We start from the raw sequence: 72089 nt of genomic DNA, 5'->3' as shown, positions 1-72089 counted from the left end.
TAATATTAACTGGACACATACAACCTCTGAGATTACACACATGTAGCAAACAAACGGTACCCGTAACATAACCAAACTCATCTCATCGTAGTATAGTTTTATAAAACTAACAGGTAAGCACAAGCCAAACGTGGAAGATTAGGCCTAAACCTCTATAATTTCAGGAATTTATAACGTGGGTCCATTTCTATGTGTATCAAGCTATGGGTGTATACATATATGTAGATGTAGATGTAGTTTTTTCAATATAATACATTACCTTTGTAATCATTATTTTGAGGATTCCATGGGGTTCATCAGACTACGAAAATTACCAATGTCACAAAAGAAAGATTGTGAACCCTTAACCTAAAGTGAGTTAAATTGCCACAATTTTTGCTGTACTTCAAAACCATGAATGTTCACCAAGAAAACTCAGGAATTATTCACAAGGCAGGTGGTTGGTACAATGCTAGATTTAGAGTGAGGAATAGCTGAGTTCAAATTTTGCATCAGATGTTTAGTAACTGTGGGACTCTAAGCAAATTACTTAGACTCCCTCAGCCTCAGTTTCATCATCTGTAAGATGGGGATAATAATAACACCTATGTCATATAGTTGTTGTGAGGACTAAATGAGATATCACATGTTAATTCTAGCTATTATGGCCTCTAAGGAAAGTATAAAGAAAAAAGGCATCAATAAAGCAAATTTTTGAAAGAAAAAGAAGAAACAAAGGATAAGATAATATAAATAAGACTGAATTATAATAAATTTCAGATTGACAAATTTAAACATACATGGAAAATAAATATTTTTAGTTATTTATGCCCTTATCATCTCCTTTCTATAGTAAACAAATATGCCTATATAAAAATTTCTATACAAAGGAATATCTCTATGGATATTGCTCTTTTGTACATGTATTTTATATAACTTCATGTACATGTTTTCTCCCCACTAAAGTGAAAACAAAGATTGTTTCTGTATCCCCAAGCCTAGCACATTTCCTGCTATGTAGAAAATACTTAGTAAATATCTGTGGATTAATTGATTGATTATTATGTATTTATAATTATTTAACACTAAATATATAAAACAATTTAAGACTTTGTATCTTAACCATTTTATGCTATTTTATTTGCTTTCTTTTTCCTCACTTAGAACCAAATTCAACTTGTAAAATAAAAACTAAATATAGTTACAAAATCAATCTCTAGATTGTGAAAATAACACCTTTAGAAAATTTTACAAGATAGTGTAGGGACTCACTGTGGATATTCATTACTATCTACTGCCATCTGTGATGTTCTTTCTTGTTTTTTGAAAGTTAACAGTATGTATGTCCCCCAAAAGGCAGAAGAAAAGTCAGGATAGTCTTAGGAAAGAGACTATTGCCTCAAGTAAGTCATTTACAGCTACTTATATGACTTTTGCAACAGAAAGAGCCATAGGGTATTTTTTACTGTTTACTCTGAGAAATCTACTAGCAACTGTTTTAAGAAACTGGGCTCAAGACTATATTGTCATTGGTTTTCCTTGACATCCTTGAGCTATCAGTATAAACCTGAGCTTGGAGTCAAGAAGATATGAGGTTAAAACCAGTTTGACCTTGGGTAAATCATTTAACCTTTCTCCAAATATGCAAAATGAGGCCTCAAAAAGCCTCAAAAGCCCCTTCCAGGTCCAAATCCATGATTCTATGGTCAACCCACAATGCTTAATGTTTGAATTCACTTGAATACAGTGACAAGTTGAATATGATGACAGATGAACCATATAGTTCACCTAGTATGAAAGACTAAACTAGAGTCAGTGTTGGAATACCAAAAATGAAGGGAAAGACCCACACCTCACAAAGAAACTAGTATTAGGCACTTTCTTATCCTACAATCCAGTCATAAGTATTTCCCTGACATTGTACTTCACTTCAATTACATTACTGTGGGTTACTCAACAAAAAAATCTCTCCCAAGAGATGTTTGTTTTGTTTTTCTTTTTCTCTAAGATGACAATCAAAGGCATTAATTTTTTTTAATGCATCCTTTCTTTCAAACTGCTGTTGGAAAGAGAACAGAGAAGGGTGTTCTCTTTTGTAACTCCCAGAAATAACTTTAATCTGGAATTGTGTTGAACTGTGTCTGATTAAAATTAAAACCATAAGTTAACATTAGCTGGTATTTGGCAGCATAAACTGTGTGGCACCAGTGTTCCAAAGGCTGATATAGAGTAGATAGGTCTGATAATTAATTCCCATGGGAAAGTCTCATCTGGGGTTTGGAACACTCTCTCCAAAAGCAGGAAGCTGGTATAATTTTCCTTCAGAATCCCCTAGTGGTATACAGACAAATCTTACAATTAGCCCATATATGAAATAAACACGGTGTTTCAGAACAAGAAACATTTCTCCATCATGGCTCGTAACCAAGTTTACAGCAAGATACATTTCTACCTTACCAGTGATGTGGAATAAGCCAAAATCAGGAGGTTAACTCATTTCATTACTTCATCTTTTCATAGGGGAAAATTATTCTCAACTATCCTGAAAGCAAGCTGAGAAAGGTAAAACAAGCTTTCACACAAAGGCACTGCTTTCTTTCACAGCCAAAATATTCTCTTTTAAGAAGAGAATGAAGTTGAGTATTTAATTAGAAGGTCATGAATGACTATTAAAATATTTCTCAAAGAGAAAAACATTGCATAGGCCAACTTTTGACAAAATGGCTTTGAGTCAACATTCAGTGAGGTCAGTTTGGACGTTTTTTTCTAGGTGAAGAAGAGGAAAATACCAATGTCTTGCACTGAGCTCCACTTCTGTCTTATCTCTGACCCCATCCCACTATTGTCACATGGTCATTACTTTTTAGTGTCATCAATAATTCTCTCATGACCTCATGAGCTCAGTCTTGAGCCCTATATCCTGCCCTAAGAAAATCTAATTTCTAATGTGATATGCATCAAAATATAATTAATTTTTTTCCTGGCTCCCTAAGTGCTCAACGTATAGTGCAGTCACTTGAGTTTACATCCAATCTCAGACACCAACTATCACGTGTATGATTGTGGATATGATCATGAGGAAATCGTATAGCCACCTAGAGACTCATTTTCCCCATCTGAAAAATAAGAATCATAATAGTCAAAAACATCTGGAAAGGCTTATGTGAATTGATCCAGAGTTAAGCGAGCAGAATCAGAAGAACAGTTTATAGAATGGCAACAATACAAAGACAAGCAACTTTGAAAAACATAAGGAAGGAACAACGCAATGAGCAGCCACAATGCAGAAGACCAATTACGAAGCTGCTACCTACTTCCTGGCAAAAAAGTGACTCAGGATGTAGGTCGAAACAAACTTTTTAGAAATGGTCAGTGCAAGAATTTGTTTTGCTTGAGTATGCAGATTTGTTGCAAGGGTTTTGTTTACCTTTTTTCGTTAGGGGAAAAGGAAAAGTAGAAAAATAGATTTTTATTAATTACAAGGGAAACATATTGTAAATCTTAAAGCACTACATATATGTGTGTTACTACTACTACTCCTCACTAGTATTACACTGAATATTTCTGAAAAAAGATTATATTGTAAGAAAACATTGCACCCTCCTCTACTGAAAAGGAGAACAAAAATAGTGACTCTTTAGGAGTTACGTCATAGGAATTGCTCACTTCTTGAGAACTCTACCTTCCAACTCCACACTGGCATTTCCTTTGGGTGTTAAGAACTATGAAAAGAAACATATTCATTGGCAAATACTTTAATTTTCTGTATTTGACACTGAGATGTTTTTGTATCGGGAGCTTAGAATGATTCTACTTCCAACTTCTTTTGAACGCCCCAATTTCAAGTTCCTAATTTCCAAATACTTTATTCCTGCTATGATCTGCTTTATAATTAACAATCTTGCAAATCACACAAGAGTAAGAATCTTTGTCTTCATAGTGGCCAGGCAGCATTTTGTGATCGTAGATGTGAAAGTTGGTAGGGGACTTGGAATTGATTTTGTTCAACTTCTTTGTTCATATAGGTAAGGTAACTGAGGCTCAAGGTGGTTAAATTGCTTATCCAAGGTCACAAGAAATAGCAAATTGGGGCAGCTAGGTGGCGCAGTGAGTAGAGCACCGGCCCTGGAGTCAGGAGGACCTGAGTTCAAATTCAGCCTCAGACACTTGACACACTTACTAGCTGTGTGAGCTTGGGCAAGTCACTTAACCCCAATTGCCCTGCCTTCCCCCCCCCAAAAAAAAACATAGCAAACGTATGCTAAAACCCAGGCCTTCCAATTCTTTTTCAGTACTCAGGCAAGCAGTGTCTAAAGTCTATGCTTTGTTCATTTCATTTTCACTTTTGCTTCCAGATTGGTTCCAAAACATATGTATGTATATGTATATATGTATGTATGTATACATATATGCGTGTATAATTTTGAGCGCATATTTTTGGACCAAAATATTGTTTCCTGATTGTCATATATATATATAGTGAAGCTGATTTGTATCTTATCTTCTCTCTAAAGAGGTACCATGGTACAGTAGAAAGAATACTGAGTCACTGGACCTGATTCTAACATTTACAACATTTCTGATCTTGGATAAGTAACCACATTTATTCATGTCTAAGCTTTCTTATTGTAAAATGAAGAGTCAAATGGCCTCTGAGGTCCCTTTTAGCAAGAAATCTATTCTCCTTTAGCATTCTCTTTCATTTCATGTGGACAGACAATATGTAAGTGGTGGAAAATATGTATGCCTAATTTAAAATGTATGCCTAGCTCCAAAACAGTGACATATAACCCTAGAAAAGAAGGTAGTTCCCTTTGTTTCAGGGAAGAAGAGGTATGCTTGTTTGAAGAATCAACAAAAATTTTGGTACCTTGGGGAGTATATGGAAATATCCCAAGAGCACTGAGCTCCTGATACCTGGTAAGCAGGGGAGAAACATGAGGTTCTGGATATCTGCCAAAGCCCATCCCTGCAATTTTAATTTATTTGTTTTTATGAGACACAACCCAAATCACTAGGGAAGTCTGGAAGTATATAGACAGTTAGAAGAATGGTGATGGAGATCATATTTCTTATTTTACAAAGACCATGTTTCCATACTCAGTGACACAAAATGATCCATTATCACCTGCTGAATTTCAGTGAAACACCATAGATTTGGACAATCCAAAGTAACAAAGATTCTCCTTCATCTAATGTATTTCAGTTTGGCTCTTTAGAGAAAGAGACTGTCAGTTGTATAGTCTTTTATTTGACTTAAACTCCATATGCAAGCACGTATTTTAAAATCCATTCTTATGTTCTGTTTATTCTGTTATTACATCAGTAAGTACAACTTTTTCTTATTTTATGAAAACTGGGTCAAATTCCATAACCAACAGGGAAATTACAAGCCCAGTGTTTCGCCGATGGTGTTACAGTCTTGGCAGTTCCCAAGCCATAACTGGAACTCTATCTAGCCTCTGTCACTCCAAGAGTCCCTGAGTCTCCTTCTCATGTGTCACTATAGGCTGCCTATCAGATCTATCAGGTCAGTCTCTGAAAGTCAAACACTTCTCGACAGAACTTCAGTCAACACGGGTAGACTTGCTCTGAGGGTTCCCAAGAGCCCACATGTACTTACATGCCCTTAAGGGTGGTAAAATTTAAACCTCAAATGATTGTTTTCTCTTCTCAGGTGCCTTATTTCACTTGGCCAGGTAAGGAAATTATACAGAAATAGCAGGTGCTATGGAGGGACCACAGGGTTGCCTGGTTTCTCATTTGAATGCCAGACTACAATGACAGAATGGCTTTTCTCTATCTTTAATTCCTGCTTTTCTCAAGAGTTCTGTTTAATGTCTCTTTGGGAAGTATAAATGCAATACATTTTCCATCATATAGGCCATCAATGTGGTGGATTTCTTGAAGGCAGTTAAGGTATTCAACACCATTTGAGAATGTCACTTTATCGTTCACTTGAAAATACATTGGAAAAGCAATCCTTTTGGTCATGGAAAGAAAACATTTGTTATCAGGATCAGAAAAGACTCATTTTACAAATACTCCTATTACCTGCTTTTACTCTTGGGTGGTGGAAACATACCCCAATTCTCTATCACCCACAGAATCTCAAGTGTTCATGGCATTGTTAAGCTAAATGGCAAAGGCTGATTCAGAAGCAGTTGGAACTTAACTTCTCTGTAAAATGAACTCTTTCTCTGTTTGAACTAAGGCTGTGTGTGGGTATTTTTTTAAAGATAGGTTATTGAAAAGAGAAGGACTTGACAATGATAATAGCTGTGTTTCACCTTTCCCAACGCTCCCTGGCCTTTAGTAACACCTTTAGAGATAGATTGAATTCCCTTCCAAATGTATCTGCTTTGTTCCTGTGTCTCCCTGTAGAAACATGCAATGGATTTGGTCCTTTTTTGCTTTTTTTAACTTTGCTTTTTCAAAAGAGGTCTGCAAGCCAGGAGCCAGCAGTGACCTTAATTAAAGTCAGCCATGCATTCAACTAGAGAAACTCTTTAAGGGTTCTCAAGCAGAAAACATTCAAAAGAAAGATTTCGGCATAGAAACATTAAAATGGAAAAATGCAGGGAAAATGAGAAACCACAATTCCTGGCATCTCTGCCTTTCATGTTCTAGTGAATGGTAGTGTAACTGGTAAGTAATGAAGGGAAAAGTAGAAACAGGAGACAAGATAAATCTCTGTTTCTAATCCTCTACATTTATAGTTATATAGAAAAATGGGACTAGCAGTCCCTTCAACCCAATCTAATCAAATCAAATGAGCAGATGAACAAAACAATTTTTTAATTATATAAAAAGGTATAGGCAGACAGATAAAAATCCATCCATAAGAAACATTTTTTACAAAGGGTTAATTTCAACTTTATTGGATAACATTACATATGCATGTATACACATATACATACATACACACATATATGAATTTAGAAGAGTGGAAAAGAAGTAAAAGTGTCGATCATAACTGTATAAACTTTACAATAAACCAGTAGTTGTGGAAACAGGAAAAATCAGAAAATGAACATTCAATTCCCAGCTATCGTTTTGACTGGGCAATTGGGCAACTACCCATGGCCTCTATCTAGAGAGATAGCTGGTGGCACAGTGGATGGAGTACCAGGCCTGAAGTCAGGAAGATCCGAGTTCCAATCCAGTTTTCAGATACTTACTAGCTGAGTGGCCCTGGGTGAGTTACTTACCTTCAGTTTCCTCAACTTTAAAATGGAGATAAATAACACCTGCCTCACAGGGTTGTTCTAAGGATCAAATGAGATAATATTTATAAAGTGCTTTGCATACTAACTTGGCAAACAGCAGGTGCTAGGTTCATGATTATTCCCTTCCTTTACTCCTCACTATATCTCACTTGTGCCTCAGATTCCAATCTATAAAATTGAAATTATAATTTTTATACTTATATATATATATATTATATTTATGCTGCCTACTTCATAGGATTTAGAGACTGAGGTTGGACCTGGATTTCATTGGCATAGTGAACTCCCAGATGAAGTAACTCCTTCTACCAATGCAGATGAGCACCTTTTCTGAAACCTGGAGTCTTATGAAGTCTTCTATGTCACAGAGAGGTTAAGTAACTTGCCCAGGGTCACATTGGCAGTATGAGTCAGAGGCAAGAAATGAACCCAGGCCTTCCAGCTACTATACCAGGCTTTCTCTCATATAAATGAGTTGCAATGTAAATATGAATAAATATTACTACTATTATTACATAATAATAATTTACCATATTTAGAGAATTGTTGAAAACTAGTTCTTGGATTTTAGTGACACCTTTTCCCCTCTACTCCCCCCTTCTTTTTATAACCATCATTTGGATACATAACTAAAATTAAAATAGTCTTCCCCAGTTTTAAATTTTTCTTTGAAATGATTTTTTTTTCATTTTTAAATGAGAATTTTCATCTTTTACTCTTCACTTAAAATATAGTTGAGAGGAAGAAAATTTTTGCTATGTATTCTACTGGACACAGTAAGACAAAGTAATTCTTTAACTCTATCCAGACAATATCTCCAGACAAGAGGAATGAACTACCCCTGATGTAACTGATAATTCTTTTAACACACTATAGAACTGTCTATACTCTTGGCAATTTTTTCTCTTGAAGAGAAAAAAGCAGAGAAGGTCTGCCACTTGGCATGGCATCATGGCACTCAACCAGGCCTCCTTTGCAAAGTCTGTTGAATTCTCTGAGTCAGTCTATGCACTGACCCCTCCATAGCTCTATTCCAGGATGTGCTGGTAAATGTTTAATAGCTGACTTTTGCTTGGGGAGGGGCAGCTGCTAAGTCATTCTTCCATGTCATACAGATAGTGATAAAGTCAAGATTGGGACCCAGGTCTCCTACTTGCTGTGGCATCACCTTGGGAGGGCGTGGGGAGAGGAATGGAATATCTTTGGCAAGTACCCTTTTTGTATGCATTGCTTCCTGAAAATGACTTGATTGAGAAGCACACTCTCTCCAAGCACAATGAAAACACTATAAGGATAAAAAAATAGAGAGGGTGTTACATGGTGGTTAGAATCCTGGTCTTGGAGTCAAGAAAACCTGGGCTCAAATCTTACCTGAGACATGAACTAGCTATGTAACTGAGCAAATAAGTTGACTCCTCAGCTTCAGTTTCCTCATCTGTAAACTGAGTATAGAAATAGCATTAGTATTTACCTTACAAGGTTATAATGAGGCTCATATGAAATAATGTATGTAAAGTTTTTCACAAATTTTAAAACCCTATAGGAATGTCAGCGTTTATTATTAGTCTTCCCCTTATGATAATGTAGAAAGGAAGCATCAGGAAACAGACCATGGCAAGCCTCCAAAGTCCACATGTGGACTTTTTGTCTGTGGACTTGTATGAATTTCTATGCTGATGGCTCTGGAAACTGGAATTCCCAGGATGAGGTATGATGCATAAGTGATCTTTGAGAAAAGCTACTGTACTTAGTTAACCTCAAAAAGTACATTCCTAGTAAATTCCAATACACGACACTGAGGAATTATATATGTGTATATATGTGTGTGTATCTATCTATTCCTACTTATCTATCTATCGTGTTTTGCAAGCCCTCAAGCACTAGATATATGTTAACTATTATTACTATAAGTCCTTAACAAACATTTCTCTACTGGAATTTAATTGAATGACCCATTCTACTAGCTTCACTCACTTGTAAAAGACACCCCGCCCCCCCCCCCCGCCAAAAAAAGAAGAAAGAAATAGAATTTATGAGACTAAGAAGGTAGGTTTTGGTGAAACTTCAAAATGGGACAAAATTAGTAAATTATGAATTCATGTCAAAAGCAAAAGTATAAATATATTTTATCATAGTCCTATATAAAAGATGACTATGGAATGAATGAGTAAACTTTAGATGGCACACTTCTGTTACCACACAAAAATCTAGCACTACCCTACTGAGTGGCATTAGAGATCACTCTGCTTATAGCAGAACAAAAAGTGGATGGACAAAATTTTATTAATATATAATAGCCCTGTAACAACAATGTTACTTGCAGCTGCTGTGGAAGTATAAGGCCAATAAAACCAGCACACAGGAGGGCTGCTAGCTAACACAGGTTCTTTGATCTGCTTTTCTAAGGAAAGCAAATTTAAGGGGTTTACAATCTCACTTTAAACATACATATATCATTCACTTAGTTCAGGGGAAAAAGTCAGTACCCTGCACTTCAGAGAAAACACGAACATAAATTACAAGCAGAGATGACATAAACAGAACAAATAACACAAATCAGCAGACAGAGCTTCTAACTGTCTGTCCACAGGAATACATACATACATAGTTACCAGAGAGAGAAGCACCAACATCTGGGTTTTCAAAGCTGGGGGCTCCTTAAGGGCTACCCAGAGTCTCATCTAGCCAAATAACATGAACACCCTTCCAATGAGTGAGCCCCAAAGCAAAATGCTAAGCTCAGAGTATAGGTACACTTCTCCAGGGTCAGAGGGTGTCACAACCATGTGACTCAAACTCATGTGACTTAGGCTTTCTTGTGACTTAAGCAGGTCATCAAGGACTCTTGATTCAATCAAAGACTTGATTCAAAGACTCTTGATTCAAACAAAGGCAACACTCCATCAAAGGCACTTGCTTGCCTTAGTGCTGAGAAGCACTCCAAAAGAAAAAAAACAGCAAAAAGTCCCACTTTGCTTGTCATTACAAGCCCCAATTCACCAACATTTTCATTCCATAATTTTGGGATTGAAGGAGGAAGACGTAGCCAACTTAAAGTATTGATTGGGGACTGAGACAGGAAGCAAAACCACACAGCTACAGCAGAGAGGTGTTAATGCTGAAGTGAAATCCATGCTACAGAAACATATGCATGGCAAGATTGTCCTTTTGGGGATGAATCACTATCCCCACTCACCTTCCTCCTAAAGGATGAGATATTCGAAACAAGAAACAGTTGGAGCTTCCTGCTTGCTACAGAACAAATGAGACAGAAAAACGCCAGCTATTGGAACATCTATCTTCCCCCAAGTCCATGTCCCCAGGGAGAGGTCCCAAGTCCAGTGTTACTAAAGAGTCCCTGAAAATTAACCTGATGATGGACCCTGCTGAATGCATGAGCCATGTATCAACTTGATAAACTGTAAACATATGAACTGTGTTATACTGTGTATTCTTTTTTTCACCCCTCAAAAGTATTAAACTATTCACTTCCTAAAACTGAGGTTTGAAACAACTTCTGTACTATCTGGGGAGTTCCAGAGTATAGGAAACTGCAGGTTTGCAGTTGTTAGGTAAATGTTTTATCATATATTGCTTTATTGTTATGTTTTGTTTATTTGATTATGGATTCTATGCCAAGAAGAAAAGCAACTGTCTACAGCTAAGTATGTTTGTATAATTCTGTGAAAAGTCAGCTCATTTATGCCAAGGTCAGAGAACTATGACTCCGGAAAAAAAGCAAGTTCAAGGAGGAGGCGAGTTTTGCTAGAGGTAGGAGCTCAATAGCTGATTTTTGATTTGGTAAATCTGAAATCATCCACAGACCCCTAAATAATGAGTCAGCTGTGCCCCACAAAGATTGTTGCTGCTATTGTTTGCCCTTCATTCTGACAACGTGAAGTCAAGAAGGTGATGTCATGACTTGCAAGAGAATTTGATTTAAGTAAGGTAGGGCTGTTCAGATTCACCAGCCTCACTCTCTCCTCTGGAGCCATCTGGGTCTAGTGGCAAGAGATAGATCAGGACAACTGGAGATGGCCCTGCACATAGTGGGACACCCTGGCCTTTTTAAGCTAAGGTCTTTCCCAGGTCTCAGTTTGTCTAAGGCAATGCCCATTCAGTAATTAAGGGTGGATAAGAAATGAAGCAAAGTATGTTGTCTTTTACCTAGTCAAAAATAAAATAAAATAAAATCAATCTGAGAGAAGGAAGACTCTCAGGGTTTCTGGTCTAAACAGAAACAATTGCTATTTACACTCACTCTGAACCATCAGAGCCCAAACAGTGACCAAATGAGGCTTTGGCTAAGACCTATTGTTGGTAAATCAAGAAGAGCCAGAGTGATTTGGGTTTAAGGTATGGTCCTTAAAAGAAATCTAGCCATAAACCACAAGATATCTTGTGAGGTTTCAGGGATCAAATTTTATATTCCTTTGGGCAGAGCACCAGCAGGTAAGGGTATGCTACCCTATATGGAAAGAGAGAGAGGAGAGAAGGGAGGAAAGAAGGAAGGAAGGAAGGAAGGAAGAAAGAAAGAAAGAAAGAAAGAAAGAAAGGGAGGGTGGGAGAGAAGAAGGTTCATGCTCAATTGGAGCTGGCCAGTTGGGTCCCCAGTGGGGCAGCTACAACTACTCACAGATTGTTAATTGTCGTTTGTCCTTCATTCTCAAAGAGGACCATGAAATTGGGAAAGCACACACTGAAGGCATTGAAGGATAGAAGGCCATTGATTCTAAGAACCATATGGAGTTTGGGACTTCCTTCACCCAGCACAGTGCACGTGCATAAATAAGACACCAAAGAGAGCAATTGGAATGGCAAAGTCCAGTTGCTTCCTGATGAGTAAAATCAGAATAGTGACTAATAAGACCACCCAGTACTTAAAAATAATATATAGAGAGACTACTAACCAAAGTCAGCAATGAGGAAAGTCAAATGCTCCACATCTTCAAAATCACTTGGTGATATCTTTTGAAGTGGAAGTTAAATAAAATACTACAGTAGTAGAAATTTTCCAAAGTAGATTCACAAGGATCATCAGAACTGAATAGCTAACAAGATGTGCTGGATGGCAGGATCACAAACTTAGATCTTGAAGTCTGCTTAAAGGCCATCTTGTCCAAATCCATCATTTCATAGATGAAGAATCAAGGCCCAGAGAGTTGAAGTGATTTGAGTCACACAGGTAGAAAGGAGCAGAGCTGGGTTTTAAACCCAAGGCCTCTGGTTCCTGATTCAGGATTCTAACTAGGACACACAACCACAAAAGCGACAATAACAACAATACTATGGTCTAGAAGTCACATAGCCTAAAGCAGTGGCATCAAACTCAAATAGAAAGAGTGGCCACAAACTCACATATAAAGATGCTTCAGTATTGACATATTGACTTAGTTTTAAAATGCAATATTGTCTATATTTTATTATATTTTTATTTACTTCGTTAAATATTTCACACTACATTTAAATCTGATTCCTGTGGGAGAATTGTGGGCAATAGGTTTTTTCCAGCCCTAAAAAGCAATGTATTGTAGTGGAATGAGGGTCAGATTTAGAGCACCAAGCAGTCTGGATTAAAAGTCCTCGTTCCAAATCCTGACTGTGTTATTTACAGCGTGACCCTAGATAAGTCACTTATGATCTCTGAGTCTCAATGTTCTCATCTGCAGTAATTTTTGTCTTGTAAAGGTGGTACAGCATAGTGAATAGACAGCTGACCCCTTTTCAGCTCCAGCCTGTGACCACTGGTAAATCAGCATTGTGCTGTCCATAGTGCTAGTGTGGAGTTAGGAAGGCCTGGGTTTGAATCATGCCTCAGATACTTAAGTTTTGGGTGACTCTGGACAAATCATTTACCCTTTCTAGCCTCAGTATTCTCATCTATAAAATGGGGATGATAATAGTTCCTACCTGGAAAGGCTGTTTGAAGATCAAATGAAATAATGAATGCAAACTGCTCTGCAAAACACTAAAGCACCATAAAAATGTGTGCTGTTTTTTTAGTAGAAATTAACTTCTCTATCCCCAGACAGCATTCTAAAATTATATTAAAGGTAGATGAGTTGTTAACGCCCAAGGATGGTATGTTTCCTGTCAAGGAATTCCTGACACTGATGAAATCATAGTTCCAGACCCCACTACCCTTCACAGATGGGAAAGAAGAGAAGGGAGTAATATTACCTACTTCTGGAAAATGCTATGAAAATAAAAGCACTGTATAAATGTAAGTTATTGTTATTATTAATAAAAATTGGTACAATATCTAAAGCTCACCATAGCCTTGCCAGGGTAACTCTTTAAAGCTCAAGGGTCAGCAACTGGGATCTGGGAAGAAGGAGGTAGGGAGTTGGGGCATGGGAAAAGCAGTATACAAGATTAAGGAAGAGACAAAAGAATAGCCAGTTTGTTTTTCTCTACAGGTTTTAAGAAGTAATGAATTTTGCAGATGAGTAAAACTTTTCGAAAGGGAGAGTGCCATTCTACAGACTGACAATTGGGAAACACTGGCCCGGGGGGTCATCGGAAGGTCAAAAACACACCAGGATTCGGGTTAAATGATTCTTGATCTAGTTGGCATCCTTCCAGCTAGACACCTGGATACGCTGGAATAAGTTAATCCTAAAACATGAGTCCTTTTATATCTTCCTGGCACAATAATATAATCATATTATTCTATAATAAGTACCCTTGGTCTCATTTAGCTTACAGAGCATTTTATTTCTATCAGGATAAATTACCTTAGCCTTAGAAGCTCAGCTGGAGCTATATATTCAAGAAAACAGATTCCTCCCCTAAAGCTGTCATTTTTCCTGGGAAGGCATTTAATTGCCTCATGGAGAAACCTTCTGGGAGAAGCTGCCATTGAAGTCCTGAAGGGAAATACATAAATAACTGTTTTGCAGCTAACAAATCAAGGCAACTCTTACTAGCAATCTGCTAACTCGAGAAACCACACCCTCCAAAATTCCCAATCATTAGAGAAGAAATCCAGGGGATTCATCAATATTAATCTTCATATATTTCTTCCTCCTTTGGATGGACTGGATGAAACAGGGAAAACATGTGTTTTCCTTTAACCTGGACATTTTGAAAAACTACTTAGTTCAAGACTCTGAATGTGCTCAGTATGTGGAAAAGGCTATCATTTAATTATAAGCCTTTTAGCAAAGAATCAAAAAAATGGAAAAAGGCATATAAAGTTAATTTTACTTTTATGTCAAATGTGTCACACTTAAAGGCATGAAAATACTAGTAATAAATGTAAGTTATTATTATTAATGAAGCTTTTAGTATGAAAGACTTTATGATTTTAAAATAGGTTATTTGGCTTTAGTGGAGTTTTATAATTGTATTCAGGAATTCCTTCCTCTAAATTCCTATACACACTGTCCATACCACTCATTTGGTGTTATCATTTGCTGTCTTACAGCTTTTAACTTTTCATAGAGATCTTTTCTTCTCAGCTAGCTTGTATGTGCCTACTCCACTCTTTCCTGTGTTCTATACTTGTAATGTACAATAGGAAAGACTTCTGAATGCTATCTCAGACAAGATGAATTGCCCACATCTATGTTCAGCCCCATCTACAGCAACTTCTCCTACCTTTTGAGGTGAAACTTCCCAAATTCTATATACCAATCCACAGGAAGGCTCCAAAAGAGCCTTCAGCCAAGAACTGCACTGTCTTGGTAAACACAATCCTGAATGGGATAGTTTCTTCAGAAAATAACAATGCTTTACATGAATGGTTAGAAAACCCAATCTCCTAACACTGAAACTACTCAGGGTACTTAACCACTCAGGCATATGTTTTTTTCCAGAAAGAAAGTCACTATATTTCTTTGAATAGTGAACTGACATGTAAGAGTGGAACAAAGGGCCTGGTCCAGACCCCAAAATATAGTTCATGTTTGTTGTTTGTTTCAGTCGCCCATATCTGCTAGCTGCAAGCTGTCTACTGCTCCCTCCCCACTGCAATTCAGAGCATAATTGCCTATTTCCGTTTCTCTTCCAGTTTAGTTTCAAACAATCCAGCCTCTCTCTGTGTGCCATATGACAGATGGAAACAACCTCTGCCCCAAGGAGCTCCAGTTTTGTTTCACCTCATCAAATCCTTCCTCCACTGGGTGAGACAGGGCATAATAGCTATGCGTTGCTAATAGGTTTTAAATTCCTTTAAGATCAAAAAGCTATTTTATGCTTCATATATAAGTACAGTGCCTAAGGCAAAATTATGTACTTAGTAGGAACTCAATAAATATTTTCCCACTGTACCACCACTCCACATCCAAATTAAGGTTAACCATTCAACATATTAAATACACAACTTCACTAAGAGGCCTATTTCATAAGTTTAGACTTCTAAGGTCAATATAAATATATACTAATACTCAAGGAAAATGTGTTTTCATCGATGTGGGTAACCTCTGTTGTAGGAACTGCCTATCCCCTCAGAATGGCAGCACTGTGTTGGACTTGGAGCAAAGAGCAACTTGGTTCAAATTCCACTTCTGATCCTTGCACGTCATGTGACCCTGGGCAAGTCTTCTAACCTCTCTGAATCTCCATTTCCTCATCTATAAAATGAGAAGATTGGATGAGAAGGCCCCTAAGGACCATTTGAACTCTAAATCTAGGATCCTACCAACTGTCAATTGAGTCTGATCACAAGTCATTTATGACTTAAGTCTTAAGTCTTAAAGTCTTAAGACTTTTCTGAGACAAACAGATGTTGTGACTAACCTAGGGTCAAATAGGCAGGAAGTATAAGAGGCCAGATTTCAACCTAAACCTTCCTGACTTCAAAGCCAGTGCCGTATCACCTATGACCATTATAGAGTGGGAAGTTGGGCCAGATACTTCTAAGGTCCCTCCCACCTCAAACAGTCTAAAGGCAAACACATTGCACTATATTGCTTCCCATTCCATTGGGGTAAATATCAGTGTCACTTTAATATTAATAAAGCAGTTGTTTGGACTAGATGGCTTTCTGGTCCCATGCCCCCAACACTAAAAGTCTTAATGTATGTGTAAGGACGGGTGGGTATGCACAATTCCTATTCAGGTTATATGTGTCCACATCAGTCTATCTAGATGAAAGCAAGCATGTGGCACTATGTCTGTTGAATCTTATTCCCTGGGGACAAGCATCAGAGTGCCACTCTAATATGAAGAAAGTGGCACATTGGACTTAGCTATAGCTCTAAGATCCCTCCCAACATTGTCTAAACATATGTGTAAGGGAAATACATGTGCTATGCTGCCCATGTAGTTTATGTACATCCTTATCAATCTGTCTAGATGCATGTAAACATGTTAACAATATGTCTACTGAATTTTCTTCCCTAGAGTAAACATCGATATCATATTAATATTAAGAAAGCAATTCTATAGTCAATTGAGTTCAATACTTATCCCCCTAGTTGGATATTAGCCCAGGTCTCCAGTATGTTGACACTTCTCTTTGATGTTGGAGACCATTTGTAAAAGAGTTAATAAGGGCCTAGGTAGTTTTGCTTTTCTCATTGTATCCTAAGCCATTTTTGAACAGAACATAAAATTTGAAATCTCAAAAACACATGAGTTTGAGTCATTCTAACAGTGACAAGAAAAGTGGTCTGGTTTCACAGAAGCTCAGCACATGATAACCACAGGTCATTATTATTTTCCTCTTCTAATTAAAATTAGAGAAACAGCACACCATGACATAAAGTGAGTTACTTACTGTGCTATATTTACCTTGACCAAAAATGAAAGAAACTATAATTTCTTCTAGACATTATGATATCTAAGCCAGTGGTGCTAATCACTGCCAAATCTAAAAGTTATATTCCTTTGTTTTACTTTAGTCAATAAATCTACAAGCATTTTAAAAATATCTCCTTTGTACCAAGCACAGTGTTAGGTGTTGGGGAAAAGGTCAAAAATTAACTTCATTCAAATTCAAATTCAAAAATTTTCTTCAAGGAGGTAACAATATATACAAGACAATTTTGTACAGCAAGTGAGGAAATACTAGAAGGTTTTGTGTAGAAGGTATTATTTTAGCTGAACTCTAAACAAATTAATTCAAAGAGTCAGAGGTGAAAGGGCATGCGTTGGAGATAGTCAAGGCATGGAGATAGTAGATGGAGTCTTATATTGTGAAATAGTAAAAAGGATAGTTTGATTCTAAAGGTGGATTGCAACCTACACCAGATTGTGAAGGTCTTCAACTGTCAAACAAAAGTTTGTTTACTTTACGTAGTCAGACCTATTAGAAATATTTATTGGTAGTGGTCTGGAGGGAAGACTAGATAGGGGAGAGACTTGAAGTACAAAGACCGATCAGGAAGGTAATGACCAGGACAGAGATGATGAAGGCCTGATCTAGTGTGGTGACTATGTGACCTGGGAGAAGGTGGATCCAAAAGGTGCTGTGAGAATAGTATCAATGAGACTTACCAAATGATTAGATATGGGAGATGAGGGAGAATGAGGAGTCCAAAGATCACTCCAAGGTTGTGAACATAGGTGACTGGGAAAAATGCTGATGCCTTTGACAAAGATAGTAAAGTTCACAAGAAAAGTGTATTTGAGGATGAAAGATAAAGAATATTCATTTTGGATTCACTGAGTTCAATATGCCTACAGCACACCCAGTTTGAAATGTTGAATGAGCAATTGGTGGTATGAGATGGGAGCTCACTGAATATAAAGGGTGTCCCAAAAGACATACTGAAATTTAAGCTTAATAAAATCTAATCAGCTTCAACTGCAGTAAGACTTTTGGGATACCTTGTGTACATCTAGACATCAATCTGGTTTGTCATGATAATCTTTTTTAAATTTAGAATATAATTTAAAATTTTAAGAAACTAAAAAATCATATCATGAGCTTACTATAATGCTGCAAAATCATAATCTGAATGAGAGTAAAATGCAAAAATATTCATAACAGCATTATTTCTGAGGGAAAAAACCTTGAAAGAGGAAAAGCTTTAAAAATATAAATATAAGGGAAGAAATCAAAATCCTTATACTTTTATTCAATTACAAAAAATTATTTTACCCACCTTGCAAAAGTATACAGTATATCATTATAAAAGAATAATAACAGGAGAGCAACTTGTCCTACTTTAATTTCTATCTGAATTTCATCTAAAATATTAGAAGGAAGTGATAATAGCTAGGATTTATATAGAGCTTTAGGGTTTACAAAGCATACTTCATATGTTATCTCATTTTAGCATCACAACAACCTTGTTAGGTAGGGGTATTACTACACCCATTTTACAGATGAGAAGATTGGGATTGAAAAAAGGTTAAGTGACTTACTAAGGGTCATATAGCAGGTTTCTAAGGTAGGTTTCTAAGGTTTCTAAGGTAGATTTTTGAACTCAGGTCTTCTGGCCTCCAAATCTTAATACTCTACTCACTACATCACCTCTGCTGGGGACACTGTGGATAAAGTGTTAGACTTGGAGTCCAGAAATTCTGGGTTCAAATAGTCATAGACATTGACCATGGACAAGTCAATTAAAGTTACAATGTCTATTTGCCTCAATTTCCTCACCTGTAAAATGAGAGATAATAATAGCATTTACCTCCCTGAGTTGTGAAGACCAAATGAGTTAAAGCATTTTGCAAGTTTTAAAGTACTATATAAATGCTACTATAATAATAAAAAATAATAATAACCCCCTCAAAGCCAAACTCAACATCTATGTTGCATTTGGTGGGGTGGGGAGGAGAGAAAGCGGCTAATGGAATAGCAAAGTAAGAAAAGTCCAGCCAGAGTGATATGCGGTAGTGCGTCTGTGTGCTCTAAACTGGATATGGTAGCTATGACAGCCTGTTAAGGACCCTGAAATTCCTTCCAATTGTGGTCTCACAATACAACAGATGGAGATAACAACTTAGTTAGTGTGATTAAACCATTCCCATTGGGGGCAGCTAGGTGGCACAGTGAGTAGAGCACCGGCCCTGGAGTCAGGAGCACCTGAGTTCAAATCCGGCCTCAGACACTTGACACACTTACTAGCTGTGTGACCTTGGGCAAGTCACCTAACCCCAATCGCCCTGCCTTCCCCCTCTCTCCAAAAAAAATATAAACTATTCCTGTCAATCTTAGAAATATACAGAGTATAATAACATGGCAGACTGGCCCTACTCACAACTATCATAATAACCAACTTGACATGGAGGACAGTGGAGCAAGTGGTATTACTTTATCTTTGGCACCAAAAGAAGGCAAAATAAATTGGAACAAAAAGAAGAAATACAAACGAGTACTTCCAGTATACCACCTGATGGAAATGCATTAGTAGTGATGGTGTTGACTACTAAAGGGGGCAAACATGAAGTAGACCGAACGTATAAATGCTGTTGTTATGCATGAAAATACCCTAACCAAACCAGAAGCAGAACTCAACAGTTATAGACAAGGATTTCATATTTCATTGCTTTTCTCAAAGACATTCTCAACTCTATTACACAATGGACAAGCATTTTAGTGCCTTGCATGTTCCAGGCACTGGGCTAGGCACAAGGTATACAAACACAATGGATGAAACCACACTATATTCCTGACCGCTCCTGGGCAATCATAAGAAATAGCTTCATTCCAAATCCTATATTAGATGAAATAAGAGCAAAAACTTATGAGCTGTTCTTTTTTAGCTAAATGGAGCACATCCATATAGTAGACAAAATATAATCAAAATAGATATGGTCGTAGAAATTCAACACAGCAAAAAGCAAGTTGGATCAGATCGGAAACAGAAACCTTAAACACCAGTAATACAGCAAATGACAAAGGAAGTTACTGAAGTTACTGAAGGAAGTCACTGAAACTCTAGCTTCTTTGTAAAACTGGCAAAACCATAAGATCTTCAATTATTTACTCAAATGCTTATAATGGTGCACGGCTAGCAACGCACTTAAGAGCTTCCTCTCAGATGCAAATCTAATCCCATCTTAACAGAAGGCATCATATATTTATCATCAAAAGATGAGAGCTCCAGTGATTTCCAACAAGGATGGGCTAATTATGTCTTTGTGTACTTTATTGAAAGCATTCACTGCTTGCATCACTTTGAAAACAAAAAACACCTTTAGACACTCATAAAAACATGCTATTTTTTACTGAGGGGCCAAAAAGGGTGTGCCCCAAAGGCCCAGCAGGATAGTGACTTATCTACAAGTTGGTTGGTGGGAATGCTAGGTGGTGTATATGGATAGAGCACCGGGCCTAGAGTCAGGAAGACCTGAGTTCAATCTGCCTTCAGACATTTATTGTCTGTGTGACCCTGAACAAGTCAGTTCAGCTCTCTTTGCCTTAGTTTCCTCATATCTAAAATGGTATGATAATAGCACTTACCTTCCAGGGTTGTTGTGAGGATCAAAGGAGATGATTGTAAAGTACTTAGTGCAGTTTCTGGTATATATAGAAAGAGCTATATAAATGTTTGCTATTATCATTACCAATATCGTCAGATTTGATAATCACAAAATGCTTTGCTCAGTTCTGTGAATAGTCGAGCCATGAATAGTCATGGAACCAAAATAGTAAGAATGCTGGATTAATTGCCAAATCCTAAGGTCTTTTCTCAGTCTTCATTCTCCTTAACCTCTCCATAGCCTCTGACTTTTTTTGATCACTTTTTCCTCCATAAGACTCTCCTCTCTAGGTTCCTGGGACACCACTCCCTCCTGGCTTTCCTCTTACCTATCTGACCTCTCCTCCTTCTCTCTCTGCTTTGTTGAATCATCTTCCAGATCATACCCTCTAATAACCATAGGCATCCCTCACAGTTCTGTCCTGGACCCTCTTCTCTTCTCCCTCAATACTACATCACTGGATAATCTCATCTGCTCCCAGGGATTTAATTTTCATCTCTATTCCAATGATTCTCAAATCTACCTCTTCTGCCCCATTCTCTCTGCTGATTTCCAATCTCATCTTCAACTGCCTTTCAGACATCTCAGACTAGATGTCCAGAAACATCTTAAACTTGATATGGCCTCGTACCTTCCCCATTACTGTAACAGGCAACACTATCCTCTTAGTCCCTCAGACCTAGGAGTTATCCTGAATTCCTCACTGTCTCTCACCCTCTATACCCAAGTTGTTACCATAGTCTTTCAATCTCACTTTCGCAACATATCTCAAATATTCACCTTCTCTTCTTTGATACTGCCACTATTCTAGCGCAAGCTCTCATCGCCTCACACCTGGATTATTCCAATAGCCTACTGGGGGGTCTGCCTGCCTCAAGTCTCTCCTCAATTTCCTAAAATGCAAATCTTATCATGTCTCCTCACTTAATAAACTCCAGTGTCTTCCTATTGCTTCCAGGGTCAAATACAAAATGCTTTGTTTGGCATTCAAAGCCCTTCATAACCTAGCCCCCTCCTACTTTTGCAGTACACCTTACTCCCCAATAGATACTCCATCACTCAGCTCTGGGCATTTTATCTAGCTGTCCTCCATGCTTGGAATGCTTTCCCTCCTCAGCTCTGCCTATTGACTCCTCTGTCTTTAAAATCCCATCTTTTACAGGAAGCCTTCCTCAGGCCCTCTTAATGCCAATACCTTCCATTAATTATTTCCTATTCATCCTGTACATAGCTTGCTTTGTGCATATTTGTTTGCAGATTTTCTCCGCCACTGTATTGTAAGCTCCTTGAAGCTGGTGACTGTCTTTTGCCTGGTACATAGTAGGCATTTAATAAATGTTGATTTATGAGTAAGTTGATGTCTACATGAAAAAAAATTCATTTTTAAAATATGGCCCTGACACAATATCTTCTAAGGTTCTGACTAAAACTAAATCGATTATCTTCACTCCTAAGTAGAACTGAGTATGGCTTTCAAGTCAAAGAGGGAGTTCTATGAAAATATTGCATTAATCTCTTGATTAAGAACAACATCATTACATGGCTCCATTAAAAAGCCACTAAGCAATTACTTCATCATGTTATAATGTTCTCCAACAATATCAAAAGGTCATTTGGACTAGATACATTTAAAATCCTTAATGTGCATCTAGAAAGAATAGAGAATGAATACTTTAAGCTTGAATTTTGAAGTCAAATTGAATCAACAAAGAAATCTAATGCTTACAAAAACCTTCATCTTCCTTAGACAAGACAATGAGCATAAATCCATCTGGAGAAAACTAAGGCTGAGTATGCTAAGAGACTGACTAGCATTCTCAAATCTAGGCTTAAGAGCCAGAACAGATTTTGAGCAATCAACATTCACACAATATCAGTCAACATATACTTAGGGCATGATAAACTGGATGACAAAGAGTCTAAAAAGAATCCCCCGAAAAATCCCACACAATGTTAACAAAACACAAGGTTTGCCACTCAAGGAAGCTGTAGAAAGATGAATACTATACTTCATCATCATAATGGAGAAGAGGATCAGAGCATATGACAGACAGGTTATATTTTTTCAGAAATATTTTCAGAAGATACCTTTCATCATAAAGAAAAGCTTAAGGCTAACAACACTCGTATACCCCTGGATTTACCAAGTGTAACTGAATGTGATTTATCACACTATGGCTAAAAACCAAGAGTAGAATGAAAAGACAGTCCAGAGGCAGCATCTAAATGAATTCACCCAATAATATGGTTGATGAAACCAACGAAGAAACATCAAAAAATAGTTATCATTCCAATTTGGCTATAGAAATGGAGGAGCGGGGCAGCTAGGTGGCACAGTGAGTAGAATACTGGCCCTGGAGTCAGGAGGACCTGAGTTCAAATTTGGCCTCAGACATTTGACACACTTACTAGCTGTGTGACCTTGGGCAAGTCACAACCCCAATGCCCTGCTCAAATAAAAAAAAAGAAATGGAGGAGCTTATGATAGAAATTCAGGATCAATTCTACAGCATAAGAATTTCCAGAAAGGTCATCATTAAGGAGTTTGAATATGTTGATCGAAGCATATTATACAACGAAGTGATGGAAATTGAAATAGTTTAGTTTTGAACTTAACATCTAGAAGATACCTAGAAAGATTCAATGAGAATTGTACATGAGAAGCTTGAAATATTTCACAAACTAATGAGAAATCCATACCGTACCGGTATAAACCCTAAAATGTCCTTGAGCATTCCAGAAACAAATTGTACTAAAAATGGGGCATTATTATAGACAGAACTATACCGTATAACTTGTCAGACATAAGAGTGATCCATAAAAAATTAAGAATATTTTCATAGATACCACTGCATCAAATATTCATAATCTCCAAACTGCTTAGAACAAAAGGCTAGCAAAAGTAACCACATGGTAACTGAGTGGGAGAGGTACAGGTCATTCCTGCTATTCTGTCTGCTTCTGGAAATTTCACAAAGATGCTGAGTGATCTTACAGAAAATAAGCTTACATTTCAATATTTTTTGTCATTTACAAAAAGCAGTCATTTTACCTGCCTGAATAATAGTTCACAGAACATTAAATATAAAAGAATAATAGCAAGATAGCAACCTATCGGAAAAACCCTGTTTCTATATGAACTCCATAAATAAAAAGGTGAGAACAAATATGAAGGTGATAATAATTGTAATGTATGGTCAGAGCATGCAGAGACATCATCACCTGGCTCAGTTGATGTAATTTCCCTTAGTGTAAAGCCTGGCAAGCTTGCTTCCAGAAAAATCTAGATACGCAAGGAAAAAATGGACATGTATGGACATTCTGTAATTGGTTGCAATTGGCTAACCACGTGGTTGGATAAGAGGGTTTTTTTGTCTGTTTAATTAGCTGCATATCTGGAACTATCAACATCATCAAAAAGGCCTGAGTCCATTTCAGCTATCTGTTTGCTTCTTTTATATCTGGGAATACTTGGTGACTCCTTCTCTCATGATATCTGTTGAAAGACTATAAGAGAAAAATCTTAAGGACCTTCTCTACTCTGAGCTCATATAAAACCAAGAATTGGACCTAAGTCCTAAACCTTTTGTTGGCTCATTTCATTCTAAGTTCAGGGAGTAGATGGGGAAAGCAACTCAAAGGCATCTGGAAGTCAGAATCCAGGCTGGGTTTTGCAGCCTTTTAGAGCAAGGAAGGGGCCTTGGAAGTAACCTTCAGGACCTCAGCCCAGCAGAAGAATTTGTTGGTGTTGGTGTTGTTAAGCTGTTCAAGTGTGTCCAACTCTTCCATGACTTGGTGGACCATAACAGACCAATTCGGCCCATGGGGTTTTCTTGGCAAAGATACTAAGAGGGGATTTCCACATCCTTTCCAGTGGATTAAGGCAAACAGAGGTTAAGTGACTTGCCCAGGGATGCACAGCTTGTAAATGTCTGAGGCCAGTTTTAAACTCAGGTCCTCCTGACTCCAGGCCCAGCACTCTATGCACTACACCACCTCGCTGCCACCATAAATTAAAAATAAAGAAGCTTCCATCCTTTAACACTTTCTGATTCAATGATTAGGTAGATGAGATTAGAGCTAAATTATCTGTTGTTGCTGTTCAGTCATTTCAGTCACATCCTACTCTTCATGACCTCATTTGGGGTTTTCTTGGCAAAGATATTGGGGTTTTTGCCATTTCCTTCTCCAGATCATTTTACGGATGAGGAAACTGAGACAAACAAGACTAAATGACTTGCCCAGGGTCACGTAGCCAATCAGCATCTGATGACAAATTTGAACTCATGTTTTCCTGACTTCAGATCTGGCACTCTACCCACTAGCTGACCATCTTCATACATATACATGTAAATACATATGTGTATATATATGTATGTATGTATATATGTATGTATATATGTGTGTGCATGCAGTATATATACATATGTATATAGCCTTCAGAATATTAAAGAAAAAATAATAATAGAATAGTGACGTGTCTCAAAATCATTTCTACCTGAACTCCATCTTACAAAAATGAGAATCAGACAAATAATGACAGTAAAAATAGTCTGAAAAAATGGACAAAAAAAGAATTCAGAAGGAGAAGCAAGAGCCAACAGATTTTTGTTAGCATCTTGTCAAAGTTAAAATGCAAATTTTAAAAAATATAAATAACAGAAGTTTTTAATTTTATGTATGATCTTGAAAATTTTCATTTGTGTGTTTGGATACGTATTGCTGGTTACTAGATTCAAAATAAATTATAAAAGATAAATGTACAATTCAGTTTTAGTTTCAATATACAGTACTTCCGGAAAAAATAGCTTTTAAACCATGTCTGTGTTAGGGAAATACAGAAGAAATTTAATGAAGTTCCCTGGATAATTCAAGCTTGTTTCAGACTTCTTTTTCCTGAAACATACAGCTAAATGGACACCATATTTTACCTTTTTTCATATCTTGCCTTTTTTTCTTAGAAAAATATAAATAAGTTGAAAAATTAATCTTCTACCAAGTAACAGAATCCAGAGAGAATCCCTTGCTTAAAGCAAACTACCCAAAGCTTGAAAATATCATCAAAATGACAGAAAAGCCTTCCTGTTTCAATCTACCACATTCAAATTAAATCGCACATGCTCATCCTCAGTAACATAATTTTTTTTTCTGAAAAATCACTTATTTGGGGCTCACTGCCTATAGAAGAAAGCTTTAAGCCTCATACATACACCAAAGGTAAAAGTAATGCAGCACAGCACTCTGTAGTTGTAAATCTTGACCATTACTCCTTCCTCTAATTGACGCACACAATACTCCTATGAGATGAGTTACCTTGGCTTTTTTTAATGATTTACCCAATCCCCAATTGAATAGAAATATAAATAAAAACATTTATAATGGGAGATGACTATTCCAAGAATTCATGAAATAAACCAGAGATTAAATGTAAAATCCTATACAAATTCCTCAAATGTGCTAGAGTTGATTAACATAACCAAGAAAAGTAAGTGATTTGTTTTCCTATATGCTTAGTACCATTTTTAGTTTGTTTTTGAAATACTTGCATGTTATTTCTCCAGGACATTTGTAGAAACTACATCTCTAAGCTCCAATATTTTGTTTTCAGTTATTTACATTAGTAAATTTGGGATTCAGGACCCAAGTTGTCATATGTGTCTATTGTCTTATGTTTTTATTCAAAGGCCTATGTATATGTGTGTATATCTGTGTGTATATATATATATAAATGTTATATACATAATATACACACAGATATTATGTATATATACATGTATGTATATATACATATGTTTGTAGGTATAAGAAGCTGGCAAGTCAAGGTATCTCTATTTTGCCCAGGCTGGAGATACAGCAGTTATTCAAGATCTTCACAGTTTTGATCTGCTTTGTTCAATCCTGGACCAGTCTGCCCCTCTTCAAGTACCTACTCCCAGGGTCTCTCCACATAAGTGCCAGATAGTATGGACACTACATCTGACTACAGCTCAGAACTCTAAAACTGAAGCAATCCATTGATCTCAGGCTCCCAGGTATTAAGAGTTATAGGTGTGTGCAGCCACCACCTGACTTAAAATATTTTCTGTGACTTCTGCTCTGAGCCCTGGAAGCCATCAATTGAAAGAAAGCAGCATGACATATTTGTCTTGAAAATATCTTGCCCTAAGAAGCTAAAAACTCCCAGAGCAAAATCAGACAATTGTTCATAAATCTTTAGACAACCCAAATCCTCACCACCACCCAGTTCCCTGTAGTTTGTACTATAAAAATCTTCAGGTGCTTGAAGAGCATAAGGAGATACCTTTGGTATGAACAGGGAAGAGTGTTACTTGATCCCCAGAGTGGGTGTGGTCCAAGGCTTGTCTGGGCAAAGCTAGTTTAATTTTCCTTAACTGAAATTTAAAGAAAAAAATAAAACATAATCTTACTTTTTTTCCCTGCCACTATGAAATTTTATGGCAAAAACCATTTTATAGTTGCCTAGACAAGGTGCATTTGCAATGCACTTTCAAATTGGTATACAAAGCCATTGTTTTCTCTGAGTAAATTCTTGACTAGTCAATTAATGTATAAATTTAAAAAGTTTTGCTTCAGGTCCTTGGGGTGCCAAAGTGTTCTGGTCCCAAGCACAGCACAGTTTCCCAAAATAAGTCTGCTGACGTCAGCAGCTTGTGTTGCTAAGAGGAGGGAACAGGCTAGGTAAAGGTGAGCTGTTTGAACAAATCCACTGGAACCCACAAGGCTGATGAAGACAATAGAAACAGGTCAAAGTAATATAACTAGTAACATATACCAGACTCTTACATCAGCCGTATTTAATGAACTAAAGCAAAATTAAAGATCATTGAGTATACCAGCAGCAAAAATGTTCATCTTCTGTTTCATGCTTCAAAGGCTTCACAATTTAAATATGGTCCATCATTCCCAGAATCACTGGAGAAATGAATGACCTACACAAGACTAATTATGTCAATAGATATTCTCCGGAGAAACTGCTGGTGAAGTTTTCTTTATTTTTAACCTCCCTTGTTAAATGTGTTTACATGTGTTACTACAGCAAAAATGTTGGATTTCCCTAACATTATAGAGAGTATTCTTAGCTTGAGGTCACTGAGGCCTATTTTCCCCTTCTCATGGCATTAATTATGTCCTTTTACCCATACAGAGGTTTACAAGGTAGGCACACAAGGTACCCCTTATGTGATACTTATTTTTATCTAGCAGACTCTCTCTGACATGATGTATATTGAGGCCAGAGTATGGTCTATCCAAACTTCTCATTGTCTTGGGTCATTTGGAAGCAGTGCCCTATTGGGGTCAGTCAAGACCCCAACTGGAAGTTCCTTCCTCACCTTTCTCTTCAGTTTTTTACAAGGCATGGAAAAACTCACTTTGAAACTACCAAAAGGGTGAGTCGTGCTCATTGCCCAAGCAGCGGCATTCTCCTCCTGTGGCTCTGGACCTTCTTCTGTCACTGTATCAGTGGAGGTAAGACAGAGAAGGATATATTCAGCATTCCAGTGCTCCTACTTCCAGGTCACAGACTACAGAGTTATTGGATGGCAACAGATCAGTTAGTGCCTATATAAAGAAAAGTTAACCATTAACAGCCATCTTTCAGACAATAAGACAATTCAGATCGGCACTTTATGGGTTACATAACTAGTTCAGAATTAAATTCTGGAATTAAAATTATAGAACTCTCATTAGGAAAGGTCTACCTAATCTAACCAAACTTTTTACAAAGGGAAAACTGAGGCACAGAGAGGTTGAAAAAAAACTTGTGAAAAGTCCTACATAAGTTGCAAAGATAGTACCTGAACCAGGTACTTTCAGGCCAAATTCAGTGTTCTTGCTACTGCCCACACTGCCTCTACGTACAGCAATGGGTACCAAACACATCTTGGCAGCAAAGCAGATCAAGAAGCAATTTATAGAACAGCATTAAGTTTTCTCTCCTGTATTTATAGTCCTAATAATCTGACGCCATTAGCAGAACTGTGATATTTCAAGTTGGAATGAAATTTGTTTACCATAGAGGACTATTACTATTTGGTGAGTCTGTGATAATATGGTCATTCAAGTCAGATTAGATAGCCCCTTCCTCATCTGTTGTGGACTTGCTCTCTGTCACCAATTGAGCAAAATGGGACTATGTGATAAAATAAATGTTATTCAACTTTTTTTGAATGCAGCTAAGCTGTCTATGCAAATAGGGTACTGGAATATGATAAATGATATTTCTGACATGTTATAGTTTGGGGTTTGTTAGATTAGGTGATCAGAAGTGATCTATTATCTCCTGATCACTGATCCTATAATTCACAGTGGTGTTTGACTTATTATGGCAGCACTGGCCAATCTACAGAGTTTTCCCTAGCTATGGTAAATGGAAAAAGCAAAGGTAATAGAATACAAACCAATCGATTGAGCATTTTCTATGAGCAATATGACTTCTAATTTAAATAATAAAGCATTAAGTTACCTGTGGCCTCAAAGTTGTAGGATCAAATGACTTTTAAGGCTTTTAACTGTCTGGAATCATTTTATCTTTCTAGACTTATCTCATTGGTCAAATTTGACTACTCAAAAAGAAACATACATGCATGTATATAATTATATATTCATATATCCACATATCATATAACTATATTTATGCTTTTCTCCGACAGTGGAAAACTATTATTAATTGCTTATGGATTATTACTAACTAGAAGAAAAATTTCCACAATGAACACAATAATTGAATGAAAAGTAACTTTGAAAGAATTCAGAACTCTAATCAACTCAGCAACCAATCATGCCTCCCACACTGGACTTGGAATCAGGAAAATCTGGGTTCAAATCCCATTTCAGACACTTACATCACTTAACTTCTGTGCCTCAGTTTCCTCCTATGTAATTTGATGGGAGTGGACTTGTTGTTTTCTAAGTTCCCTTTTAGCACTTGCTCTATGATCCTATTTTCCTATGAAGTGATAGAAATGTCTCTAAAATGAGAAATACCTTTTCAGAAACAGTCAATTTGTTGATTTTTTTTCTCTTGACAATACTTAACAGAGGAGAGGTCTTCTATGAAGGGGGAGGGGAAGAAGATACTTATGGAGTAATGGTATAGATATAAAAGTAAAAGAAAACATTAATAAAACATTTTAAAATGTAAAGAATCATACAAAAAGATGTTTAGAAAAAGGAGCAAACAAAAAGGGAAATGTTAGAACATTGTTAAATTTAATGCAAACTTTAAAAAAGCAAGCTGTACATAATAAAGGTTCAGTCTCACACACAATCTTTTTTTTTCTTTTTTCTTACAGACCTTTTATGTGACATCAAAAAGCACAAACGGTGTTGAAAGAATACTGACCCTGGTTACAATGCCTAGCTAGATTCCCTTTGGGGTTTATATTGCCCTTGCAATTCTGATCCTCTGGTGTAAGAGCATGCAGTACCCTTTTCAACACCTAGGAAAACAATTGCAATGGCTCTGGTCCTCGATCTCATGGCAGGAAGGTAATCAAATTACCCCTGGTGTTATAACTGCATTACCAAAGAAATGATAACACTGTGGAATGCCACCATATATAGTGAAGCCTCCTCACCTTCCTGTCACTTGCTGACCTATAAGGAAACAAGCCCCATGCATTTCATATATCTTTCCTTCTCAAAGAATAAGGATAACATCTATGTGTACTTCCTTTTTGAAGTCTGCTAGTGAACTAAACCTGAGGCAGCTGCTGGGTAGATGTGCTCACTGAACACATAGATGGGAAATTAGAAACCCAGGGCTGACAAGAACATGAGCTGCCTGTATAAATTTTAAATGCAATTACCTTTTTGATAAGAAGGAGTTTAAACTGCAGTTTAAAAATGGTCAGCAAGATGATCCAGGTGGGATGCAGCCCAAACAGTATCTGGGCAGCAACAAAACTGGAGAGTATTTCGCTAGCTGGTATTCTTTCCCTGAGAAGAGGCAGAAGGTGGGGTTGCCTAATGGCACTTCAGTTTCTGGTCCACCAGTGGAAATGGCTTTTCATTCATCTGCGCCATGTGCCCCAAAACACAAACCTGAATAGGTAAGGGGGTGACTTTTCAGCCAATTATGGCATATCAGGAAAGCACAGTATGGGAGGATAGTGGTTTCTACAAGGCCAGCATAAGCAAGCCCAACCCCCAGAGGAAGACCAGAGCCCAGAATTGGTCTTAATCAGAATTATACTCCCTGTGGTTTGCTTGAGGGCCCCTGGGGTGATTGTTAGAGATACTATTCTCTTACTTAACTCTCTGCTTTCCTTCTCCCTCTCTTCTCTCCTCCCCTTCTTTCTTTCTCTTGCAACCATGTAGTCAGAAGGAGAGTTCTTTAGGTATAAATGCAATGCCCCTCATTTCTGGCAGGTTAGAGAAACAAGGTAGGAAGAACAAGAAAACTGCTTTGTGAGGAGAAGATCCAAATACAGCGGACTTTTAAAAAAATGTATATACATGATCAACTTCATATAGCAATAATGATGATAACTAGTAGAGGTTTGCAAAGCCATTTTCATATGTTATCTCATTTGATTCTCACAAATCTGTAAGGCAGGTGCTATTATTGTGAGGAAATTGAGGTTGAGATCACTTAAGTGACTTGCCCAAGATTATACAACTAGTAATTGTATGAAGCAGGATTCAAACTCAGACCTTCCTGATGCCAAGTTCATCAAACAATATATGTTTTTCCTGTTAACCTTAATAAATTTCCTTATCCATTCTCAGAACCATGTTACTATTCTTCTCCAATATCTTTCATTATTCTCTGTGTCTTACCTGTGACTCCAAGAAGTTGTAACATGCCCAATAGCCACACCCAATAAACCATCTCAGCAGGCAAGCTAAACCAGGTTAAGGTTAATGGATGGGTTTATAGACCTCAAACAAATCCGTGAATTAGGGGCATGTCAACCCCAAGCAATGAAGACTTCCCCCAACAGAATGGGCAGATGAGAACAATTTGTTTCAGCAGCCATGATCAGGGCAGGATTTTTTTCCCCTTCTTCTCTTAAGTGCCTTTAAGGAGTCTGGCCTTTGTTTGAATGGGGCAGGTAAAGTGGGATCTTTTTTGTCTTGGAGTGTTTCTCAGCACTAAGACAATGGAGAGTCATTGATATGTATATGATGTGGCACTGGCTATTTGAGAGCTTTCCCACACCCTGGATGGTGAGCCTCAAGCCCCCGGGGTCCTGAACAGGTGTATGCACTGGAAGATTAGCATTTGACTTTTGGAGTTACACTCATTGAAAGGGTGACAAGACTCTGGGCTAGTCCGAACAGCCCCCCAGCTTTGTAACCCAGATGTTGGTGCTTCTCCGGTAACTATGAATTGTGATTTGAAACAGACAAGGTCAGTCTGTTGTTGTTTGTAATTTTTGTTTGTATTTGCCCTGAAGTTCAGGGGGTTGATCTTTTCTCCCTGAACTAAGTGAATGATAAATGTATGTTTAATTAAAGTGAGATTGTTAACCCCTTAAAGTTGCTTTCCTTAGAAAAGCAGTTCAAAGAACCCGTGTTGGCAGCCCTTCCGTGTGCTCTTGTTGTTGGCCTTACACAGCCACAGTAGCTGCTAGAAACATTGTTGTTAAAGCACTGTGAAGCCCTTAGAGCCTTGAAGACATCAAAGAAACCAAGGTCATCCACTGCATCCCAAACCACTGCCAGTTGTCTTGACTTCTGTCTTACCACTAGACTTTGATGACTATGGAAGAGAGAACAAGGCTGATGACTTTGTGCAACTCTACCTCACTTAAATCCAATTCACATACAAGTCAAGTTATGACCATCTGATGTCACTGGTCCTCTTGGAAAATGAAGGACAAATAACAAATCCTCAGCCTGACATTTAAGACTCCTAACAACCTAGCTCCAAATTAACTTTTTCATCTTCTTTTAAATTTCTCTCCATATACTTAACATTCCAGTCAAGCAAAACTACCAGCTGTTACTCAGTCTTATTCTACTAACTTTCAATTCCATGCATTTGCCCAGGCCGTGTTTCACATATATTCCCTCCTCATTCCCTGCTGTTGAAATCCTTCTCTTCCTTATCTCAAGTACCACATTCTTTAAGATCCTTTCTTTGAACCCTCAGTTGAAAGTGAACTCCCCATCCTTTAATTATCCTAGAATACTTTACCTCCATCTTTTCTTCACACACACACCCCTCACCATCACATTCTACCTTATATCACCCTGATTTGTGTACCTTTCATATGAAGACAGTACAATGATTCCCAACCTTTTTGACTGAAGTCTCCTTTTTAATATTTCAAAAAATCTCAGACACCTATATAATAGGACTTGTTAACTGATATCTACTGACTGAGAAAATTTATTACAACAAAAAGCTAGCAGGAATTCAATAACACTTTTATAAGATTTTTTATTTTATCAATCACAACTATATCTACATAAATTTTAAATGTAATAATAAATGTATCTATAGAATAAAAATAAATTCTGTCCAGAGAAGGTGTTTTGCCTAATTATTATACTGAATAATAATGTACATTTTGTTGAAGTTAAATATAAAGCAAAATGACCATGCTTGATGAAAGGATAAATTCATGAACCCCTCATAATAACTCAATTCTTCCGCCTGCCCAGCCTCACAGTCCACAGGCTGGCAAGCACTACTTTAAAGGATTATAAGCTCTTGGAGGGAAGCGATTGGGTCATTTACTCAGTTCCAGGGAGTAGAAAGAATGCTAAATTTGGAGTCAGAAAATTGAAGTTCATATTCCCTCTCTTCCATTCAACACCTGTGTGACAATGGACAAGTCACTTAACCTCTCCTGGGCCTTAGTTTCATCACCTGTAAAATGATGGGGTTGGTCTTGAATATCTCTAAGATACCTTTTCATATTTAACCTCTGTTTAATCTTTGTATTCTCAGCCGCTACCAGAGTAATTGCACACTTAAATAGAGTTATTGAACTGACTTGAAATAAATGTATGTTTCCCATTTGTCAGGCTACCACAGCAAGATTGAATTCATTATTCAGTTTAATCACATAGTTCTGAAGGAATCTTCATATATACAACTAAAGAGATGAATGGAGATGAAGGCTAAGTTAATCCATCATTGTTCTGCCTTGGAGAAAAATAATTTTGCCTACATACCGAAGTTATAGTGAAGGAAATGAAGTGCCATAGATGCAGAAGTAATAATTGGCTGGTATGGAGACAGGCTTCAATATAAAGTTAATGTTTATACTGAATACAAAATAGAAGCCAGTTGGAGAAATCAGGGTTTCACCTCAGGGCGCAGATATTTGGAGGGCACAAAACTTAACAACTGAATTTAACACCTAGTTAGTAAAATGAGCTGGAGAAGAAAATGGCAAACAACTTCAGTATCTTTCCCAAGAAAACCCAAAATGAGGTCACAAAGAGTCAGACATGACAAATGATTTAACAACAAAATAGCAAGAAAAATCAGTTAAAACAGAAAGCTGCCAAATGCTACAAACACCCAATTATAACTGATTCCCCTTCCCTTTGCACCAGACCTATTTTAACTAATCTTCATATTATTTTCATGTCATAAATTACAAATTTGATTTGATAGTATTTATATGGCTTGTCCCAGGCATCAAAATGACTGGTTAGGATTTTGTATTTCTTTCTCATTGTCCATAGAATGGAGCAACATGAGTTGTTGAAGCCTTGCCCAAGGATGGTAGTAAGGTAAGGAGAAATGGTATATTGTTGCAATTTTAACATAAAAACTAATTGTTTTGTTTTTAAAAATTATTTCATTGGTACAGGGAATTCCTGATGAGCAAACTCCCTCTATAAACTTATTTCAGTGCTTCACAATTTATAATCTTAAGCAGTTTTGTTGTTGTTGATTCATTTCAGTTGTGTCCTACTCTTTGTGACCCCATTTGGGGTTTTCTAGGCAAAGATACTGGAGTAATTTGCCATTTGCTTCTCCAACTCATTTTATAGATGAGGACCTGAGGCAAAGAAGGTTAAGTGACTTGCCCAGGGTCAAACAGCTAAGAAGTGTGTGAGGCTACATTTGACCTCAGGTACTCCTGAGCAAGCTCTTTATCCACTGTGCCACTTAGCTGTATCCTGTTATTCTATTGGTACATTGTCAGACCATAGTTAATAACTAACAGATGATGCAGTAGCATTCTAGAAAATAAAGTATATAGTTTCTGACTAAATGGGAGAATAACTAGACTACTCCCAGAGATAAATAAATACAATGAGCATTTTAATAAAAAGCAGCAATATTTGGCTGCTGCTATTTCCAAGTACTTTTTTTTAACTTTCATAGGGCAAAAAAATGTCATAGGTTAGTCTAATCCAGTTTATGCAATAATTTATTCAGCTCCATATATTCATGCATCATATCTTTCTGCGGAATTTATCCAGGTCTCATATAGGAATATTAAAATCTATTATTATTGTGTTACTACCAAAGCCTTTTACAATTCACCTAATTTTTCATTTAAGAATTGATTTTCTATATGATCTGTTGCATATACATTTAATATTACTATTTTTAAGAAATATGATAACCTCTCCACCCTCCTAAATGAAGAAGTCCTTGGAAACTTAACAAAACATTTCACCACCAGGGGAGTTTGAATATTAACTAGCTGACAATTTCTCCCCAGCACAAGTCAGCACCTGGTCTGTATCTTGATCCGCATCATAGTTTTGATATCCTCCAGCCCTTGATACCTGCCCCCTGTCCTCTGTCCCCAATACCTCACTGTGCTTGACCTAGATAAGAAACTTTTGAAAACTCACCCCAGTTTTCTCTCATCGGGCAACTAACCACATCCAGTATACCAACGAACTGACCTGTGTGTGTCTATGCTCCCTGAGCCTTTACTATTTGAGTATCTTTCTTAACAGACCTTACTTGGTGAACTTTCTTTCTGTTTGCTCACATCTCATGCTGCATTTCTGGTCTGTCCAATCATGTTGTCCCTTCTAGCCCCCGTGGATGACACTAGCGATTCAATTGTGTTGTTTTTGCTCGTTTGTTTTTTGTATTTGTTTTTTACTTAGGTAATATAGAGACTAAGAGCTGAATTGGGAATTGTGAGTATAGAAGCAGGGACCCCCTTATTCTTACTGATAACAGAGTTATTACTAAGGCCTCTACCCCTGAGTGCCCCCTCCAGCTTTTCCCCTTGACAACATAAATAGCAGATAAAGGAGACTGAAGTCTTTCCTGCATAGGACTTTAGTTTTCTGACCCTCTCCAGCTCTGTATTATATTATTTTTTTTCATTCCCTAGAGAAAGGATTCTTAAGCTGCAGGAAGGGATATGGATAAATTTCAGAATGGGGGGTTGGGGTCTGTGAACTTGGATGGTAAATGGTTACATCTTTATTTTTACTAACCTCTAAGTGAAATTTAGCATATCCTTTAATTATATATATATATATATATATATATAATATAACATAATATATATGTGTATATATGTGTGTATGTATATATATGTGTGTGTGTGTGTACATATATATATATATATATATATACACATATACATATATACATTGTAATGGTAATCAGGGCAGGATTTTTTGCTGTTCTTCTCTTTTGGAATGCTAAGGCAATCAAGTGCCTTTAATGAGTCTTGCATTTGTTTGAATGGGGCAGGTAAAGTGGGATCTTTTTGTTTTGGAGTGTTTCTCAGCACTAAGGCAATGGGGGGTCATTGATTTATATATGATGTGGTGCTGATGGTTGAGGAACTTTCCCATACCCTGGTTTCCCCACTCCCTAAATGCTAAGTTGGTCCCAGCCCTCAGGGTCCTGGAAGGTTAGCATTTGACTTTTGGGGGCACACTCATTGAAAGAGTGTTGGTGACAAGACTCTGGGCAAGCCATTGAAACAGCACCCCACCCCGGCTTTGATAACCCAGATATTGGTGCTTCTCTGGTAACTATGTATTGCTGTGGATAGACTGGTTTGTGTTATTTGCTCTGTTTATAATGTGTGCTTGTAATTTCTGTTTGTATTTGCCCTGAAGTTCAGGGGGCTGATCTTTTCCCCCTGAACTAAGTGGATGATATATGTATGTTTAATTAAACTGAGATTGTTAACCCCTTACAGTTGCTTTCCTTAAAAAAGCAGATCAAAGATCCTGTGCTGGCTGCCCCTCTGTGTGGTGGTGTTATTGGTCTTGCACCCCCACAGCAGCTGCTAGCAACACTGTTGTTATATGTATATATATATATATATATATATATATAGAGAGAGAGAGAGAGAGAGAGAGAGAGACAGAGAGACAGAGAGACAGAGAGAGAGAGAGAGAGAGAGAGAGAGAGAGAGATGGATAGATAGATAGATAGATAGATAGATAGATAGATAGATGGATATTCTGAGATATACATAGGCTTCACCAGACTGCCAAAGGTATCCATGACCAAAAAAAAATTAATAACCCCTGATCTACAGGATCTTTAGGGATGATTTGGTTTTCTTGTTTGTCTCCTTTGACATTATCAATTTTTATTGATATTTTATGTTTATGAGTCTTGCTTTTGGGGAGCCCTGAACCAAAATAGACTTTATTCCATCATTTAATTTTTATTCTGCTTATGTATCTATATTTTAAAATGTGTTTCTCATATGCATCAGATTGTTTTGTTGTTGTTGACCATTTCTTCATTCTCTTTTAAACAGAAAATGTAATAATTCACTTCTAGGGTTATAATTGTTAATTTTTAGTTTCTTAGGTTGAATAACGTATGTACGAAATATATGTGTACGTACATACTTGATAATAATAATAATAAATAATCACTTTTATATAGCACTTTGATGTAGCACAGTGGATGGAGTGATAGATTTGAAATCAGGATGACCTGACTTCCCGTCATGCTTCACATACTCAGACACTAGATCTCTGACCCTGGCAATGACTCAGAAACACCAGTGATGAGACATCACAAGCTTTTTAGAAAGTAGAGCGCCTACTCAATTGGTAAAGTTTTTTGCTTTTATTTTTAACTTGTCTTGCTGATAATTTCACCTTTCAAAAGGAAGAGAAGGTCACAACAAATTTAGGAGTATTCCAGACCTAGTTTAGACCTTATTTCTGATGTAGTTCTGACTAGAAAAGAGAAAATCGTTGGTGAACTGGAAATCATGAGGACCATAGAATGTGATAATCATGCTACCTTAGTTTTCCTGATGGATAAGAAGGTGAATGCTAAGGATAAGGTGGGGAGGGGGATGTTCCCAAACATTAAATGCTAAAGATACAACTTGTTTCAATGAGCAAAATAGTGAGGAATGAGTATTGAGACAAACGTGAGTATATAAAGAAAATGCTGGAATCCAAATTTCAAAAAACATGCACATAATATGCTAGCCAGGGTAGACAACTGAGGTGGAAAAAAATGTAATCATTCCTTAAAAATATTGGAAAATCCAATATCCAGTATTACTTGAAGCTTGCAATAAATACTAAAGACCAAAAGGAGCTTAGCTATGTTGTGGGCAAGAAAAGGAATAACTGTTGCCACAGATCTCTGCAAAATCTTAGAGAATGACCAAAATATAGTACTGAGAATTGGCAAATGTTGTTTTGGTTTTTTTAAAGGAGATAGATTCCTCAAATTTTATGCTGTCAAGCTTGACATCAATACTTAGTAAAATTCTAAAATTAATTAAAAAACAGCAGTGAGAAAAGGAAGCAAGGATCACTATGAACCAGCATGAGTTTATTGAGAATAATTCACACATGCACTGGGCACACTCTAGAGGGGTGAAAGGATGGAGCTGAGTGATGGAGTTAGGTGTGCTGGAGATCACATCTTTGCTTCCGTCCCTTCTTTGATGTATCCTATGTCTCATCTTTGAAGTACAACCATTACCAACCATAGAGCCACATGCAGAACATGCAGGAGAACAGAAACATTCTACATGGGCTCCTGGCTGCCTCCGCCAAACAAACATAGAAATGGGAGAGGCTTTAGAACATGGAATCACATCAAATGAGTTATAAGGGATGTTAAAGGCCATTTATGCCAAGCTGTACCTGCACAGGAATCTCTTCCACAATATTATTCAGGACAAACAGGAAGATATTAATTGAGCATGAAGCTACTCCCCATTATGATCTTGATCAACTCCATGTAAGATAAAGAAAAAAGAATCAGGGACATAATTGCTGAACCACTCTTAGTGAACTATGCAAAATCACAGAAAACGGGAGAGATTCTAAAAGCCTAACTCAGGGCAAATATTGTTCTGATTTTAAAAAAAAATTAAGGGGGCACTGAAAACCATAGGCCAGTGATCTTGATTCTGATTTCTGGTGAAATTCTAGAACATTTTATTGAAGACATGTTTGTGAACATTTAGAAGTGATTACTAAGAGCTAGCATAGCTTCCTCAAAGGTAGGCCATGCCATCTTATCACTCTAGGCAGTCAGGTAGGTAGCTAGGTGATGCAGGGGCCAGAGGGATTGGAAGACCTGAATTCAAATCTTCCCTCAGATACTTACTGTTTAATCACTTGAGTTTCGTTTGCCTCAGTTTTATCAGCTGTAAAACGGGGATAATAAATGCCTCTCAGAGTTATTGTGAAAACCAAATGAGATAATATTTGTAAAGTCCTTAGAACAGGACCTGGAATATAGTGGTACCCTATACATTCTAGCTAAGATTATTTACTATTATTGTTGTCCGTGATGACAGTATTATTTTTAATTATTATGAATTTACCCAAATTTTAATAAAATATTTAGCAAATTCTCTCATGTAAGTCTTATGGATAAGATGTAGATAAGGATAAAGCTAGATATAGGGACTTTACCTGAATTTTCTTTAGTATAGAGAACTCCGATATGAGGAAATTCCTTGTACCAATACAAGTGAGCACCTTTTCTGTAACTTATAGTTTTAGAGTATTGCCTAGATCAATGAGAAGTTGAATAACTTGCCCAGGGACACCAAGCCAGTATGTCAGAAGCAGAACTTGAACCCAGATCCTCCAGTCCAACTTCATATCCACTTTCTGCAAAATGAAGATAATGCTAGTAATAAAGACATCAAAATTCATATATATACACATCTAACCTTGATTCCAAATAACTGAGTATGAAATAAATTTCCCTCCTTGCCATGTGCAGATTGTGGCATATTTTGTCACAGGAAATCCATGTCAGTTTTGTTTATCCACTTTTCTTTTGAGAGAGGTTATTGATAATTTATAGTGATATAAAAAACTAAAAGCATTAATAAAGAATTTTTGAAAGCACAGAAAGGAAAGCATAGAAAGCACTGTGCCCATGTAATAGGAAAAGTGAATGAGAGTGAAGAGATGAATAAAGAAATCTGATTGGCTGAAAAACTGTTGTGATACTTTATGTGTTGAACTGAATTATTTAAATTCAAATAGTTACAAAGGAAATTTATTTGCTTGTATTGATGTTTAAGATTAAGTATCTAGTAGAACATTTCAGGGCAGCTAGGTGGCACAGCGGCTAGAGTGCTGGGCCTGGATTCAAGAAGATTCCTTTTCCTGAGTTCAAATCTGGCCTCAAATACTTACCAGCTGTGTGACTGTAGCAAAGTCATTTACCCCAGTTTGCCTCAGTTTCCTCATCTGTAAAATGAGCTGGAGAAGGAAATGGCAAACCACTCCAGTATCTTTGCCAAGAAAACTCTAAATGGGGTCATGGAAAGTTGGACAAGACTGAAATGACTCAACAACAGATCATTTAAAAAAAAGAAGAAGCAGAAAAAGAAGCAGCAGCAGCAGAAGAAGAATCCTTCTTTCAGAGGCAATGGTGATAAATAATAGTCTTACTTGGACCATGAAAAAGAAGTGACAGTTACAAAAAATAGATCATATTTGTGTGCATACATATATATACATGTGTGTATATATATGTACCTAATTTGTACAGAGAGGAAATGTGTTAGACTGGTTGAAAGGTTGGCCTTGAACTCAGGAAGACCTGAGCTCAAATTCTATCTCTGATACATACAGGCTATGTAACCACCATGATTAATCTCTCAATGCCCCTGGGCAACTCTCTAAGATAATAAGATAAATACTAGCTGCCTATTTGCCTTAGTTGAGGGAATTTCCTCATTAGGAATATCCCACTATATACATATATATATGCATATATATATATATATATATATATATATATATATATACACAAACACACGTACACATGCATGTTGATATATATTTATGTGTGTAACTGTCTGTTGCTCATACATACATTCATGCATGTATTTACATGTTATATAAGTATTTGCACACAAACATATATCTTTGTAAAATTCTTAAGAGTATGAGTTTGTATATTTATTTATAAGTACAGAAAGAGAGAGAGACCTTTAAAATGTTTACTGATTAGCTATAATCCTATAGCTGAAAAAGTTTTTAATTCTTGGGGGATAGGCACACTATAACTATAAAGAAATATTACTATTAATTAATAATTTCAGTTTTATAAAAGTTTTTCTAGACTTCCTACCTATTTTTTTCAGCATGCTTTAAAATTTATTCCCATCTACATAAGTATCCCTATCTCCACAACATTAGAGGGTCTCAGGTCATCAGGTAATAATTTTGCTCCTGGTGAGTGCTAGTGTGTCTACTTTTGAATGTGCTCACTTCTTTCAGAGAATATCTGCAGACAAATGGAATGTGCGATATGTAATGCCTCTTATGTGTCATTGGATTGCATTTCACAAGATCACAGGGATCATAGATTTAGAAATATGATATCCAGGATTTCAGTCCTCTCATTTGGCAGATGTGGAACCTAGGCCCAGAAAGGCCTATTTCTATAAGATCACTCAGGCAGCAAGTTAAAGGTCAGGATTTGAACTTTGGTCCTTTGATTCCAAAATAGAGGCTCTTTCCTTCTTATATTACATGGTCTCCCCTTAGTACCATTTGGTACCACTATTTTTACTGTTTTTAAAGCATTTTTCTTTGTTATATGGATGTTATGTTTATTCTTAGAAACTCTTCAGCAATCAACAAACATAACTAATAAATTTATCTTTTAAAACAGCAAAGTCATTATTTACCTCTATTGGAAGGAAAAGTAGAAGGAATATTCAGGTGATGCATGAGACACATGCCTTCTAAAAATATTTCTGTATATCATAACCACTTAAAATGGATTATTTCATATTTTAATTTAAATTCTTTAAAAAAAAGCTTCATGATAACTAAGGGATGTTATTTGGGAAATTGACCAGCCTACCAAAAGACTGTGGCTTCTTTCTTTGCTGAGAAAGGAAACCCACAACTTAGCTCTTGTAACCATATTTTCATGATGAAAAAATTACAATTGTGATCTTCTGTGGTTATTTTACATGGTGTACATACACTTACTATCATAGTGATCATCTGATTTCTGTACTCCTAGTTCTGTCTAAGTCTACCAAGAAATAGAGCAAGCAAAACATTCTTAGATTGATGGTCTGATTCTATGGTGAGATGATGCAAATAATAAATCCACTCAGGAACAAACCACTCATTTATAAGTAAATTACTTCTTTCTGAACAGGTAATTAAAACAATTAATTGCTAATATGCAATATAATTCTGAAAACATATTTCATCTTCCCTGAAAACTGAAGCATCAAATCTTAGGAAGAATGACATTGTTTCATTTCAATTTTCAAGTTTATCATAATTTGCTATCAATATGTTTTAACACCTGTACTTCTTTGGAAAACTAAAAAAATCCATTGATTTAATTCTTACATATTCCTTTTCGTAATTTTTATAAATATTCACTGCATCCCTGAGACTCTTCACATCCCGGAGATCACAAACAAAAAAAGATGAGTTTTCAGATTTGATATTCACACAAATACTACTAAAATACCATAAAAGCATGAGATACATGTATATACATAAACACACACTTATGTATACACATATATATGTTTATATGAACATGTTATGTGAATATATTTGGTATATGTGTGTATACTTTCCTTATATAATATGAGGGGTAGAATGGCATGGTATATATAAAGTTGACTTCAGAGCCAGGATGACATGGGTTCAAGTTCATTCTTTAACATAGGCTGGCTGTGTGATTCTGGGTGAGTTGGTTAATGACTCAATGCTATAGGCAACTTTCTAAATCTCCTAAGTTACAAGCATCAATGAAATGAGTCACAGTCCATATATAGATATAGATATATATACATACATACACACAAACACACACACACACACACACACACACACACACATATATATATATATATATATATATATATATATATATATATATATATAAAAGCATGTGTGTGTGTGTGTGTGTGTGTGTGTGTGTGTGTGTGTACATGCTTTGGACCCACTTTGACTCCATTTCAGATGAGCAACATGAAAACTTATAAAGTTGGGCCTTCATTTAATTCTAAGGAGAAACAAGAATTTTCCCAAACATTTTCCCCCAGAATTATAGTTAAATAAGTTCTCTGGGCATACCAAACTCTATCTTGAATTTTTAGTTCTGAGTAACTTATTTTATGATTTTGAAAAGCAAGAGAATCTCTCAAAAAGGACCAAGATGATAAAGGGAAATGAGGATCCGTTAAAGGAATGTGAGCAATTTCGCTTGGAGAAATGAAAGCTTTGAGAGATCATGAGAGCCGTCTTTGAATACTTGTTCAATTTGGCTCCAAAGGGCAGTAGTAGTAGCAATGGAGGGAAGCTATAAAGACATCAACATAAAGAAAAACTTTCTACTGGATAGAGGTACACAAAGTAGAATTGGGTTGACTGGAGGTAATAAGTTTCCTCCCACTAATTATTTTTGAATCAAAACCAAATAACTACTTCTTAGGCACTTTGGATATAGAATTCTTATTTGGGTATAGGTTGTATTAGAAGGCCTCTAAGGTGCCTTTCAACACTGAGATTATATGACTGTGTAATAGAAAAATCTCTTCATAAGCAACATAGGCAACTGCTATCTTGTCTGACCAATGCAATATTAGTATTCATTATATCTCTTTTTAAATGAATATTGCTAGTTATCTAAACAGACCTCGGAATCTGGTTTAATTGTGCTACTGGAGACATTGAACAAAATAACACAGAATTTAGCCTCTTAGTTATGCTACATCTTCGGCAAATACTAATGAGCATAGTAAGGAATATACATATCTCTCAGCTGTGTATAATTCCTACACAAACACTGACAATATTCAAAAACAAAAGGTTCATAAACAAATGGAGAAAAAGCAGACATATTATGCTTTAATGACCACAATGAAATCAAATTTCATCTCAGAACAAGTGGTGTCTGAAGAAAGGATTCAACCTTAAATGGAAACTAAATAAATTAATCCTTAAGAATTGGTGGGTCAAAGAACAACTCATAGAAAATATGTAAATAATAAATATAAATATAAAATATAAACACAAATAAAATATAAATATAAAAATAAAATGACAATAATGAGACATCCTATCAATGTTTGGGGAATGTAGCCATAGAAGTTCTTAGGAGAAGATTTGTATCTCTAGATACTTCTAATATCAAAAGTGAGAAATAAAAGATCAATCAACAAATTTTTATGTGCCAGGCACTGGACTAAGCACTGGGAATATAATCAAGAACAAAGAAAGACAGTAACTGCACTAAAGGAATTTACTTTGTAACGTGAGAAGGCACACATTAAAAGAAGTTGAAATGGGGTGGGGAGTACCTGACATGAAGGTACGCAGTATGTGGGCATAATGGAGAAGCCTGGATACAACCTAGTGAGAAATGGAGAGATGGCTGGGCTGGGAACCCTCCTTAAATTGATATTCCAAAAGAAACTGTATGATCAGAGGGAGAGCCCCTAAGGGAAGAGAGTACTTCTGAGGTGTAGATGACAGGACTAGAGTGAGCTTCCAATATGAAGTGGTTTCAAAGTGATGTCTATTGAGATTTTAACAAAAACAAAGCTAAAAAATCAGCTAATAGACATCAGAGAGATGTCTATTGAGATTTTAAAAAAACAAAGCTTAAAAAGCAATATATTAAAAACAAAACCAACTGGAAATTCTGAAATTTTTAAAATTCAACATTTTGACATTTTATTTAATATTTATGCATCCATGTCCATTAGAGTATGTTATCTAGTTTCTTTCTCCTGATTTAGATATTAGGACAATATTTGTATCATGGAAGGAGCTTAGAAAGATGTCATCTTTTCATGTTTTTTCAAAATTTTAGGTAATATGGAGGTAAATGGTTCTTGTTATTTTGATAGGATTTACTTATAAATCCATCTTTGGAAAATTTTTCTCCCTTCCCCTTTGGAGTTTATTTATGGCTTATTCAATTCCTTGTTCTGATATAGGGTTATTTCAATTTTTAATTCCTTATTCTATTAATCTAGGTATTTTATATTTTTTATAAATATACATCCCTTTTATTTGTTATCATTTTGGCATATAATTGGGTAAAATAATTTCTAATAATTTTCATTTATCATAAGTTCTCTTTTTTCATTTTTATATTATGCGTAATCTATCTAAAATGCTTAATGCAATGTAATAAAATGTTGATGCTAAGACTTCAACCACCTCTCCCTTAGATAAAACCAAAAAAACAGACCACCCAAACTTTTTAGAATTCAACATTTAGTTCAATACCAATAGCCTTGAAACAACTAGGTTGGCAACCTCTGAATCATTCTTAGCTCTTCCTTCTCCCTCACCTCACATTAGCAGTCTGTTGTTAAGACTTGTCAATTGCACAGCTATAAAATTTCTCCTGCCTGTCTACTCACATGGAACCTACTTCAGTCTCTCACCATCCCTCCAACAGACTCTGCAAAATCCTCCTAAGTGAATCTTCTTCTTTTGGACTCTTTCTTATCCAATCCATCCTCCAAAAACCTTCCAAAATTGAAGGGATGCCCATCAATTTGGAAATGGCTAAACAAGCCATGAGGTTGTAATGGAATATCATTGTACTATAAGAAATGATAAGCAGGATGGAAAGCCTTACATGAACTGATGTATAGTGAAGTGAATAGAACTAGGAGAATGTTGTACACAGTAACAGCAATATTGTTTGACGAAGAATTGCGAATGACTTAGCTATTCTCACCAATTCAATGATCCAAGACAATCCCAAAGGACTAATGGTGAAGCACACTATCTGCCTCCAGAGAAAGAACTGATATTATTTCAATACAGACAGAAACATGCTATTTTCACTTTCTTTCATTTTTTTCTTTTATTCAAGTCTTCTTGTGCAAAATGACTAACATGGAAATGTTTTACATAATTGCACATGTATAACCTATATCTGATTACTTATTATCTCAGGGAGTGGGGAGGAGAGGGAGGAAGGGAAGAATAGAATTTGGAACTCAAAACTTTACATAAAAATGTTTTTAATTGGAAAATATATATAGGTATAATATAGAAGAAAAAAATATTGGTATAAAAACAGAAGTTGGCTGATTAGTTGTTGTCCTTTGTTCTTGAAGAGGACCAAAATGACATGACTATGATTGAGCCAAGATTTAATGTGTCCAACTGTGCCTGATCAGGCCAGCATGAAATGCTCTACCACAGACCAGGCACAAATAGTCCATGCGAACATTTGGGGTGGTTACTCCAAACTTGCATATCCTGCATTTCCTTTGAGCTGTTGCAATTCTGTTCTGCTCAAAGAGCACAGCACCTTCTCTGCTGTGGGAACACCATGCTCAGTCATCCTGTGCCAATGTCTCCCATGTCACACAATCAATTCCAAAGTTCTTGAGAGAGACCTTGAGAGTGTCCTGAGATCAGTTCCTTGGAATGAAGTAAGAGACTTGTAAAATTCAAAACTTCAGTGGATCTGAGATCTCACTGATGGAAATATTTCTTCTGACAACACAAGCTGCAATTCACCCAGTAGGTTTCATCCTATGTCACTCTTGTTGCTCTTCCTTCTCCTATCCCTCCTCCACAAGGAGTCCATCCAACATACTTGGGAACTTTCTAGGTATCTTAACATTAGGACAGAACAAATGGAGCATAGGAACTGTCTGTCTTTCATCTCTTGCTCTTGATACATTATAGGCCCACCTCTTCTAGTCATACATCTCTTTGTCAGTCCCTTTTATGCTGATTCTTATATGTAACTCATTACTAATCTGGTGCCATCACTGGGCATGGTGGTGCAGATCTGTAATTCCTGCTACTGAGGAGGCAGAAGTTAATGAATCACTTGAGCTCAGGTGTTCGGAACTACATTAGGGCTAAAGCAGTGATGTCAAAATCAAATAGAAACAGGTACCACTATAATCCACACATAAGGCTCTCCATGGGCAGCATATTGACTTAGTTTCAAAATGTAATTTCATCTATTTTTATTTATTCTGTTAAATATTTCACAATTATATTTTAATCTGGTTCATGCTCCGTTCAGGAGCTAGGCCTCCATCATGACTTCTGGGTCAATCGGATGTCTGCACTAACTCTGGCACCAATATAGTGAGCCACCAGGATCAGGAGTCCAGCAGATCATCTAAGGAGAATCAGCCCAGGGAGGAAACTAAGCATGTTACTGCATCTATGCTGATCACTAGTAGGATTGGGCACATGAGCGACTACTGTATTCCCAGCCTGGGTATGACTAAAAATATTCCTGTTGGTGACGATAATGATATTAATGATGATGATCTGGTAACACCTGTTTACAGCCACCATACATTTCAACATTTTATTTTGTGTGACCCACAGTTTTGAATAACAGAGATGCAGCATTAACTGTAAAATTTTTGCATCAGAAATACTAGTTTTGCAAACTCAATTTTGTAAATTGCCTTAATCAAGGAAAAGTCTCTTAAGCAAAATAGTTATAAATGCAATTAATGAACACTATACTTAGTGATCCCAGATTCAAGTAGCTATTAAATTCATTCTTTATTCTATCATAGGTAGGTATGTATGCATATATGTACATACATCAAGTGAGATAAGGTATGTAAAAGAATTTTTATGGCTTAAAGCCGTTGTATTAACATGACTTGTCAGCAGTGAGGTGGTGATGGTGATGGTGATGGTTGACTTTAATTTTATGTCACCTCTAAGTGCACGGGCCTTTTGAAAAAGACCAACACAAGAGGAAAAAATGCATACTGTGTGTCCATCGATGTTTTGTTCTGTTTCTATAAGCACTATTAAAGACTGCGTTTAAGTTTTGTGGGAATAATCGTTTGTTTAGAGTTGAAAGGGGCTTTAGAAATCATATAGTCCAGCATCTTCCCGCACCCTCACTTTCCAGACCCAAGTAATCGGAATCCAAATCCCTTGTTCTTTCCATTATATACCAATTATATCATTTATAGCTTTGTAATCAGCTTGAAGCTTTCAGGGAAAGACTAAAAGGCAGTACTGGGGCTTTGCCAAGTTTCCTGCCACTCTTGGCTAGAAAGAAGTAGAGTCTCAATGCATCAGGAACACTATTTAGCAGGTCACTGGGAGCAGTGCATGCTCTAACATAGGGTTGAAGGGCTTAAAACCCTAAGACCAACTCATACTTCTGTTGTGTTTTAATATTGTCTTTATTGTGAGAGGCAGCTAGGTAGCATAGTGGACCTGGTACTGGACTTGAAATCAAGAAGACCTGAGTTTGAATCCTTTCACAGATACTTAACAGTTATGTGACCCTTGGCTAGACACTTAATTTCTCTCAGACTCAGGTTTCTCCTCTGTAAAACGGGCCCAATAATAGCACTTACCTCTCGAGGTTGTTGTGAGGATGGAGTGAGACAAAAATCCCTGTCAAGTTCTTTGCAATCCTCAAAGTACTATGTAAATCTTAGTTATCATTGTCTCTTCTGAGACCATGTAAGTTCCTAGAGGGAAAGGCCAACTATCTTTGTATATCCTGTGCATAGTAGATATTTTACAAATACTTTTTGATTGAAGGATTTTACATTTCCTAGACCATGAATATTTTTGATTTGATGCACTATCCTCTCTCTCTCTCCCCCCCTCCCCCGCCACTTCCAGAGGCTCACCTTAAGGTGCCAGACTTCAAGCTGATATCCAATAAGCTTCAACGTAGTTGAAGCTCAAGACTCCTGAGCTCAAACAATCATCAGCCCCAGCCTTTCCCAGTAGCAGTGATTGCATGGTGTGCTATCACACCTAGCCCCTTGTATGGTTTCTTTTGCTGTCACTGACTCTCTTGAGTTTCTTAGTCAAACAATCATTAGGCTAACTACAAGAATTTTTTTTGAAATATCCATCTCTGTGCTGCTAATGATAATTAGCAACACGTAAACTGTCACGTGGTCTTGGTCATCCTCTGGTTTATTTTCAGTCCATTGTCGGGAATGTCTAAAAAGCAATTTAGCACTTTTTCTATGCTTTTAAAAATGCAGTACATTGTAAGAATGTAGTTATCGATACATATAGAAGTTCCCAGATTACAATTTCAAGATTTCAACCTGTGCTCTTCCCCTACTCCTTTTCTAGAGTTATTGTTGAAACATTGGCTAATGATCAGAATGTCCACTGAAGCTTGCTCTTTTAATAGCCAGGGGGCCAGGGCAGCTCCTACACAGGACAGTTGACACAATACCAGCAGGCTGAGGCTGTGACCCTCTCTTCCCTACAGGGCCAGGGCCAAGGCCATGGAGCTTCTCCAACAGATACCCAAAATCCTTGAGCCCTGGCCTCAACTGCCATAATTCTTGCCCCACTGGAGTTCCTGGGGCAGGCAGCGCCAGGCCTCAGCTCAGCTCCTCCCAACCTGGGTGCCCTGGCAGGAGGTATCCCAGCTTCACTACTGTACAACCTGAGGAGCCAGGGCTTTTAGGGAGCTGCCACCAAGGAGAGAAGAATGGCTTGTGGGTGCCTATAGGCCACTTGAAGAGGCAGCCACAGTTTCTCCACCCTCTTTCATACTTGTTGCCTTGATTTCAAAAAAATCTTTCATACTAAAGAAAGAAAGTTTTATTATTTTAATAAATGGGGCTTTGTATTTTTCAGTAAAGTATGCAGAACACACACACACACATACACACACACACACACACACAAATAGCACCTGCTCTTCTCCTGATCCTTTCTTTACGTGCTGCGTTCTATCCCAATTCCCAAATGCCTCATCCAAAGAATTAGGATCCCACTCAAATGACAGTCTATTTGTGTGAGGGATCAATAAAGGCTTATAATATCCAAGCCGGGAGCAAGAGGTCAAATATGAAGGAGAACTAGAAACAGACTAAGTAAGGCAGAAGGAAAATGAGTGAGCACTAAAAAGTTAAGTAAAGAGACAGAGTGGAGGGCAAAACTTCATTGTGGACATAAATTGCTAAGTGATTTGGAAAGAAAGGAAGGTTAACAGATGATAAAACAGAAAGTTGAGGAAGAGAAAAGGCAGGTGACAAGTGATAGGTGTAGAAGAGGCAATGTGTTGTAGAGAAAAAGTGCTTTGAACTTGAAGTTGAGGGACCTATCTCTGCCAGTCACTAACTGTGATAGGACAAGAGGTTTCCATTGATGCAGCTGCCGTACCCTGACACAGCCCTCCCCCCTGACCCCACCCCACCCCACCATACAACCTGATTGGCTCTAGTTTCCCTGGTGCATCTTCCTGGTCTGGGGGCTTGAAAGCCTTATGTAGATGGTATGTCAAACCTGCTGGTGAGTTGGGAAGGAGGGATGGGTTGGGAAGAGTGTCTGTTCTAAGCATGTAAAAATTTCCTCCAATGGAATGGGCTGATGAGAACAATTTATTCCAGTGTCCCCGAAGGCACCTGAAGCAGGCTCTATGGAACACTTAGAGTTTGGTCAGACGTGAAGACACCAAGGTTATCCATTACTTACTGAACCATCACCAGTTATCCTGACTTTTGTCTTGCCACTAGACTTCAATGACTGGAAGAGAGAGTGAGGCTGATGACTTTCTTCTATTCTGCCTCACTTAAATCCAATTCATGCACATGTCAAGACATTACCCAGTGATATAGTTGGTCCTCTTCAAAAAAGAAAACAAACAACAAGTTGGTACCTCTCAGACTTGGTGGGTGCCTGAGAATACAGTGAGACACAATATTCTGATGACTGAATGAACAGATGTATTTTCAGAGGGAAAGGGCTGGGGCTGGAGAAGCTAAGTACTACTGTATCCTTGTTATACAACCTTGCTGTGTTAAGGCAAAGTAAACCATCTTCATTAAATGTTCAGTGACTTGAAAAAGCCTCTTTTCATCTCAAAGTTATGGGAGAAATATCTCTTCTCTGAGTTCATGTGGAGGCTAACTGCTGCTAAATATATACTTACCACAATGCAGAAATTATGGAGGTAAAAACCTAGGTTTTATTATTCTGCTCAAGTATAGGTTCAAGCCTCAGAGAAAACCTGAACTATCATTAGGATTCTAACAAGCTTTCTTACAGATAAAAATACATCAGAGTGACAAAGAAATAATTCATTTACATATTGTAATTTTGTATATTTCTCTTGGGCCATAAAAGTTAAAGAGAAGATAGACCTATAATCCCACACTTCCTTCAATGTCATAAAAGTTGAACAAACTTAAACAATCATAATCTCACATATACCCTAAGGAAACTCTACAGGTAAACTAAGTCAGTTACAGAATAAGCTACTAAAATTTAGAGGATACACAAATAGACTGATTGAGGAAGAGGTTTTAAATGTCACCAAGGAGTCAGGGATGACTGAGATTCTTCCTCTGGCTTCTTATCTAAGGAATGTTTAAAGTTCTAAGTAAATTTTTACATATTATGAAATAACTTTTGTTCAGGTGAGGTTAATATTAAAACAGCTTTTTAGTTGACCAAAAATTTGCAGGAAATCCCTAAGTCCCAAACAATAAAAGAAATCTAAAATTCTCATAATACCAATATTGAACCTGGCTTTAGAGGTGCACCTACAACACAAACCTTATGACATTATACAAACTATTTCACTTCTTATATTTTTAGTTACTTTTCTATAAAATGAGAATAACATCACATCATTGTCAGGAAAGGTGATTATAAACTATCCAGCTATTGTTAACTACTATCCCAAGTATGATATTATTATTATCATTATCATTATAGAGAGATGGTGAGGAATGATGACTAGAAAGCCAACTTTGGAGCCAGAAAGACCTCAGTTCAAGTCTCACTTCTGATACATATTATTTGTATGACCCTGGGCAAGTCTCTCAGTACTCTACCAGAAGTGTCAAACTCACAGCATTCCCAAGTGCAGCCCAAACTAGATTAAAATGTAATTAGGAAATATTTAACAAAATAAATGAACCTGGAATATAAGATCTAGAAAACAAGGTAAGCTGGATGTGGTCAAACAGGAGATGGAAAGATTAAACATTGACATCTTGGGTATCAGTGAACTTAAATAAGAATGGGTGAATTTAATTCAGGTGATTGCTATACATACTACTACGGGCAAGAATCCCTTAGGAAACATAAAGTAGCCTTTATAGTCAATAGGAGGGAGGGAAAGGCAATATTGGAGTATAATCTCAAAAGTGACAGAAAGATATCTGTTCGAATTCAAGGCAAATTGTTCATCGTCACAGTAATACAAGTCTATGCTCCAACCACTGATGCTGAAGAGACCAAAGTTAGTCGGTTCTATGAAGACATAGAACATCTTCTAGAAATAACACCAAAAAAGATGTCACATTCATCATAGGAGATTGGAATGATAAAGTAGAAAATCAAAATATAATTTGAGCAACAGGCAAGTTTGGCCATTGAATACAAAATAAAACAGGACAGAGACTAATAGAGCTTTTGTCAAGATAACTTGCTAGTCATGGTAAACATTCTTTTTCAACAACCCAAAAGGCAACTCTACACATCGACATCACCAGATGGTCAATATTGAAATCAGATTGATAATAAACTTTACAGCCAAAAGTGAAGAAGCTCTATAAGTCAGTTAAAACAAGACTTGGAGCTGACTGGCTCAGATCATGAGCTTCTTATAGTAAAATTCAGAATTAAGTTGAAAAAATTAGGGCAAACCTTCAGATACTATAGGTATGACCTAAATAACATTCCTTATGAATATGAAGTAGAATTGATGAATAAATTTGAGGGATTAGGTCTGATTGATAGTGTGTGAAGAACTGTTGACAGAAGTTTGTGACATTATACAGGAGGCAGCAACGAAAAAATATTCTAAAGAAAAAGAAGAGTAAGAAAGCAAAATCGCTGTCTGATGAGGCTTTGCAAAAAGCTGAAAAAAAAGGAAAGGGAAAGGGAAAGGAAAGAGGGGAAGATATACCCAACTGAATGCAGAATTCCAGAAAAATAGCAAGGAGAGATATGGTTTTCTTGTATGAGCAAGGTAAAGAAATAGAAGAAAACAATAGAATGAAAAGACAAGATATGTCTTTAAGAAAATTAGAGCGATCAAGAGAATGTCTCATTCAAAAATGACAGACAAAAATGATAGGGACTTAACAGAAGCAGAAGAGATTAAGAAGAAGTGGCAAGAATACACAGAAAAACTGTAGAAGAAAGATCTTAGTATTGTTATGCCCACAACGGTGTGGTCACTGATATAGAGCCAGCCATCCCGGAGAATGAAGTCAAGTGAACCTTAGGAAGCATTGCTAACAATAAGGGTAATGGAAGTAATGGAATTCCAGTTGACCTATTTGAAATCCTAAAAGATGATGCTGTTAAAATGTTGCCCTCAATATGCCAGCAAATTTGGAAAACTCAACAGCGGCCACTGGATTGGAAAAGATCACTTTATGTCCCAATCCTAAAGGAGGGCAATGCCAAAGAATGTTCAATTGCTGAACAATTGTGTTCATTTAATATGCCAGCAAGGCTATGCTTAAGATTCTACAAGCTAGCTTCAGCAACATATGAATCAAGAATTAACAGAAGACCAGGCTGATTTTCAGAGGCAGAGGAACTGGAGACCAAATTGCTAAGATTTGCTAGATTATGGAAAAAGCAAGGGAGTTTCAGGAAAAAAAACAATCTATTTCTGCTACATTGACTACTCTAAAGTCTTTGACTGCGTGGATCACGACAAAATGTGACAAGTCCTCAAAGAGATGAGAGTATCATATCATCTTACTTGTTTCTTAAAGAACCTACATGTGGGCCAAGAGGCAACAGTTAGAGCTGAACATGGAACAACCGATTGGTTTAAGATTGGAAAAGGAATACACTGACACTATATATTGTCACCTTATTTATTTAACCTATATGCAGAATACATCATGGAAAATACCAGGCTGGACAAATAAAAAGCCAGAATTAAGGTTACTGAGAGAAATATCAACAATCTCAAATGTGCAGATAATAACCAATCTGATGGCAGAAAGTTAAGAATTAAGAAGCTTCTTGATGAGGGTGAAAGAAAAAAGTTTAAAAGCTGGCTTGAAATTTAACATAAAAAACAACTAAGATTTTGGCAACTGGTTCTAATACTTCTTGGCAAATAGAGCCAGTGTCAGATTTTATATTTTTGGGCTCAAAGATCACCTCAGATGGTGACTGGGGCCATAAAATTAAGACACTTGTTCCTTGCAAGGAAAGCTACGGTATGTCTGGACAGCATACTAAAAAGCAAAGAAATCACCTTGCTGACAAAGGTCTGTATAGCAAAAAAATTTTTTTTTCCAGTAACAACGTATGGCTATGAGAGTTGGACCACAAGGAAAGCTGAGTGCACAGAATAAAAGCTTTCAAATTGTGGTACTAGAGAAAACTTTTGAGAGTCCCTTGGATGGCAAGGAGATCAAATGAGTCAATACTTAAAGAAATTAACCCAGACTGTTCAATGGAAGGTCAAATACTGAAAAGCTTACAAATTTTGGCCACATAATGAGAACACAGGACTTATTGGAAAAGCTCCTGATGTGAGAGAAATGGAAGGCAAAAGCAAAGGGGGACAGCAAAGGATGAGACAGATAGATAGTGTCATGGAAGCAACGGACATGACAATGGCCAGACTTCAGGACATAGTGGATGATAGAAGGGCTTGGCATGCTACAGTCCACGGAGTAGCTCTGGCTGAACAACTGAACAACAACAACAAAATGCATAAAGCTACAACGCAAGATAAATAACATTAATTTGTGGTTTCTAAGTCAACATGCCCACAGAAATGACTTTCTATTTGAGTTTGACACTGCTACTCTAGATAACTCTCTGAGATTATAAATTGCAAAGGATATGTCAACCTGCATTGGTAGAGGGATTTCCTGCATTTCTTCATATGGGAATTTCTTATACCAATTAAATCCCAGGTCCAATTCCTATCTATACCTATTGTTGTTATTAAAATTATAAGAAGTGGAATAATAGGGATGATGACATTAAGGAAGCAGCAGCTAGAGAGGAAGAAAATAAATCTCCTTCCAACTTGGTTGAATGTTTTCTTACAAGGAGAGTTAGAAATTAGCATTTGTATAGCACTTTGAAAGCAAGGCACTTTATAATTATTAACTCATTTTAGCCTCACAACTCTGTGAAGTCAATGCTATTATTAACCCCATTTTACAGCTGAGAAACCTGAGACAGCGGCAAAGTGACTTACCCAAGACAACATAGCTGTTGTATCTGAGGCTCGATATGAATTAAATTCTTCCTGATTACAGGTCCAGTACTCTATCCACTGCATTACTTCCCTGGTCTCAAATAATCTTGAGTGGTTATATAACATTTACCTGGTTCTGTAATATTTTCTAAGACTTGCTCAATGTAATCTGCAAATAGGATCATTTGTAGGATGATCCTTTTCTACTTGGATTCTGTGATGTTCATCCTCCATTATGGTGGTAAACAAGTAGTTACACTATGTGCCGGGCACAGCTGGGTATTCAAATACTAAGAAGGAAGGAATCTATATTCACAATGAGCTTACATTGTAATGGAAGAGAGAAGCATATAGATAAATATGCATAAGCATATTACTATTCCAGGCACCACCATCCTAGTTCCCTAAGTTCCAAATCTAGGTGTTATCTTTGGTTCCCCACTGTCTCTCATCCCCAGTATACAATCTTTTCCCAAGGCCTGTTGATTTCATCTTTGCAATATCTCTTGAATACTACCCCTTCTCTCCTCTGATACTGCCATCACCCTGGTGCAGGCCCTTACCTCCTCATCCTGGACTACTGAAAAAGTCTTCTGGTTAACCTGCAGGACAAGTCACACTCCACTCCAATTCGTCCTTCACTCTGCTGCCAAAACAATTTTCCAAAAGCATAGGTCCAACCATATCACACACATCCACACCCAGTCAGTAAACTCCAACAACTCCCTATCACTTTTAGGATCAAATATAATATCCTCTACTTGACATTCAAAGCCCTTCAAAACCTGCGATCTCACTTCCCTACCTTTCTAGTCTTCGTATAGGTTACATCCCCCTATGAATTGTTCAGTCCAGTGACACTGGCCTCCTTTCAGTTTTTCAAATAAGAAATGCTGTTTCTCACCTCTGGGCATTTTCACTGGCTTTTGCCATGCATAGAGTGATCTCCCTCCTCATCTCTGCATCCTGGCTTTCCTAGCTTTCTTCCAGCCCCAGATAAGATTCCACCTTCTTTGGGAAGCCTTTCCCAATCCTTCAATTCTAGTGTCTCCCCTTTGTTGATTATTTCCTGTTTATCCTGTACATTGTTTGTACATAGTTGTTTGCATGTTGCCAACCACCTGCCTGTTCCCCCTCCTCCACTGGATTGTGAGCTCTTCCGGGGCAATGATTCCTTTGTCTTTTTTTTTTGTATCTCCAGCACTTAGCACATTGCTTAGCAAAAAGTAGGTGCTTAATAAATGCCTACTGACTGACTGACCATTAATAAACAGTGGGTCACTAAACAAAATTATCTCTATTGTTACATCTTTCAAAGAATCATATATAATTTTGACATATATAGAAGTGACCTTGTTTTTGTACAGACTACAGTATGTTGTTGGATGGACAAGTCACTATATTTTTATCTTGGACAGACATTGAGACGAACAAAAGAAAACGAGAGAAGGAGAGCAGGCTGGAATGCCTTGGAGAAATTGCACAATCCTTTTAATGACCCTAAGTATCTTCTTGTAGTAAAGGTAAACAAATGTTTGGGGAAACTGCTTGTGCTTTTCCCTGAAACAAAAAAGGGAACCAAAAGAATAAAAGTGAAGTGACTTGTCTGAAGAACAGAACAAGTCCTCCCGATTCTCATACCACTGGACAAACAGGTTTTCCCTTCTAACCCTCAAAAATGGGGGGGGGGCAGTAAATACAGGTACTACATAATTTTAACAGGAATCTCAAACTATTCCTATGAAAATTGGGGGTTAGAAACTATTTAAAAGGGTTTTCTACCTCCCAATCATTATTTGGGGTGGGATGTCAGTTTATGTACATTTTATGGAAATTTGAATGGGTCTTTTGGGTTTGTTGGAACTTTTGTTCATCAAAAGGTTGTGTTGTAAGAGCTATTTGATGTCTAATAAAGCCTTTGGAGTCTTTTTTATGGGTGGTAAATGTTTTTCTTAGGAAAAAAAATCATAATTGAAAGTAAAGGAACTAAAGTCCCAAATGGCTTGGTTTGAGTTGAAACTTAAAGTCTATGAATTCTCAGTGGGTTCTAAATTTGGCAAAATGAGTAATCCTCATCACCATGGGTTCCTTGTTATTTCGGGCAATTATTCCAGAATATTTTAGGCAATGAATGTCTGTGGCAAAACAAAACAAACATTTTGGGGGTATTTCCTAAACCAGCTAATCTTTTTTGTTTGCAATATGAATTATCCCAGAATTTAAAAAATGAAATATTAAACATAAAACTGTATTAAGGAAAGCCCATAAAATCTGTGTGTGAAATTTTTGGCCAGTTGTTCAAAGTCAGAAAAATATTAATTCGTAATGGACAAACCAAAACTTCATTTAAGGGAGGGGAAAAAATTCAGCTACTTGGAATGTGGGTTCTCTTACTTGCCAAATTAGCTTGTTGTGGTCTGATTCCCTTCAGGCATTTAAAACAATAGCTCTGTACTTAGAGGAAAATGAAATTATATTAGGGAAAAAAACAACTCAAAGTTTAAGATGTTAGGAAAACAAATGAAAATCTCTCTTTAGATGCCATCCAAGGATTTTGAGTCTCTGGTCTAAAGCAGTGATCAATTTCATAAAATGAAATGTGGAAATGACTACAAAGGAATGCATTAAGGCCATTAATGTAGTAGATATTGTTCTAATTCCTCATTTGCTGCAGAGACATGAATTTCTAGTTGAAAGGTTTTTTTTTTCTTTTTTAGATCATCTCCTTGTAAGATCATAAATTAAAGTCAGAAGGGATTTTAAGAGTCCCACCCTCTCATTTTACATTCAAGGAAAATGAGACAAAGGCATTACATAGCTTCCCTCTATTTGTATACCCTAACAAATGACAGAGCCTGGGTTGGAAAGAAGGGCTCCTACTTCAGTGTTCTTACCACTATACCACACTGCCTTACCAGAGATTTTTGGGGTTGTATTTGTAAGTGTAGCTATTTTCTGCTTCAGATTCTCTTTTGAATTTATCACAACTCTACCAGGAATCAAGTTAAATTATTGATGAGGCAAGTTCTGCAGACTTTTTTTGTAATAGGTTTGCACTGATCCCTCTGGCTCCACATAACTGATTACGGTTTTTTCCATAAGGTCTTCCAGTACAAGCTCTACTTCATTATCAGCAATTCCAAATACAGCTCTTAAGTGTTTTATATTGAACTCTTAGAGGTTAGCAGGTTCAAAGTCAATGCCATACATATGCTCTGCCTCTGCCTGCTAGAAAATCCATACGAAATTTGAACTAAAAGTGCCTGGTCATTCTTAAGAGTAAAGCCAGTCCAAGTTCATGGCATTTCCAGGAAACCTGAACTCTTCAAAACTTTTAGGCTTACTTTGCTCAAAGGTCTTCCACTGTAAAGAAAATGTTGTAAAGCATCTTACAAAAAAGCCACTGAATTTGGATGGGGTCCAAAGTTTTTATTTCAGTTCAGTAGTATCAACATTTGCTCTTGTCCAATGGCAACAACAGCCCATAAAGTTCTTTTAAGAGTACCGAATTTGCCTTGTAAAAAGTTGCTCTTCTCCACACTATCAATCAGTAGAATGTAAGCCATTTAAGGGCAGGAATAGGTTTGGGGTTTTTTGTTTGTTTTTGTTTTATCCCCAGCAGCTGGAATAGTGCTTTTGTTTTTGTTTTAGGGGACTTTTTTGGTTTTTGGTTTCTTTCTCGGGAACTGTGATCTCATCTTTTGGGGGGAACTCCCTCCCCCACCTCTGCTGATTAACAAATAATTCGCAACTTTTAAGTCTTTTGGAGAGATGCCTCAAATACTAAGAGGTTAAGTGACTCGCCTATGGTCATAAGATTACTATACATCAGGGGTAGAACCTGAGCTTAGGTTTTCCTGACTACAAAACTGGCCCTTTATCGAGCCTGCCACACTGCTTTTGTCTTGGTGGTTAATAAATAGTTGCTGAATTGAATTATATTGAAATTGTTCAGTAAGGTTCTAGCTATCTGAAACTCAGTTCTGTGGTAATCTACTATCCAGAAAACAAGAAAAGCAAGAAGTAAGTGGGGGTGGGGGGCCGGGAGCAGAGATCTTTGATGAGACAAAATAGAGTCTACAAAATACATACTGTAGCAAAGTTAAAGAACTTTTCTCATAACATAGTTTCTCATTCAATGTCTATGTAACAATAGATGTGACATCAGACCAACTTATACAAGCAGTGCAACTTAGGCATGGCATTGACTCTCAACTCTCCCTACATTCTCTCTCTCTCTCTCTCTCTCACTCTCACTCTCACTCTCACTCTCTCTCTCTCCCTCTCTCTCTCTACCTCTCTGTCTCTACCTCTCCCCCCGGGAAATACTTGATACTACTATCCTACTACTCACCATTGTAGCTCCTGTGCTTCCCATTTTTACAAAATCAGAGTAGCACCATTGATTCTTAAACATGAAACATTTGCTTAACAATAAGGCAACAAGAATAGAGCCAAGATGCAAAGTAGAAGCAGCAACTCAGCCAAGTCTGCCAACATTCCCCTCCAAATAACTGTAAAATAATGCCTCAAATCTGATTGTGGAGTGGCAGAGCCAAGAAAAGGACAGAGTGAGACATTTTTCCAGCCTAAGACAACTCAGGAGATTGACAGGAGAGGTATATGACATCAGGTTGGGAGACAGACTGTAGCACGTGCTATAACAGTACCAGTGGTGGGCCTTGGAGGTAACAATGATACCAGCAGCAGCAGCTTCAGGAGCTTTCAACTCACAGATGGTAAGGGAGTCAGACTATTGGTCAAAAATAGATTACACAGGACACTTTGCTGGCACTGGGTTCAGGTCCCAGAGCTATTTGGCTACTCTGTTGTCCATACACAGTTCTGGATCATCATTCCAGGGTGGATAGGAGCACTTGTGGTCAGTCACAAGGCAGGCTCCTTGGCTGCAGTTTCAAGGCAGAGATTGCTAGTGCTTGCAACTACAGGAGACTTGGTCACAAGTCCCAGGGACCAAGGAATGATGGCAGTTTCAGCTGCAGAGATGCAGGGGCCCTTCCTGGGTAAAGACAAAGCAGACACTAAGAGCAGTATCATACCATCTTGGAAGCACCAAAAACATGAAAATCCCCAGAACTAGCTCTGGAAACAGTAGCATGAAAAGGCCTAAAGTGAGGAACAGTGCCTCCCCACCTCAAGATGAGCAGAGCCCAACTTTAACATAAAGTTCAAAGTCAAGAAATAGTCTGGGGTGGGGGAGGGAATGAACAAACAACAACAACAAAAAGAACTTGATCATAAAAAGCTACCACAATGGCAGGAAAGACCAAGACACAAACTCAGAAGAGGACAACAATGGAAAAATATCTACAACCAATGCCTCAAAGAAAAGATGCTGATTGGACACAAGCCCAACTAAAATTCCTGGAAGAGTTTAAAAAAGAGATGAGTGGTGGAGGAAAAATTGAGAAAAGAAATGAGATTGATAAAAGAAAATTGTGAAAAGAGAATTAAGAACTTGGTAAAAAAAAAATGTGCACAAAAATACTGAAAAAAATAACACCTTAAAAGACATAATTGGCCTAATGGTAAAGGAGGCACAAAAATTCACTGAAGAGAAAGAACTCCTTAAAAAGCAGAGTTGGCCAGATGAGAAAAGAAGTACAAAAACTCACTGAAGAAAATAATTCCTTAAAAGTTAGAATTGGACAAGTTGAACCTTATGATTCCATGAGACATCAAGAAACAACAAAACAAAGTCAAAAGAATGAAATAGAAGACAATGTAAAATGTCTCATCAGCAAAACCAATAGACCTGAAAAATAGATCATTTGAGAATTATTAGATTACCTGAAAGCCTAATCAAAAAGGGGGAGAGGGAAAGAGAGAGAGAGAGAGAGAGAGAGAGAGAGAGAGAAAGAGAAAGAAAGAGAGAGAGAGAGCCTAGACATCATATTTCAAGAAATTACAAATGAAAACTGCCACAATATCTTAGATCCAGAGGGTAAAACTGAAATTGGAAGAATCTACCAATCACCTCCTGAAAGAAATGAAATGAAAACTCCCAGGAATATTTATAACCAAATTCCAGAGTGCCCTGATCAAGGAGAAAATATTGCAAGCAGCCAGAAAGAAACAATTCAAATATCATGTGGCCACAGTCAGGAAAATAGGTATACTAATGAACTGTTGGTGGAGTTGTGAACTGATCCTTCCATTGTGGAGAACAATTTGGAACTATGTCCAAAGGGCTATAAAACTGTGTGTACCCTTTGATCCAGTGATACCATTACTAGGTCTATCTCCCACAGAGACCAAAGAAAAAGAAAAAAGACCGGTGTGCACAAAAATATTTACAGCAGCTCTTCTGTTGTGGCAAAGAAGTGGAAATTGAGGGGATAGACATCAGTTGGGTAAAAAATGAAAAAGTTGTATATGATTGAGACAGAATAGTACTGTACTATAAGATATGGTGGGCAGGATGATTTCAGAAAAACCTAGGAAGTCTGATACAAAGTGAAATGAGCAGACCCAGGAAGAAACTGTACACAGTAACAGCAATATTGCAACAATTATCAACTGTGAAAGACTTAGCTACTCTGATCAAGATGTTGATCAAAGACAACCCAAAATGAAAAATGCTATCCACCTAGAGGGAGAGAACTGACATATTCTGAGTGGTGATAGAAGTATATCTTTTTTATTTTCTTTGTTTCTTGCTTTTTTGCAACATTATTAATATGAAAATATGTTTTGCAGGGCTTCACATGTGCAATTGATATCATATTGCTTGCTTTTTCAGTAGGTGGAAGAGGAGGGGAGGGAGGGAGAGAATTTGGAACTCAAAAAAATTTTTAATGAATGTTATAAATAACTAAATAAATAAGTAGGGAAAAAACAAAACCACAACACCTTGAAAAGCAGTGAATCCCAGGTATAAAGGAGTTGGGGCCTGAAATGATTCAAAAAGGCAAGGAGGACATACATGAATGAGATAGTAGACCCAATGAAGGATCTACTTAGTTTTAAAATGACAGAGTTACTGCCTCTCAAGGTTCCATTCATGATTTGGGTAGAAATGAAAGTTTGAAGAATGACACTGATAAGTTTTTCTGCTATGCCTGTGTCTGCATGGCACTAGATAACTGCCTAATTTAGTCAAAGCAAACAAATAAGCAATTCTACATTTTTTTTTAAATCTCATTGTTGAGTCAATTTTTAGTCATGTCTGATTCTTTGTGACCCCTTTTGAGGTTTTCTTGGCAGAACACTGGAATGGTTTCCTATTTCCTTTTCCGGATCCACTTACAAATGAGGAAACTGAAGCAAACAGGGTTAAGTGACTGACCCAAGATTACACAGGTACTAAGTAAGTGTTCGGGGACAGATCTGAACTCAGGAAGATGAGTCTTCCTGAGTCTAGGCCTGGCACTTTATACACTGTTCCACCTGGCTTCCTTAAAAAAAATCTAGGTGTTTTACAGTATCAGAAGGGAAGACACAGGTACCTACTATCTTCTGTACCAGTAAGGCAATAAACACAACATCATTGATAATCATGAATATGCCTATGTAGTTCTGTATCACAAAGTATGAGAGACTCTCCATAAAGAAGGTAAAAGAAGTATAACATTTATTCATAAACCAGAAAACCATATCCCATAAATAAATGTTCAGTTCCCACAGCCAGTCAGCCCGCTTTATCCTAACACCATATAGCAGCCTGGAGCCTCACCACCCCAAAACCTCTCTGACCCCCTGCTAGGGTCTTCCCCAAAACAAACTCACAGTACAGCTAAGTCCCAGACTGTTCAGTTCTAACAATCATGAGGGCAGCCATTAGCAGCCATAACAGCTCTCTCTCTCTCTCAGCATTTCCTGTGACATAACTGCCTTTTCCTGTCAGGAAGCTCCTCCCACCACATGTGTCTTAGGCTTCCTGTGACATAAGCAGGTCATATGGCCTATTAATGGGTGGGAAAGATCTTCAAGTCCACATTGCTGTTACATCTTCCTAGCCCTGGAATAAGTTCTTACCTAATGTTATTTCATTTGTTCCTCACAACAACCCTGGGATATAGATGCCTTTATTATTCTCATATTAGAGTTGAGGAAACTGAGACAAAGCTAAGCTAGTCAATACCTAAGACCAGATGACTCCAAGCCCAATGCTCTATTCACTGTGCCACTTAGAGGCCTTAAATTGGTCAGCTGTTGGACTAAATTAAAGGGCCAATTTAATCAAACCAGCTCAGCCACAAGTTTAATGTAGATACAACCTAAAACATTTTCATATACTTATACACATTTATCCACATGTATATGTGTGAATGTATTATCAGTCAGCAAGACACAGAATGTCTTTTTTCCATGGTTTCTCTGAATGTGCATCCCAATAGCTGCAAATATATGAACAAGCAGGTCTATGGGTAGTAACAGCCATAAATATCTTGGCCAGACTCCTTTGCTTTTTTCTTCTCTCCCTTTGCCCTTGTGTTTCATTTGGTTCTAGGATCAGATCCTTCCTTTGGGATTGGGGGGAGGAAATTATGTTCTCTCAATCTTAGCCTCTATTCAAACCATTAATAATTAGCCACTCATTCTTATTACCTAATATTTGACATCTACTCTTGGCAAAAACAAACAAAAACAAAGCCATCTTTTTTAACTGAATTAGGACAACAGTAATGAGGGGTTTGAATTTGAGGTCCCACAGCCTCATATTGTGGGCAGCTATGGCCTCCAACTAAAAGTCCTCCTTTCATTTCACAAGTGTTTCTACTTTTTCACAAAACAAGCCTTTTGGAAAGTTTTTTCAAATGACTGTCAATGAGTAATATTTTTCTCCCTGTTTATCTATACATTTTTTTCTAGCTCTATAAAAGCATAGAAGAGGCAAGAAATTCCACTGGGGGCCAAATACGAATGTGTTGATTCTTATATGTAAGCAAATCCTGTTGATTGACAGTCAGTGGGATTTTTTTAAATTTTTTTTTAGCACTGACAATACACTTCTGTTTCAACAATCTGACTAGCAGCTGCTGTGGGGGGGGGGGGGTTGTAAAGTCAACAACCACCAGCTCACAGAACACTGAAAAAGCCCAGATTCTTTCGATCTGCTTTACTAAGGAAAGCAACATTAAGGGGTTAACAATCTTACTTTAATCCAGCATACAAATAGCACTCACTTAGTTCAGGGGAAAAAGCCAACACCCTGAACTTCGGAGCAAATACAAACAAATTACAAACAATGACAAACAGGCCACACACAATTCATAGTTACCAACATCTAAGTTCAGCCTGGGAGCTCATAACAAGGGCTGGCACCACCACTGCTTGTGGGTCAGAGCTCTGAAAAAGAGAAAGCCAACCCCTGGTTTTATATCTTTTTCAGGGTCAAGGGTGAGTCACACATGCAACTCACCCACGTGACCTAAAATCGTCACAAAGATGTGACTTAAACCTACATGGTCTTTTAAAAGCCTCTCATGTCACAAACATGTCACTCAAACCCAAGTAAACTAGGATTTCCCTTGAGGCAAGGAGGTCATCAAGGACTCCTAATTTGATCAAGGAAATAAAGGCCAAACTCTTCAAGGGCACTTGGTTGAACTAAGTGCTAAGAGCCCATTTTGATTGCCAACACAACTTCTCTCCTAATTTTTGCTTCCTGGTTTCCTGGCTTCCTTCAAGTATCAGCTAAAATTCCACCTTCCGAACAAAGCCTCTCTAATACTAGTTCCTTCTCTCCGAAATTACCCTCAGTTTACCCTGTATGTATCTTGTTTGTACATAACTGTTTGCATGTTGTCTCCCTCATTAGAATGTAAACTCCTTGAAGACAGGACAGGATTTTTGTACTTTGAATGCCAACTTAGCACTGTGCTTGAAACATACAGTAGGCACTTAATAAATGTTTGTTGATTTACTGTGTATCACCAATCAACAGTTATTTACTAAGCATCCAGACTTTGTGCTGTGTGTTGTGGATATAATTACAATCAACTAAATGATCCTTACTAGTAAAGAATATACATTCAAAGTGGTTAGGGGAGAAAGAGACAAACAGAGAAAGAGATAATGAGACAGAGACTGAGAGACAAAGAGACACAGAGAGGCACAGAGAGAAAAGAGTACACATATAAAATATATTCATAATGAAGATAAAGAAAATAAATACAAATATATACCAAGTAGTTCATTAGAAGGTAGTTTGGGGAGGAGCATACTAACAGTTGAAAGTATCAGGAAAGGTTTCCTGTAGAAAATGGTGCTTGAATAGTATCTTGAAGCAAGAGGGATTCTTTGAGGTAGCGGAAAAGGGAGAGAAAGTGAGCATTTCAGGAAAAGGGAGAGAGCCAGAGCAACGACCCCAATGGGAAGCTGGAGTATCATTTGTAAGAGAGAGAAAGAGTATGTCATCCACCTTTTTAATAAACTACAACAGCTCCCTCTTATTTCCGCAGATATCATATATGAAATCTGAAAAAAAATGTACATCTCGGCACAATTTTTACTGTTTACATAAGTGAATCTATTAATCAAGGCAAGTTTTTTTTTAATATTTTCAAATATTTACTGTGCTTTTCTTTGTTTCTTCACCTATACTTTTGGTTTTCCTGGCCATCACTGAGGTAGTTGTACAGTCATATCTAACTTCCTTGAGTCAACTGGAGCGTGTCTAATAAGACAAACCAAAAAACCCTGTTTTCTATTTCACTCAGTATCTTTGAAGATTTTCATGATTATGGGTGTCAGATATCACAGCATGAAAAGTAGGACAGTAAAGGCAAGAAGAGAAAGCACAGAAAGACCAAATTATTCCTCTGAAGTGTCACAGCATTTTCACTGTACCTCGTACATCTAGGTTCTAGGTTCCTAGACTTAAAAAATAATAATAATCAATAACAACAATGCCTAACATTTACATAGCCCTTACTAAGTGCCAGGCATTATGCTAAAGACTGCGGTTATTATCTCACCTAGTCCTCACAACAACCATGGGAGGTAAGTGTTATTATCATCCCCATTTTACTGAGGCAAATAGCAGTTAAATGACTTATGAAAGGTCACACAGCATCTGAAGCTAGATTTGAACTCAGGTCTAGCAACTTAAAGATTTAGTTCAATCCCTTCATTTCACAGCTAGTGAAACTGAGACAAGTGAAGTTAAGTGACTTGCCCAAGGTCACACAGATAGCAAGTGGCAGAATTAACAATATTATCTTTAATATTAAATTTATTTATGTTTATATCTACTTCTCTCACTAGATCATAAGCTCCGTGAAGGCAAAGAACATAAGATCACAGAGTCATAGATCTAGAGCTGGACCATGTTTTGTTCATCTTTGTATCCCTCTAGCACCTATCGGTACCTTGCAGACTGCTGGGATTTAATGAATGCTTATTGGATAGATGGATGAAATCAATGAAAAATACGAGCAACCTTCAAAAATAGAAATTTCATTTTAAATAAAAAATTGAAACAAAATACCAGAAGTTTTAAAATAATGAAATGTAATGCTCTTTTCATAAATTGATTTTAAAATATAAAACTTTCTCTTTTGATGACTTCATTTTAAATAGTGGCTTATGAATGGAATTATCCACAAAAGCCTTTTGATATTTAGTTACTTCTAATCATGACCTAATCTTAAGGCCAGAGACAGAGCCTAGGTTTCTAATTCTCCTAGGACAATTTCATTGAACTGGGAAGCTTTGATAAGAAGTTTTGAGAGAAGGTGCTTGTACCTGAGGTGACAGATTTTTCCCTTTTCTCAGGTTCGACCACCCAATCCAACCCCATAATAGCTAGCATTTTTACTTTTTTGTTGTTTTTTTTTTTTAAATAGCCAGTATTTTTATAGCACTTTAAGATTTGCAAAGAGCTTTATGTGTATTGTCTCATTGGATACTCCCAAAAATCCTCTGACATAGGTATTGCTATTGCAGAGGAAGAAAGTGAAGATGTCAGAGGGATTAAAGGACTAACCCAAGATCTCTCAGCTAAAATGCCTGAGGCAGGGTTTCCCCTCAGGTCCTTCTGACTCCAAATCCAGTACCCTCCCTACTTCAACAAACAGACCCATAAGGGAAAGGCTGAGGGGCAGCACTGAATGCATTGGCTAAAGAGAAAGTTGTGGCCGTAAGGGAGGAACACTGAACAGAGGACGTGACTAGGTATCCTGCTCACCAACTTTTACCTTCCACCCTACACAATTAGTTGCACACTACCACCACTGCTAGATAGGCAAAAGGTTTTAAGAAGTCTATAACTGCCAATAATTGCTGATATTTGCAAAGTGTTCTGAAACATTTTGCATATATTTTCACTTAATAGCATTTGCTTCTAAAACTCAACCTTTCTAGGTTATGGTAAACATCATAACTGGACATTAGAATAATAAAGTCAAGTAATAGAATCTGCCTCCCAGCACCTGCCCTCTCTGTCTCCTCCACCTCCTTTCCAGGCAAGGGTTCCACCTGCCTCAATTAGCAGACTCCAGCCTACCTGTGATTGAAGATTGGTCCATCCTCAGCCAAGAAGAAGATAAAAGCTCCCAGGCTGAGGCAAAAGTTTGCTACAGCCATTGAGACCTTTCTTGGCACTTCTCTCTTCTGCCTCCTTCATCTTGCCCCATTTCATAGACATCATGATATCCTGGATTCGTGACCTCCCCAAGCTTGTTTCCCTATTCTCTTGATTTGATACTTACTCTGATTCACAATTTTTGTTTATTTCGATGCTATTGATAGCTCTGACTTACTATTTTTACTTTTACTTTTCATTCTTTTACGTAACCTGCCTCTAGACTGCTGACAATTCTACTTTGACCACCAGCTTCTAGGTCCTAAAACTGGGTCTAACCTATTTCCACACTTCTCTCTACCCACATCATACATGTACATTCTGTAAATTAGAGCTGTTTTGTACATAGTAGAAATGGTGTTAGTAGTAGTAGTAGTAGGAGGAGGAGGAGGAGGAGGAATAGTAGTAGTTGTAGTAGTAGTAATAGCAGTAGCTGTAGTAGTAGTAATAGCAGCAGCTGTCATAGTTTCTTACAATCTAGAATAGGAATACCTTGGAAATTAAATTATTCATTTTTCCCTCCAAAATAGTAAGCTCCATGAAAACATTCTTGTGCTATATTATGACCTTTGGAGATGAATTGAGTGTTAGGTTGAGTTTTCACTTCTTTTGGGTAACAAGTACAACTGTAACATCTCTTTGAGAAATTTTTTGTTTGTTTTTGGTTTTTGTTTTTCACTTTGACCTTTTTGGAGAAGGAAGACGTGATTCTTTAAAGGATCACATAGGACTATAGAAAACCCATTCAAAATCAGGTTTTCTGATTGTCTGAGAATGAGTTGAGCATTGTAAGTAGCGTATTAACTGGCTCTAGAGAATCTATGTGGCTGAAATCCCAATCAGAGGCTGACGTTGTAAAAGTTTTATTTTTTAGGGGACCACAAGAAATTTGGGTACCACAGGGTGGTCTTCAGACCTAGAGAAGTTCAGAGGTTCAGTTAGAAACAGCTAGGTAACATGATGTGATAGAGTGCCTGGCTTGGATTAAGTTAGACCTGAGTTCAAATTTGGAGTCAGATATTTACTATCTGTGTATCCCTGGGCAGGTCACTTCTCTGTGCCTCTGTTTCTCATTCTGTAAAATGGGGATAATAATAGCATTTATCTCCAAATTTATCTCCAAATATTTGTAATGAGTTTAGCATGTTATCTGATACATAGTAGGTGTTATATCATTAGCCATTATTATTATTATTATTCAGATAAACTCAGAAGTTTAGCATCAGTACCTTTGTTTATCTACATTTTTTTAGATTTCTTTGTGTTACTTTCTTCCCTAGAGAATAAAATTGAGCAAATGTGTCCCTAAGTATTTTTCCTACCTCTGTACCTGAACATTGTAGTATAGTGAAGAGTGGGTGCTAGAACCAGGTACCAAGACATGGTGGTAACAGCAGCAAAAGTGGAAATGGTAACCAGGGATCAGGCTCAACGTATCTCTACACCTGAGATATAATTTGGATGGTGCACTGGGATTCTGCTGCAGATCTCTGAAATTTAGTGGGTATTAACAATGCATTCTTAAATAGCATGGGATAAAGCTTAGCACCTAATTAGAAAGAATAATTAGTTAAAAGAGGAGGTCCTCCCCACAGCAATTACATTCCAGGGAAGTCTTACCCAAAAGGCTCCCCAGAATTAGCTTCATGATCTTCCTTTCACCTCTTGTACTTTTCTTCCAATTTGTCCCATGCACAAAAGCTGACAGTTATGTTTTTTCTTTGAATCCAAGGCACCAAAAATTCTCAGGAACCAAAAAAGCTGAGTTGAGGTTTGGAGAGCAGAGAAGTTTAGGAACTATTGAAAGTAGAAACCTTGGAACAGTTCTGAGAAGGGACAAGTGCCTGAGGAAGCTGACTTGATCAGCAAGGCCTAAGGTTCCTAAACCTTTACAGTCTTTAAACACTAAGCTTTAACTTTCCCCCCAAACCATTTCAGGTTAGTGGAAGGCTGTCTTACTTTTAAATGATCCTTGATTCTTTTCTTTTTAATCCATCAATCAGTACACATTTATTAAGCACCTAGTATGGCAGGCACTGTACTAAGTAAGCACTGGGGATACAAAGAAAGATAACAGGTAGACCCTGCCCTCAAGAAGGTCACAGCCTAATGGAAGGGACAACATGAAAATACCTATGTACAGACAAGATAGAGACAGGATAAATTGGAGATAAAGAGGAGAGGCACTAGCATTAAGGGGTTTCAGGAAAATCTCATAAAATATTTTAAAGTAGATTTGAACAAACAGAATTTTTAAATTATATCTTTCTTTTCTTCAAAGCTATAAAATATTCATAATATTAATTAGTGGAAAGTAGTTATTATCCTCTAAAATTTAATTTTTTCAGTGGGTTGAAGATATGTTCCCCGGATGCTCACTTTATATCCAAACACCCCAAGACTACAAGTTAAAAATATATTGTTCTTGAATGTTTTATATATTGCTTTTTTCTGGTAACAGAGAAAAGGGCCTATCCCTTCTATTTGCCCTTTATCAACCACTAAATGCCTTTGTTTTGCTTTTGCTTTTTCTATGACTGTTCTTTCTGATGCCTTCTTGCTCTTGTGATGTGGTGCAAACATGACCAAACTATGAGTCAACTGACCAAGGTTGAAGTCCCAGTTCTATTGCTATCTTTGTAACCTTGGGCAAGTCACAAAATATCACTATGGTTTAGTGTCATCTTTTGTACAGTAAGTATATTAGAATCTGGACAATCCTAGGTCATTTCTGTTCTAACAATTTATCAATCTCATTACTCTCAGTTCTAAGACTATAGGTCAGATAGGTCCTATTGCTTGATGAGGCGAGGAGGGAAGAAAACTATCTCCCATATTCCCTAATTCCGAAATGTCATTATTAGAGATTCATGCAAATGATCGGGGTTTTTAAACCTCTTTCACATTATAGTTCCAGGTTCTTTCATGAGAAAAGCAGCATGGGATAGTAGCTATTGAGCCTGTCTCAGAACTCCCTAAGACCTGTCTCAGGGGTGAGGAGCCTTCATCCTCTAGGCCACATGTGGCCTTCTAGGTCCTCCTGTGTGGCCTTTTGACTGAGTCCAAGTTTTACAGCACAAATCCTTTTATTAAGGGGATTTGTTCTATGAAGTTTAGATTCAGTCAAAGGGCCACACTTGAGGACCTAGAGGGCCACATGTGGCCTCAAGGCTGCAGGTTCCCCACTGCTGACATAGCCTGCAGACCTGCCCCTGACCCATACTGGCTGTAAGAGTGTGGGTCAGTCACCTAACTCTCATTGCTCAACAACTCTCCAAGGCTCTGAATTTCAGAGAAGGCTCCAGCTTACATTGGTAAAGAAAGGTTCCTTATCTAGGAGTTCCCTATACCACAAATCTAGCCTCTATCACTTTCTTGAGATGATTTTTTAATAGGAGAGGGAAATGAGACCAGAAATGTTTGAGAAATATTATGTGTGATGGATGAAAAATCCAAGACACATAGTTTCTGGGTAATTGCTAATCAATTTATTAATTTATGGCTAACAAATAATTAATAAAATTAGGTCAGTGGCACTCTTAGAAACCAAAAACAAACCTTGGGGAGCACTGAATGCTTAAAAGCCTTTGGAAAAGGGGGTCTACCTGAGTGTGGAAATCAACCAATTGGATAACAATCAATGAGGGGATGGATAAGGAGGTAGGCTGAAAACCTTCAGCTCCTCCTAATGAGGATGTGATGAGGCTCAGCTACCTCCAGCTATCTGGAAAAAAATATCTATTTCTACTCAGTCAATGAAAAATGAAGAATGAGCAATGGTGGGGTAAGAATTCTACCTAGATAAGCTTCTCTTTGTAAGATGTTCTAGTTGAGTGCATTCCCATCCAAGATCAAAAAGCATGAACCCTGAGGATTTGGGCAATCTCAGCCATCAGCAATGTCCTTCAGAGATTGGCTGCATAAGCTAAGGTGGGCTGGTTTCTGAATGAGGAAATAGGAAAGGAAAACCTTAATCCTAATTTAATAATTGGTTATTAATATGAGAGAAATAATTATTTCTCTCATATGCGAATGGAGGTTTTGAAGACAAACTTTATCCACTTCAAATGTTACCCACTAGGCTTGTTCTTTCTCTTTTTCCTTGTAATTCTCCTACCCACTCCAGCCTGGCCTTAGCCTGTTGTTACTAATTCAAGTTTTCATGTGTTTCCTCCTTAATTAACCATGCTTGAAGAGTAGAATTTGTTTAGTAATGATGGGAAAAGTGTCAGAACTACCCTGGCCTAAATCATGGTGTGCTTACTGCTTTAAGAAAAAAATTCTCATGGACTTGATGTCCCATTGCTGAGATCTACTGAAGAATTGGTATTTTGTCGTCTTTAGGTTCATTTGCCTTTGATAGTCTCTTGCCAGAGAAACA

Source organism: Trichosurus vulpecula, chromosome 2, assembly GCF_011100635.1.
Source record: "Trichosurus vulpecula isolate mTriVul1 chromosome 2, mTriVul1.pri, whole genome shotgun sequence".
NCBI classification, from domain to species: domain Eukaryota; kingdom Metazoa; phylum Chordata; class Mammalia; order Diprotodontia; family Phalangeridae; genus Trichosurus; species Trichosurus vulpecula.
Note: the sequence above shows the minus strand (reverse complement) of the source record.